General features: G+C 41.5%; 3 protein-coding genes and 1 non-coding gene across 7 annotated transcripts; 3 read left to right on the plus strand and 1 right to left on the minus strand.

Annotated features, from left to right (window-relative positions):
* Positions 1-840: 840 nt before the first annotated feature.
* Positions 841-15,898, minus strand: MTIF3 (mitochondrial translational initiation factor 3). Of its 4 annotated transcripts, none has more exons than XM_075198930.1 (5): positions 15,728-15,898; positions 12,848-12,896; positions 7,544-7,965; positions 3,981-4,135; positions 841-1,112 (listed from the first exon to the last, which is right to left on the minus strand). In XM_075198930.1, the coding sequence occupies exons 3-5, from the start codon at positions 7,962-7,964 to the stop codon at positions 894-896; spliced, it is 795 nt and encodes a 264-aa protein (XP_075055031.1). In that variant the 5' UTR covers position 7,965; positions 12,848-12,896; positions 15,728-15,898; the 3' UTR covers positions 841-893. The 4 variants fall into 4 exon arrangements, with proteins under 4 accessions (XP_075055031.1, XP_075055030.1, XP_075055029.1 ...); XM_075198929.1 differs by having other exon boundaries at positions 7,481-7,965; positions 15,734-15,891; XM_075198928.1 differs by having other exon boundaries at positions 7,481-7,965; positions 15,728-15,890.
* An 8,103-nt stretch (positions 15,899-24,001) lies between these two features.
* RPL21 (ribosomal protein L21) lies at positions 24,002-28,840 on the plus strand. The gene is made up of 6 exons (XM_075198933.1): positions 24,002-24,052; positions 24,792-24,870; positions 25,581-25,642; positions 26,310-26,422; positions 28,381-28,531; positions 28,717-28,840. The coding sequence occupies exons 2-6, from the start codon at positions 24,804-24,806 to the stop codon at positions 28,804-28,806; spliced, it is 483 nt and encodes a 160-aa protein (XP_075055034.1). The 5' UTR covers positions 24,002-24,052; positions 24,792-24,803; the 3' UTR covers positions 28,807-28,840.
* Positions 26,457-26,588, plus strand: LOC142141878 (small nucleolar RNA SNORA27). Its single transcript, XR_012688911.1, has one exon. It is a non-coding gene; the product is annotated as a small nucleolar RNA SNORA27 (small nucleolar RNA).
* Positions 28,841-38,071: 9,231 nt separating the features above from the next.
* On the plus strand, positions 38,072-42,652 carry RASL11A (RAS like family 11 member A). The gene is made up of 4 exons (XM_075198932.1): positions 38,072-38,576; positions 39,981-40,037; positions 40,132-40,211; positions 42,053-42,652. Exons 1-4 carry the CDS (start codon positions 38,456-38,458, stop codon positions 42,518-42,520), a joined length of 726 nt encoding a protein of 241 aa, XP_075055033.1. The 5' UTR covers positions 38,072-38,455; the 3' UTR covers positions 42,521-42,652.
* The last annotated feature ends 29,437 nt before the right edge of the window (positions 42,653-72,089 follow it).

Genomic DNA, 72,089 nt, shown 5'->3' on the forward strand with positions numbered 1-72,089 from the left:
GGGCTGCCTATGGCTGCACACTATGTGCAGGTCCGTTCGACAGAGCCAGGCAGGGAGAGTGTGCTGCCCGGGCGCTCTGATTGTTTTTAAAACACAATTAGAGCAACCGGGCAGGACTCTGTCTTCCTGTCTCTGCCGAATGGACCTGCACATAGGGTGCAGCCGTAGGCAGCAAGCCCCTGCTGGGGGGAGTGTGATTGCCCCAATCTCCCCCCCCTGGATCCGCCACTGTTTAGAACCTCCTATTATACCAACTTGACTGAATTAAAGGTTTGAGAAGTGTATACACCTGGGTCTCAACCACAAGAGACACTCTGGGGACTGGTATGCTGTTCCGCCTAAGGTTTATATCTGTTGCCTTAAACCAGTGATGGGCAACAGGCGACCCTCCGAGCCTTCTCCTGCGGCCCTCAGCTCCCTCCTGCTTTATTGTCAGATTTGTCTGTTATAGCTTGTAACACTTGTTTAAAACGCCTGCTGATATGTTATTACAGATAGGTGTTTCTAACAGCGTGGCATACTCTACATTTCATGCTTCGATTTTAACAGGAAAAGAATGATCAGAAGTTAAATATCTGGTGAACTAAATAAAATATCTGCTCCATTTTCAAAAAGATTATAAAAAATAATTAGGTGTCAACTTTTTTTTATCACTGAAATCACAAACTAAGGAAACAAATGATCACAAAACAAATATTTTTTTTCTTCGAAATATTAATTGAGCACATACAATCACTATGTCCTTATGTATTGCTTATAAAACTTTCTAAAGTAAGGTTATAAAATGGAGGAAAATAATTTGTGGAACTTCTAGAGAAGAAAAAAGTCCAAAACGAATAATGAAAATAATATATGTCTTTAATAAGCTGCATTTGTTTCCAGAAACGGGGCTGCTATGCACCTTGTGACACTGTGCCCTGGTTGTCAGACGTCTCAGGAGTAGTGATGTCAATCTGCTTTTTCACCTCTAGATCCTTGTTGCGTTTCTGCAGTTCTTTTTCAGACCATGGACGCAGGGTACAAATCATGGCTCTGCCATCTTTCCTTTGTCTTGGTTGTGCCAAACAGGTAGCGTGATCCTGCATTTTCTCTATTACCTGCTGCAAAACCATCTAAAAAGAATCAAACATAAATGTGACTGATTAAAGCATAATTGCACCCATACTGGTATTTTCTAGTTAACTCCTCTTCCTTCCAAATATCACAATGGCAGGGATGCAATACCCAGGACCTGTCTCAAGATCCCAGTGGTCGTCTAAAGACATCTGGGGGTAAATGCAGGGCCGGTGCTAGGGTCCATGGCGCCCTAGGCATTTTTACAAAATCGGCGCCCCCCCCCCCCCCCCTCAAAAATCGGCGCCCTCCTCCCCCCGTCTTTCCTTACCTTGTCTCACCACGCCGCCTCTCTGCTCCGTCTCCTCCCCTCCACTCACTGACACTAGTGAGTGGAGGGGAGGAGACGGAGCAGAGAGGCGGCGGTGGTGAGCAATAGCCTCTCTCCCCCCCCCCCATCCCCCCGTGCATCTGAATGCTGTGCGGCGGCCGTGACAGGTATGGTCAGCGGTCGCCGCACAGTTTTAAAGTCATTTACCATTCTGTGGCGCCCTCCAGAGCCCGGCGCCCTAGGCAAGTGCCTAACCTTGCCTAATGGGAGCACCGGGTCTGGGTAAATGTATCATACTCCGGTTTCTTCAACTCGCGGGAGTTCGGCGAGATGACAGCTAATATTTAAAGCAGCGCTGCCTTGTAAAGGGAAACTTGCCTTTACAAGCCATCGCCGCTTTAAATGTTCTCGGCAAAGTCACCGATTTCCGGCGAGTTGAAAAAAATCGGAGGTTCATACATTTACCCCCTGATCGAAGACGATGTTTCTATAGGCGGATCTCTCTTTTACTTTACAAAATATTCTGGAGGACTGCTAATAGATTGACATGGGCCATAGGCACTTTGTATCACTATGTCTCAGAGATGCTTTGTTCAAATTATTGCATTTTAAAGACTTACAAAAATTCTACCATGCAATGTGAAGATTCCACCACTAGAGGCAGTGTTCCATTGGAATCTACTGATCAGAGTTTATTTTACTTAAGGGTATATGATCACTGGACTCAATTTGTTTTTAAAGTTTTAAGCTGTTAAATATAGGACTCTTTCCTGTTAATGTCACAACAATAAATACACTAGCAGATGTTTTTCTTTCCATTTTGTAATCAAAATCTATGTAGATGCGCTGTGTGTCTTAGCACAGCAGTTATCTCTCACTTTATGGTTAGCTCTTGCCCCATTTACTCATGGAGCTAGGTTCAGGATACTAGGGCCAGAGATGTCCAACTGGGACAGCTGCATCAGCCCAGACAAGCCGTTCCCTGCAGCCAGCAGCTTTATAGCTGGTTTACGAATGTCCGTGTAGTATGGAGACAACCAACCAGTCCTTGCAGGCACTTGGGCTCACTATCACACAACAGCGACAAGCAGTGTCATTAGCTGAAACGTCTGTTACTGTGGGCTAATAAGGAAGCCTGACGAACATAAACAAATCTGCATGGACAATAGGATCCTCTCACAGCAGACCTAACCGTTAACTATGGACAGTGCCTACTGCTTGTTGTAGAGTGACCAAGTAAATAGTGAAAAGCAGGTCCAGCTCCCAACAACAGCACAGTAAATACTGTGATAAATGTTATCCACACAGGGCAGCCAGCAGTTACATGCCTGTAATGATGTGTTTATAAATGATTATACTGTTCTTTAAACAGAGCTCTCACCCTCATGTTAACAAATTCAGATCACCATAAGTCCCAGCATAAATCAGGGATATTTATTTCCGATAGGGAAGGTAATACACCACGTATTACATACAAGAAACATCCTTCATCCTTGCGATGTTCTGTTTAGTTCCTCACATTTACTTCTGTAAATCAGTTCCCTTTTAGAACATCATACGTTGTGTTCTGGCTGGTCTACAGTGACAATCAGGGTAACAGCTGGTAGTAAATCACAAGGTGAGGCTCTGTACGCAATCCCAGTGATAACAGGGAAGTAAATCAGTGCACAGCTCTCACTATAAACCCACATACAGCACGGTCATAGAAATGATGTCTTATACTCAAAACTAAACAACCATAGTAGCATAATGTATTCTGCAATGGACTATTTGCTATCATTACCATGTGTGAAGTGTTATTTTTTTTATTTATTTTTTTAAACTTTATTTAGAAAGGGGACAATAGAGAAGAAGAACAGATATACAAACAGTCAAGTCAATAGGGATCAGTACTTTGTTCTCCAGTTTAAATCCAAACCTAAAAAACAGGTCAAATCTGCAAGTAAATAGATGTCACAACCCCTTACCCAATAGGACTTCGAGCTGACGACTCCCTTCATAACAATGCCAACTCTTACGGTATTTATACAACAAGTAAAACACTACAAGTATGCAGACAGTAAAAGTTATTACAATAATAGACAGAGGTGGAAACAAATGTGCATGTTGGTATGAACAAAAACATGTCTATGTGAAACATGGCTTGTATCATACCTCTCAACATCCGGTTCATAATAAGCCTCTGTACAACATTCTCCCAGCCATGCCACATTCTACTGAAGCCATGCCCACATTCTACTGAAGCCATGCCCACATTCTACTGAAGCCATGCCCACATCCATATAGGCCACACCATGTTCTGGTCCTAAGGAATCAGTACTGTCTAGCTAAAAACTTGGAGGTATGAATGTATAAGGATATTTATTAAGGTCATACATGTAGCAAATGTCTAACCTATACAGGCATAGCCCAACATATAAGCAAATGTTTTTTTGAAGGAGGCTGTCCTGGTTCCTATAGGTAGGAATATTATATATTCATATATAATATATATTCAGCAGCCGATTCTTTTCCACTTACAATATACTGGCCCCTCACGGGCAGGAATCCATATATCTCCCTGAAATACCAAAGGAGGCATTGCATGGAAACTTACCACTTTGTCTGGTCCCGTGTCCCCACGACTATTCAATACAGTGATTTTTACATGCCGCTTCTTTTCAATCCACTGAGCGACCTGTTTCAGTTTCACATCTAAATCATGTTGTGAAATGCTGGCAAGGAAAGACAATTCCTTTGTATAGATGAGACCTGTGAATTAAAACATCAATAATAAACATATAATTATATAAACAAAAAGAAATATAAGCGCAATGGGGTACATTTATGAAAACTGTTCAGAAAGAGGTATAGAAAAGGCGGTGTTGCCCATAGCAACCCATCAAACACTTGCTTTAACTTTCTGGACCCTACTAGACATAAAAAAAAGTTTTACGGTAATCTGTGGAACAATTATCATAAATGTTTTCCATGGACACAGTATTATCAATCTGACCATATTAAACAACATTTTGCTACCCAAATACTGAAGCTACAGTCCACCTGAATTAAAGGCTTTCTTATTAGTAAGAGCAAGAAACATTTACCACTATACATATAAAAAGTTTTACAAATGTCTTCAAACTAGGTATATTTAAAAGAACATCTACATGTATGTTGCCCGATCCTCAAAAGACACCATGGGGGGTATTCAATTGACGGCGTGGTCGCCGAAAATCGAGCGCTGGAAAAATATTACCGTTAATACGGTAATTACTCGCTGAATTTCAGCTCGCAGTGAAATCCAGCGAGTAAATTACCGTATTAACGGTTTTTACACGCAGATTACCGTATTAACGGTAATATTTTTCAAGCGCTCGATTTTTGGCGATCACGCCGTCAATTGAATACCCCCTAGGGGTAGATTTAGCTAAGATTCTATAAAGGAAAAGTGGAGGTGTTGCCCATAGCAACCAATCAGATTCTAGCTATCATGTATCTGGTACATTCTAGAAAATGATATCTAGAATATGACTGGTTGCTATGGGCAACACCTCCACTTGTCCCAGAGGAGGGTTATGGACAGCACTGCTGCTTGTTTGCAGGAGTAGAGGAATATCATCGAATACCGTATATACTCGTGTACAAGCAGAGTTTTTCAGCACATTTTTTTACGCTGAAAAAGCCCCCCCCCCCCCCTCGGCTTATACTCGGGTCAATAAGTTTTCTGTGGTCCTCGGCTTATACTCGGGTCGGCTTATACTCGGGTCGGCTTATACTCAAGTCTATAGGGTACTTTGTGTGACCTGGCGCAGATAAGAATAATTTAATGTTAACACTGTGAACAGCACGGAATACTAGATTTTACATTTTGGAAAAACAGACAAACCACAGAAACTGACCAAAAAAACAAAACAAAAAAAACAAACAAAAAGACAGTGAAAATATATAACTTGTGTATTCATTTTCCCTGCCTGTTTGCACATAACACTTGTTCAAATTTAGAGAATCTGAGACGAGACCATTCTGTCATCTCAGAATGGTCTTTTCTCCAAGTATATATAGTATGAAGGTTAGTTATGATAGCTGTGCTTTCAACATTTCATTCACAAAAAACAGATATGCCCTCATTAAAGTGATGGCAGGAGGTGGATTTAAATAAATAAAAATAAATAAATGCATATTATCCAGTGCTACAGATACAGGGATTGTTTTATAAATATCTTTTCTATTTTACATTGGTTGTCTTATGTAATCCTACAAGAAGGGCCCCCACCATTACCTGATCAATTTTGCTAAAGTAAACAACTGCCGCTGCTTGGTAATATTGCATCATACAATCACCGAGCTTTTCCTCCTACAGCCACGGTGGAGCTCTGCTAAGCAGATGATGGAGTAATCACACCCTTTGGCATTTTCCACATTTTATTTTCGCACATCAAGAAATCAAAATGGATTTATTTTGGAATTCTTACGACTGATCAATCCAAAACACTCTGTAATGTCAAATAAAACACCTTTTCTTAACAATTATAAATAAAAAAAAACAGATAATAGTGGATTGCTAATGAACACCTAAATAAACCTGGAGCAATCCGTTGTCTTCAGAGGTTACATAAATAACTGTAGCCCATCTGTGTATCATTTAAGGGTTTCAATTGATTACAAAATACAGACACCTGTCTGAGATGTCCCAGTTTAGTGATTTACCAAACAAGAACTTTATCATGAAAATCATAGAATATTCAAACAAATCTGAGAAAACAGAGAAAAGATATAAGATTATACCGAGAGGAGGATTCTAGGATCTCATGAGACCTAGGGATATATTTACTAAACTGCAGGTTTGAAAAAGTGGAGATGTTGCCTATAGCAACCAATCAGATTCTAGCTGTCATTTTGTAAAACACACTAAATAAATGAAAGCTGGAATGTGATTGGTTGCTATAGGCAACATCTCCACTTTTTCAAACCTGCAGTTTAGTAAATATACCACTGAAAGTGTCCTATTTGGCTTCAAAGCTAGGTGTTATATTTGGTGCATGCCTAACAGAGTGCTGTATAATTAACAAGTACAGAATACTTGTATTTTAGCAGGACAAGAACCACTGATTTATTAGGAGTCACAGTGCTAGATTTACTAAGCTGCAGGTTTGATAAAGTGGGGATGTTACCTATAGCAACCAATCAGATTCTAGCTGTCATTTTGTAGAAGTTACTAAATAAATGACAGCTAGAAACTGATTGGTTGCTATAGGCAACATCACCACTTTTTCAAACCCGCAGCTTAGTAAATCTAGCCCACAGTGCTCTGAAGTGCCGGACAGTGGAGAAAACAGGACATACATAAAACAGGGACATGGTAAAGAAGACCTGCTCATGTCAGAACTTGCATTCTAATTAGAAGAGGCAACAGCGGAGACCAGAGGAACAAGATTGGGACAGTTGTGAGGGTGCTTTAGTGGGGAGTAGTATAGGTGAGGATTTCAGAAAGTGTTTTTAAGATTTAAAAGCTGTGGGAGTGTCTGAGCAGGAATGGAAGGGAATTCCATAAGTAGGTAACAGCACAGTGTTGTAGTCTGTTCCCCAATGGTCCCAATAAAATCTGATGGAATTCAAGTAATACTGCAAAGAAGATTGGACTAAAACTGCTGATGAGCAGAGCTGGTAGAGACTCAAATAAACTCACAGCTGTATTTGTAGCTAAAGGTGCTCCTACCAACTATTAAACCAAAAGGTAGGATTCTTATGTAATCAATTATTGTCCGTTTTCAGTATGTCATTAATTAAGAAAAAGCGTTACTATTTTTTGTGGCTGACATTACAGAGTATTATGTGTTTACAAGTGGTAAGAATTCCTGAATAAAGCAACTGATTCCATGATGTAAGAAACTGTGAAAAAATTTAAGGTGAACAATTATTTTTACAGCCATTGCACAGACCAAAATATTTTTGTGATGTTACACCGATGAATCTAGCTAATCCAAGGGAGATCCTGACTGTGACCTGCCTCAGGTGACAGTATGAGGTTATATAAATATTAGTATATCTTGTGCCGGTTTATACAGAAAGTATTTACAAATGAAGTAAAAGCTAGTTGTGATAAATAATACGTGCCAGGACTAGGGGACAGTTTCTGCTGCTCTCGGAGTTTCATCTGCTCTTCAGAAAGCTGCTTGCCTGTTAGCAGCTTGTATACCGGAGGGTCTGCATGTTCTGCCACAGAAATCAGTTTCAGATTCTGCTTTTCCACCATGCGTATTACGTCCTTTTTAAGCATTTTCCCCATTTCCTCTCCCTCATAATTTAACACCTGGATAATTTTGTAGGGGATTATTTTTCCAACATGTCCAATGACCTTCTTGGCATTAGGGTGTTCTTTTTTCTTTATAATTGGCGGTTTTGGTAGATCCTCTTCAACGGTAGAGTAGGATTTTACGCCTACTGCCAGTGGTCCCTTTGCTGTCCAGGCAATAGAATTCCATGGCAGAAAGCTTGTTGCTTTATTCCAATGGTTAGAAAGACCAAAGTGTCTTACACAGTAACACCTCCAATTACTTGTAGCGGGGCAAATCATTTTCTTTAAGGGAAGTCCAGACATTCTACAAAACACAAAAAGTAAATATAATTAAGAAGTAAAATAAAGGTTACGCAGCTACATAGTTATTGAGCTTTTGGAGGAGGAAGAAGGGTGAAAAGCTGTCTCTTTAATCCACAGGAGTGACAGATGTGCTGGGAACATGGCAATTACGTTATGAACACTGAGGGGCAGATTCAACTGTAAAACCCAAAAAATTGTTGTGTCCCGGAACAGCCGCGGGACACTACGCGTTTTTTTTCATAGTGAAATATCCGCTCACTTTTGCTCACGCCCCGTAGAGACGCGAACAAAAGGAAGCATTACTTTTTACAGTATAAACGGTAAAAATGCACAGCTGCGATGTTCCAACATTGTGGCTAATTAAATCTGCCCCTGAGTGTGTTAGATCCACCTGCAGAAGTCTCCAAGTGGATCTGGCAGATTTACATTCATTCTCCAAACACTTCTCCCCATGTAAAAAAAATAAACATTTTTTGTTTTTAAAACTAACATTTTTCCAGGATTCCACCTCTCGGTAGAATAGGAAGAGGAGGAGCTGGAGGGGCGCCTGGTGCTGCAATTAAAGAAAGTTCGGGAGCTTGAAGAAGGTAGTCCCTGATTGGTAGTACAAACTTCCGATCTTTCTGTGATTTTACAAACAGCCTCTCCTCCGTGTTATACTACATAAAAGTAGAAATAAAATAAAACAATAGATGGTGGGAATAAGACAATATAAATCAATCATTTCTACAGCTGTCCCCAAAATACAAACTGGGGAGGCAAGAGGGTGATGATCAGACAAGTTTAACTCAATCTGAATAACAACTGTCCACTTTATATTCATTATATTTTATCATTCTTGGCCTTGTTTAGTTGCAACTGCACTTCCTCTTATGTGAGGTCAATAATACCTGTAATTATGGCAGGACATATTTCTTTGCATATTTCTTCCTTTGCAAGTCCCCTCCCGTCAATCTCCCCACCTAAAATGTTAGTGGCACAAGCCCACTAGCATTCATTTTTTGCTATTTATTTATGTTCTTGAAAACAATTTTTGGGATAACATTTGCTTCAAGAACTATTATATATTTTCAGTTTGTATGATTTCCATTTTATATATTTCAGTATTTCTTATATGTATTTACTGACCTCCCCATTTCATCTTATTTTCTCAACTTAACTCTTTTAAGTCCACCTTTTGCCCTTAAAAAAGCCCCGGCAACAGTTGAAGGGGTATATTTACTAAACTGCGGATTTGAAAAAGTGGAGATGTTGCCTATAGCAACCAGATTCTAGTTATTTATTTAGTACATTCTACATAATGACAGCTATAGGCAACATCTCCAGTCTTTCAAACCCACATGTTTAGTAAATATAGCCCAAAGTTTTTATATCCAAGATATCCATTTTTGAGCACAGGTGGCTGAATTCAAATGACGAAGCACTAATTAATTCACCTGTACTCCAGCACAGATATCTGTTTCAGTCACAAGAGACCTCCCAGCCCTAGCTTTATGTTTTAGTATATAGACAAGACCACATGCAGCCCTCAGACTTTCCCTGCAGCCTCCAGCTCCTCCCTGCCTTATTGTCAGATATGTTTGTTATAGCTTGTAACACTGTTTAAAATACCTGCTGATAAGCTTTTACAGACAAGAGTCTCAATCTTTGATTAAATATATTTTATATAACTGGTTTACAGTATTACAATATGTTGTCTTTTTTCGTTTTATTTCTATATCACGTGGGAGGAAGATTTAAGAAAAATTCTTCTTGTTGGACTTTTTGATCAATTAGAAATTGGACTACACAAACTTTGGGATGGTTGTACATTTTGGATATTGTAGATTTTAAGTTTTGCCGTTTTTGCAGTTTCAAAACTTTTCAGAGAGTTTGATTTTAGTTCACATTTATTACACTTTTTGAGTATGAGATTGTTGATCAGCAGCGCCATCTCTGTTTTTGAATTTTATAAATATTGTTTGATTTTCGGCTTTACGGATCAGAAGTGAGAAAACAGAGGGCAGCTCCTGATTGTCAGCACTAATATCTTTTAGTCTTTTTGTATTATGTTCAAAATTTAGAAGCCATAATTGCTTGTTACTGTAGTAAGCACATCAAGACACAAAAGAAGGAGTTTAGTTTATGCATACAGTGGCTATGGCTGATCTAAAAGGCAGTGTAATTTTTTTTTATTATTATTTACACAGAAATAATGTTTAATTAACCAATTACAAAAAAACAGGGGCCAGGGTGACCAAAATGTCTGAAGACTCCCTCCTCCCTCTCACCAGGTATTGGCGCCAAAGGTACAATTTACATCCCACTGAGGGGGGTTCAGATCAGGAAATTATCTTTTCAAGATCAGTCAGTAATAGGCCAATGGCTGCAGCAGGAGCCAGTCACCATAGGTGGCGAGGGCCGCTGAGGACATATTACCACCTGACATGACCCAGTATACCATTATTGCCAGGAGATATCGCTTAAAGTTGGCACCAGATATATCAGTATTTTATTGTTGGTTGACCTTTGTATTCCGATTATCACATATGATTCATTTTTTTTTATATGGCTCAGCACATTATTCTTGGCTCCAGATATGAAGGAGGATATTCCACTCCAGATTTGGCCGAGTATAATATTCTTGGCACCAGATATTGTCAAGTTTTCTATAGCTGGCACGAGATATGGGTGAAACTTCTATATTTGGCATCAGTTGTTTCTCCTATATGCACCAGATAGCGAAGCTAAATAGAAAATGTAGTTATATTATTCTTGGAAAAAGAAATAGCTCAATTTCTCTACATCTAACCATATATGGCTCAGCTTTGTGAGCTTGTCACCATGATGTGGCTCTGCTTTATATACTGACCACTATGATGATCTATGTCTTATGGGACCTGTGTACATGACACTTCTCTACGTTCTTAAATTCTGTACAAATAGGGTAATGCAACTTGCGCATTTACTACTAACAATGTATCCAACTCTTAAATGAGGTCCTGTGTGTACTCTTTTAGGTGTATTCTACTCTTTAGCAAGTATAGATGTCACATTTATCATATAAATGATCTCTGAGGCCTTAGTCACATTTTTTAGAAAAAGACCAATAAAAACAAAACAAACTGTAGCACGTACTAAGCTTCAGAGCTGGAGGGCCCCACATGAGGCCCTCCAGCCTTCAAAGGGGCCACACAGGAGTGTCACGTGACCTCCTTGCACTCCCTTCTCCTCCTCCTCCAGGTATGCCGCATGACCTCCCTGCACTGTACAGAGATCACGTGACATGGAAGTTGACTTCCCCTATTCTGATAATAGCTGGAGCAGCCAGCTGGGGGCTGCCAGTGGAGGCTCGACTGGCCGCTTGTTGCCCACTGCCGCTATACAGTGCAGTTTGCATAGTACAAAAATGACAGACGTGTCTGTTAATAATCCTTTCCAAACTGATAGGATGCTTTCCAGACATGTTCGTAAATGAGCTCTGAAGATGGCTACAGATTATCCAAATGATCACACACACAACAAAAAAAAAAGAGGTTCTGGGAGTACAGAATTTCCTATAACATTTAACACACCAATGGGTATCTGTCAGAATAGGGCCAGGAGTTGAAATTTTCAGTCCATATACCAAGTATTCCTCTAGATGCTATGATTTTTACTTTTATTTATATACATTTTAAATGTACATAAATAATATGTAGTAAACAAAAATCCTGATAGTATATTTTTAAAACATTGTCCGATGTTGGTAAACCAATGTGTGTCACCAAACTGAACATTAATCCTGTCAACAGTGGCTCTTGCCTAGCAGCAGAACCGGCCCATGTGTGTCTGGGATACAAGAACTTATTTTAGGTTTGGTGAACCTGTAAGAAGTATTACTTTGTACCGTGTCTCCTAACAGGTAACACCATCTACAGTGTTACCTGTAGATCAGAATATATCCCCCAGTAAGGTATGGACACATTGGGGTCATATTCAATTGCTGTTTTTCCGCGGCCGCGTCGGGGAAAAACAACTACATGTAATACGTTAAAATCCAGCGAGTATTTTACCGTATTAACTGATTTTCCGCGCACGATTACCGGGATTTTCGGCAATCCCGCCGACAATTGAATATGCCTCATAGGATGTCAGCAAACACCAAAGGATTATTCCACTCAAAACAGAAAATTCCTTTCTGGGATGAATATCATAAATTAAACACCAGTTATGGCCAACAGGCGGCTCTCCGAGCCTTCACTTAAGGCACCAACTCCTCCCTGCTTTATTGTCAGATTTGTTACAGCTTGTAACACTTGCTTAATATACTTGCTGATATGTTATTACAGATAGGTGCCTCTTTCTAAAGATACAGTTTCATTTATGACTGAGATTAAGGTTAATGGTCAGACCTTTGGAAGGTTAGTGGCCCGCACCAGGTTGCCTCATTGTTACACACTATCCCACTAAACAACATACTGCCTGCCTGTGTGTGTGCAAAAAGTCTTGGTCAGCAGAAGCGAGGCAAGTCCTGCCATGTCCTTTGTTAGGTAGGCAGCATGTTGTCCTCTGACGTGTAGCCAACGTGAGCAAGCAGTGTCACGCAAGATGTCGGGGAATCTGCCGAAATCTCATGAACACTCGGTCCCAGGTAAATAAACATTTGGGGTGGACTATAACTTCTGATGATCCACCCAAACCTGAAGATTCTGTTTTAGATGGAATTATTTTTTAACAAATGCCAATCCAACCCTAACAAATCAGTCAGATGCCATTGTTCATTGACAGCAAATGTCAAAAGCCTTTGTTATTTTAATGCTGACATCTGATAATATCCATCCTAAAACTTCAAATGGAGAAGTAAGGCTATCAGCATTAAATCAGTAAATATCATACAAATTGAATGTAAATGTATTACTTACCTTTTAATTGTCCTTTTGCATACAATCAGGTGGTCATCCTTCACAAGAGCTGTAGAGAACACATATAAATAATGAAATACCATATTTAATAATAGCTTTAATGCAATCATGGAGTTTAAAGACTAAAGTCAATTGTCACGACAAGACCTACCTCGGCATGGCTGTGAAAGAGTTAATCAAAACATAAGCATCTAGTCCATCCAAAATTGACTAAAATCCCCCAATAATGTAGCAATGGCTGCAGGGGGAAGGGGGGGGTGTGACAATGGCTGCAGGGGGAATTAGGGGTGAAAATGTCTGTATGGGGGGCAATGGCTGTAGAAGCAGGAAAATAAAAAATGGCTAATCTGTGTGGGGGACAGTATATGACTATAATGTGTGTGGGGGGACAGTATATGACTGTAATGTGTGTGGGGGGACAGTATATGACTATAATGTGTGTGGGGGGACAGTATATGACTATAATGTGTGTGGGGGGACAGTATATGACTATAATGTGTGTGGGGGGACAGTATATGACTATAATGTGTGTGGGGGGACAGTATATGACTATAATGTGTGTGGGGGACAGTATATGACTGTAATGTGTGTGGGGGGACAGTATATGACTGTAATGTGTGTGGGGGGACAGTATATGACTATAATGTGTGTGGGGGGACAGTATATGACTGTAATGTGTGCTATTAAGTGAATGTGGGGCTATTTGGGGAAAATAAGGTATATTTATTAAATGAAATGATGAATTATTTAATGCCTGAGATGGTTGTGGGAAATGTTTATTTTTATTAAATATAGATGCTATTTAATTTCTTGCTGGGGTTGTTTGGAGGGAGGGAAAGCGGTTTATTTATTAAATGGGAATACTATTAATTTAATGTTGGGGCTGGTTGTAGGGAAATAGATGTATTTATCAAATGTGAATACTATCATTTTAATGTTGGGGCTGGAGTAAGGCCTAATTTTAAAACGTGGGTGTTATAGTGATTTAACACCGCTGCTGGTTGGAGTTTTCTAAATTTCATGTAACCATTTTTTTTTTTCAAATAGGGCCCCTAACATTCCAGGATCCAGACAAGCAGCAACTGATCTAAAGACACCAGCGGCCACAAGTGGAGACAATGACAAGACAGGTAAGAGAGACCAGGACATTCTGCCAACTGTCCTGAATTTGGTGGGTGACTGTCCCGCTTAGTCAGGATTTGGTCTGACTACAAGGACAGTTGGGAGGTATGTACGGTTTCACATTGTACTGCTTGTGAAGGCAGAACTGTGTGCACCTAATAGTAGTGCTCACAGTATTGCCTGTGTATTTGTTGAAAATGTGTCTAATAACCATATTACATCATAGGAGTCCCCCTGTCTTAAGTGCGTAGGGCCCCCCGAGCCTTAATCCAGCTCTGGTTAGCAGGAGGGAGCGGATAGCTACTCCCAGTTCCTGGATAGGACACAGCCTGCAGAGCAAGCCGAGGAGCTCCAAGTCTCATGAGATTTATTAATCTTGTGAGACTAAGTGCTTCCCTGCTCACTCTACAGGAAGTTCCCACCCTGCTGGATGTCAGCAGCATCAGAAGCATAGATAAGTGCAGTGGGCTGGGGTGTGGTATGATAGGGAGGGCCTGATAAATGTAATGTTTTCTTATAATGTATGTATCAATGCCCCATGTTGACCACGCCCCCAACATAATGTGGGCACACAGTTTTGTCCTGCTCATCAACAGAGATGGGCCTGTATGCTTGAAATGCCAGGGCCGATTTTTAGTCCCAGTCCGGCCCTGGTCATGAGTTCAATTCCCGACCATGGCCTTATCTGTGTGGAGTTTGTATGCTCTCCCCGTGTTTGCGTGGGGTTACTCCGGGTGCTCTGGTTTCCTCCCACACTCCCCAAAAAATATACTAGTAGGTTAATTGGCTGCTATCAAAATTGACCCTAGTGTCTTTCTGTCTATGTCGCTCTGTGTATGTTAGGGAATTTAGACTGTAAGCTCCAATGGGGCAGGGACTGATGTGAATGAGTTCTCTGTACAGCGCTGCGGAATCAGTGGCGCTATATAAATAAATGGTGGTGGTGGTGATGATGATGATAGTCCCTACCGTATCGTGTGGACACACACAGACAGGTTAAGCGAACAGAAACCAATTAACCTACCATGAATGTCTTCGGCGTGTGGGACAAAACCTACGCAAACACGGGTAGAAGACACTAACTCCACACAGATAGGGGTTGGTCGGAATCAAACCCATGGCACCGATGCTGTGGAGTTGCAATGCTAAATATTTGTATTTTTTTTTAAAAGTAGAATGCATATGTAAGTTTAGGTGCATCTTATTTTAAAGTGTAATGAAGTCTACTTGGAAGTGTTAAAAACACACAAAAAAATTTAAATAAACTTGGCAATAGGCATAAAGCTTATTGGAATATTATGTATTGTCCAATAGGCAACACCAGGAATTTAGTGGGGGGGGGGGGGGGGATAAACAGATACACATATATGAAGTAATGTTTCTCAAATATGTTTGGTATTTCATAAAATAGTTGTAAATGATACATGTAACACATGAAGAAGCTGCTGTGACAGTACAAGCACTGTATTAATATTGTATTAAAATGTAACATGTTGCATATTATTGGTACACAAATGCAGTAGTCTATTAATCCATTACATGTTTTCATCTGACAATGAATTAAACAAGTCCATAAACACACACAGTGCAAACAGAGCAGTTTATAATGATGATTATGCTGCTCAACTCTTAAAATGAGGGGACTGTTTTAATCATCTGTAGGCCTCAGCCAATCCCCGGCCTCTCCTGCAGTAAAGGGCCCATCAATGCAGCCACGTACAGCTGCGCACCACGCATGAGACAATAAATAACTCCAACCTGTACCTCTGCCGTGGACATCCCGATCAGCGCTGCGTGCGGACAGTGTATCCGGCGCTGCACCGCACAAAGTCCTGGTTCCTGGAGTCCAAGGTCACATGACCAGTACACAGCGCCTGCACAAGTGTCACAAAGATACAAACATAGATACTGCCCTCTATGTAAGTGAAGGCAACTCCCCACAAACAGCCTTCAATAAATGACTTTACTGCAGTTTGTATATATGTTCCACACGTAGTCCATGTGGCTATCTGTCAGCCTGAGGCACTTTACAATGCAATATGTGAGGGAACTATCAATTACTATATTAGAATTGTTACCATAATGTGAAAATCAGGTTTGTAGTGATGAAGAAGTGGCACTCATACTAGCAAATATGCAAAGCACATTGCTGCCTATTGCACATTGGCTAATTCATACCAATGCATTGGTAATACAGTTTCCATGTATTAATGCTTGGAAACAACATTATGTTTACATTATTCTTAATGAGGTTTGATCACATTAAAATATGTTCCATGCAAATTAAGGGGCACATTTATCATTATTCGGCAAAAGTGAGAAATAGTTATCAATCCTTATCGCAAGGATAAGGATTGAACTATTTCTCACATTTATTAAAAAGGGAACACAGAAACAGCAGTTCCGAAAAACTGCTGTTTCTGTGATAGAAAAAATCACACTTACCTCCCTCTTCGGACGCGCTGTCTCAGGATCTCCTCTTCTTCCTTCAATTGCGCATGTGCACAAAGTCCCCACTCTGTCTCTGCACAGAGCGCGCTGAGTGACAGGGAGGGATCATGTGATCCCTCCACACATGCGCTGTCCAGCTCTGCTCTCCGGAGCAGAGCTGACAGCAGTGGATGTCTTCAATTCGAATGATGTACGCCAGCTCCAGCTGTGGCGTACATTAACAAGACAAGTTCCCGAAAAAAAACATTTTTCGGGACTTGTTAGATTGCGGCCAGGAGCAGTCACCATTCTGTTGAATGGTGACTGCTCCCAAAAAAAACGATCAGGAGTGCAAAGCAGCAGATATCCATGATATCTGCTGCGATGCACCTTTAATAAACTTGCGGAGGGCACATCGGGACTTTAATTCCACGGTAAGTGCACAATAGTGCACTACCGTGATTTGTTAAATATGCCCCTATATCTGTTAACGTGCACGTTCCATACATACAAATGGTGTCCTGCTAGGCGTCTCAAAGACACATTTTAAAAAAACCTGCTATTAAGATGCTCTTTGTTGAAAATTTTAAAAGCATTGCCAAGAACGAGTCCTATGGAAATAAATTCTTATGGCATAAAAATAATGCCTAAACTAGGAGCTGGAATAAGGGGATTTTGCTCTGGTAAATTACACAAATCCCGTAGCGGCTCACATGAGTGACATACATACACGAACAGAAAGCATAATAACAGGTACGGGGGAACAGTTGAGCAGAATAATAAATGGATGAAACAAATTACAGATATACAGAAAAAATCAGCATCAGACATGAGGACAGGTAAGCAGAATAAAAAATGTATACCACCCCCTTCACATAAATCATACGCCAGAATCCCCCCTTTCCCCTCCTCTTTTCCCTTACTTTCCCTCCAATCCGTCAGCATTTTTTTGCCCCACCGCCCTCTTTCCCTTCCTTTTTTCCCACCTTTTTCTCTCTACTCTTCCTTCCCTCTCTACTGTTCTTTGTCTTTTTCCATTCTCCCCTTGATTCATTATTTCTCTTTGATCTTTCCTTATAACACATAAAACCCCCAGTCTTTCTACTGTGATATCTACATTGTCCCTGAACATTGTTTACGCCTTCTCAGAGAGATTTCTTGTCTTTGTGCACTTCATTTTATGTACCACTGTTGTCGGATTTTATTGTCTTCTGTCCTCTGACTGCTTAATAAAAAATTGTTAAAAAAAAATAAAATGTGTGGATGCAATTAACAGAACACATCGTATGACATACAGAAACATTCTGCATCAGACTTGACAAGGGTCATACGAGGTATACAGATGGCAGACGGACGTGAGACAGAAGGTAGAGAGGAGTCTCTCTAGGAAAATTTACATTCTAGAGGGTTAGGGCCATCTTAACAACATTATGGCCCCCCAGGCAAAGCAGTGCACTGGGGCCCCTACCTACACAACCACTCAGGATTAAAAATGTAAATTATCGATAAAATTAAGTTTATATTTATTGTCACCTGCAATTAAAGACAATGTTTAAACACTAAAAAACATGCAGTGCTACAGAGATTAGTCCACATAATTGTTTTTTTATTATAAACAAATGTATTTTAAACTATAATATATGTGTATATATTCATATACACAGTATAAACACACACATATGTACATACCATACACACATATATAGAAAATATAACATAATTTTAAATATCTTGCTAAGTGAAAAAGAAAATATCCAACAATGCTAAAATGTTCACAATAATCACCAAATCAGTACAACTCTTATCTCGCTGCTGTATCCAGGGAAGGAGATTTCAAAGAGCTACATATAGTCTCTTTATAGTACTTCACAATCGCTCTGGACGGAAGTGTTGAAGTGGGGATAAAAAAAGTCATAAATGGCCAACATACCCATAACACCACTCCACATTTGCTATGCAGTCCTTGCGTTCACCGAAACCACTTATTAATGTTTCACACTTAAATCACATACACATGAAGCATGAGCCTTACTTGGCTTCATCATCATCATCTATTTATTCATATAGCGCTACTAATTACGCAGCGCTGTACAGAGAACTCATTCACATCAGTCCCTGCCCCATTGGAGCTTACAATCTAAATTCCCTAACATACACACACCGTGTGAGAGACTTAGGGCAGTTTAGTAGCAGCCAATTAACCTACCGGTATGTGTTTTTGGAGTGTGGGAGGAAACCAGAGCACCCGGAGGAAACCCAAACAAACACGGGGAGAACATACAAACTCCACGCAGATAAGGCCATGGTCGGGAATTGAACTCATGACCAGGGCCGGACTGGGACTAAAAATCGCCCCTAGCATTTCAAGCATACAGGCCCATCTCTTTTGATGAGCAGGACAAAACTGTGTGCCCACATTATGTTGGGGGCGTGGTCAACATGGGGCATTGATTGAACTCATGACCCCATTGCTGTGAGGCAGAAGTGCTAACCACTGAGCCACCATGCTGCCCAAGCTGTGCTGGCTTCGTAAATTCACAAAGAATCACAGAGAATATTGTAGATTAAATTTACTTAATCCGAAAAATGTTTCCAAGGCTTAATTACAAAACAGTTAATAACAAGACATACAGAATAAATTGCACAAATAAGTTTCAGAATAAAATAGGAAATAAAACCAGAATCACTAAGTTACTAGTTAAGATATGGTGTCTGAGGAGTAGGAGAAGGATGGCACACTTTCACCTTTGACAGGTCTCCCCAGAGAAAAGGAACGTGTTATTGTCTAAGGCAGAATTTTTTTAAACCTTTTTCACATTAAAGTATTGTACTACAATTTTCTGCATGTTTCAGTCAAACTAAATGTATGTGTAACCAGGGGCATCTGCCCCCCAGGTCAGTCCCATAGTGGGCTATGTCACTGGGCCACCTGCATTTTTTCCCTTTAAAATAGGTTGCTAAGTCGCGTCTTGCCCCCCGGGCTAAACGTTGCCAGTCCTCCCATATGTGTAACTTGCTAGTTCTTTTTATGTTTCTCTGTGTATTGGCTCGGGCAAGTGCACAGTTCTTGCTGGATTTATACATTGTAATTTTTTATCGACGGCCTATTTTGGTCCCTTACTTGTGGAAAATATGTGTTGGTGTTTTGTAAATAAAGTTCTTAAAAAACAAAACAAAAAAAACTCCAAAAAGAGACTCCCGCGATGAAGCTTCAAGAAGGCAGTACTAAGGAACAACACTGGGTTTCCCATTCCCAGACCATGTTCATCCTTCGGTTTGTATGTCACACTCCTCTTGATAAAGTTCAACTTGTACATCCATAACAACTGAAAGATGAAGGAACTGACCTCATCTCGGGAGTCTCTTTTTGGAGTCTCCCCCTCGGTGGGTAGCTGGCTTTTGAGTTTGGGTGCACCCCTTTCTCAACGCATGGTTGGATGGGGGTCCCGTAAAAAATCTTAGAGTAAAGCATAGATACCTCCTGGCCTATGTGGTTTAGGGTTTGAAGGTGACAAGCAAATGGCAGATAAAAGTGGGTGAGGCAAAAAACTCCTCTAGAAGGGTGTTGGAGAGGAGGATTTTCATACTCTCGTTGATGTGCCCCTGTTACTAAAGGATTGCTCATGTGATATGTGCTCGAAGGGTCTGTCTTTGGTGATTCCAAGCAGAGGTTAGAGATCTCACTTTGCTTGCTTTTCATTGGAGGCTCTATGTTAAGGGGAACCTGAAGCAAAGAGGTGTCGATGATCATGGTTGTCCACGGGAGGAATGTTATGGAGACAACGGACAACTTTTTGCTTCAGTGTCCTTTTAATATAGAGGTTTACAAGGGAGTGCTCCACACCTTAGGCCTTCCCTGTTTTTTCGGGGCTTAGTTACCCTGACTGGGTGTATGGAGCGTCCAAAAGTTTGGGGATTTTGAAATAAGCACTTGTTTTTTTAGTTAGCGCAGTTGTTAGTTATTACACGTGAAATGCACTATGTTTAGTGTCCATTAGGGGTAAAACTCTTCTCTGTAGTAAGGTGGTGGATAGTATTCTGCATGAGGTTTGGAAAATAAGGGAGGGGCCGGATGGATGCTGCAAACTGGGGAAGACTCTGGCAGAGGTTGAGACATCCCTAGGTGGTAGCTAACATCTGGTAGTCTCACGATTCTTCTCTCTCTATCCTGTTCTTTCACTATTAGATTTTGAGGAAATCACTTTTTTTTTTTTTGTAAGGATTACATACATTTAAAGTTTTCATTTCCTGACTGTAAAGGGTGTGTAGGTGGTATTATAGATTGGTGATGGGGTTAATGTAATGCAGAGTATTGTGTTAGAGAATCTTATGTTTCTTTGATGTATAGAATTATTCTCATTTGTGAAGGGATGCAGTAGTTTTTGTGGAGGGATTGTAGAATTGGGTTTTATGATAATGTGAAGTTTAATTTCTTTTTTTTTTTTTTAAACATATTTTATTGGTGTTTTTCAAATTTTAAACAGTACATAGCATAAGTCACATTGAGCAAACGACAAATATAAAGTGATTACAAAAAAAAGATCAATATGAGTAGTAACAATGAAAGTAAGGATAGGGAAGAGAAAAGCAGGGGATAGGAATGGAAGATGGAAGGGAATTCTCCGAAGAAGGAGAGAGGAAAGGAAGAAGTCAGGGGAATGGAGTGTTAGTATGATAAGGAGGGGGGGGGGGGGGGGGAAGGAAAACAGGTGTCTGGCCTGGCATCTAGGTATATGATAGATACTCCTCATAGAGTGTGCAACTGATATTGAAGACATCAGTTTTCGCTCTAATCAAGTCTTGGCTGGTCCGCTCCATAAGAGACGAGCCAATCATTCCAGATTGCTCGAAATTTGTTGGGGCGTTCAGTAATGATGCTTGTAATATGTTCACAGCGGTAAGTTTGCCATATTTTGTTAATAACTTCAGGTAACGTGGGGGGTTCTGGTTGTTTCCAGCTTACTGCTATTGCACATTTGGCAGCGTTGAGTATATGGCTCACCAGTGCCATTGTGTATTTATCCGTATCCGGTATGGGTCTATGTAGTAAGGAGTAGGAGGGGCAGGGAGGAATTTGTATAGAGGTGACTCTAAGGATTAAATTATGAATTCTTTGCCAGAATCCCACGACCCTAGGACAGGACCACCAAATGTGTAGAAATGAGCCTTCTTGTCCACACGATCTCCAACACAGGCTAGAGGAATCGGGATATATAGCTTTCAGGCGGGTTGGAACCAAATACCATCTATACAGGAGCTTGTACGAGTTTTCTTTGGTTCGTACACAAATGGAGCTCTTGGCAACCCGTTCCCAGATCTTAGTCCACTCCTCTACCTCCAGATCCAAGTTAAGGTCCTCTTCCCATTTCAGTTCATAGCGATCTTTCACAGGTTGACGAAATGCCACCAATATGCTGTAGAAGGTGGAGATTAAACCAGTGGGGAGGGATTTACGTCTACAAAAAGTTTCTAAGGGCGTGAGTTGGTATATGAGCTTGAGTGCTGGCATGGATTGATATAGATGTCTTAATTGAAGATATTGGCAGAAATGGCCATGGGGGATTTTATATCTTCGTTGTATGTCTGCAAAGTCAGGGAATATCCGCATAGGCGCTATGTCAGTAATGAACCTTAGGCCTTGACGGAACCAGTGCTGGAAAGAGGAGTGTTGTTGTCCGGGCAGAAAAGATGGATTGTTCCACAATGGGAACATGGCTTCGGGGTTTCTTAGAAGTTCAAACGTACAAGTACTGTAATCCCATATCTGGAGAGAAAAACGGGTGGTAGGCGGGAGTAGAGAGAGTGGCGGTCTATGCTTGATTGATATCCACAGTAGTGTGTGGGGCGACAGTAAGTGTAGAAGGTGGGCCTCAATGTCTACCCAGAGTCTCGTGAAAGGTGGGGAATGAAATAGGACTAACTGGGTCAAATGTGCAGCTATATAATATTTGGAGATATTTGGGAGGCCTAACCCTCCTTCTGAGTTTCGTCGGTAAAGCGTAATGAAGTTTAATTTCTATTGGTCCATTTTACCCCTTGATGTTGTATGTAGTCTATTTTATTTTGACAAAATGGGATGGGATTTATTTTTGTTGCAATTTTTAATTAAAAAAAAATCAACCCTTGCAAAACTACAGCTACTTATTCAAAATGAGTAAAATGCTATCTGTGCCCTTTTTGCCACCTGATTTTATGGCCAAAACAGTGTTAGGCCAGGCAAAAGACAGATGTTTTATATGTAACTGACCACCCTGTGTTGATTCCCACTATCAAACTAGTAGCCCACAGGCATTTAACCCTTGCAAAACTACAGCTACTTATTCAAAATTATAAAATATGGTGATTTCGCTCACTTTGCCCATACTTGCCAACTCTCCCGGAATGTCCGGGAGACTCCCGCAATGTCCGGGAGACTCCCGCATTTTGCGAGAGTCTCACGGACACCCGGGAGAGTGGTGCCCACTTCCTAGTGAAGTGGGCAGAATTAGATTCCTGGTGAATCGTGGTGTTTGGCCCCGCCCCCGGCTGTAAAATGACGCGTTTCCGTTATTACATCACGGGGGCGGGTCCAAAATGACACAATTTTTGGACCCCCGCCCCCCCCATCACACCCACCTCCCCCGGCAGGCTCCCGGAAAAGAAATTTCAAAAGTTGGTAAGTATGACTTTGCCCCCTGATTTCATGCCCAAAACCTTGTTGGGTCAGACTAACTACTATTGCAGTTTAAGGGACACCCTTTAGTGTTGATCTGATGTGAAATCAGTGATTCAACGTAACTTAATCCTTTAAAAATAAGCTTTTCTGAATAAGAAGCTGGAGTGTGAACAAGAAGCTGGAGTGTGAACAAGAAGCTGGAGTGTGAATAAGAAGGTGGAGTGTGGATAAGAAGGTGGAGTGTGGATAAGAAGCTGGAGTGTGAATAAGAAGCTGGAGTGTGAACAAGAAGCTGGAGTGTGAACAAGAAGCTGGAGTGTGAATAAGAAGCTGGAGTGTGAATAAGAAGGTGGAGTGTGGATAAGAAGCTGGAGTGTGGATAAGAAGCTGGAGTGTGAATAAGAAGCTGGAGTGTGGATAAGAAGCTGGAGTGTGAATAAGAAGCTGGAGTGTGAATAAGAAGCTGGAGTGTGGATAAGAAGCTGGAGTGTGAACAAGAAGCTGGAGTGTGAACAAGAAGCTGGAGTGTGAATAAGAAGATAACTTCAGCTTCCTCAGGTTATAGCAATTACAGAATATGTAAAGAAATTTGGGGCAACCAGTTCTCCTTATGCAACGCTGCATGGCAGCAGGTGATAGTAGACACCCTCCTATGACTACATACAATACGTCACACCAATGTCATCTCACTAGGGCGGGGCTTACACTTCTGTCCAGCATGATGATAGATACACTCTCCTTCTCTTAGGACCTCACTTAGTTGTCCTCCAGGATTGCCTGACTGAAATGCATACGAATCGTCCGCTACTATTTAAACGCATTTGTTTATATCCAGCTTGTTCTATGTTATTATATAGTACGCCGCAGTGTCTCACCCCGCTCCCCAGCTGTCAGGCGGTCTAGGTCAGACAGGCAGTGTACTAGACGGTCGCGGAGGATTGATCTGCGGAGAGGCGGGGCCTGAGCTCCCTCTTTCCGCTGGACCCGCCATCTTGCAGGTAGCCGCATGAGAGCTCGGCTCCCGGGATGTGGGGGGCATTCGTCGCATTTCCCGGTGTCCGCGCTGTATATGTGACCGCGATGTGGGGGGAACTGCAGGGGAGGAGGCTGCGGCTGTCATGGGGTTTGTTCTGCTGACTGGGACCGGTCTCCTAGCCAGCGTGTTGTGCGGCCTTGTATGGAGAGGCCGCCGGTGACTGGTGGTGGCTGTATGAGAGGGAGGATGATGTGGCCGCAGCATTGGCTGTATGAGAGGGAGGATGATGGGGCTATGCGGCCTTGTATGTAGAGGCCGGCCGGTGACTGGCGGTGGTGGTATGAGAGGGAGGATGATGGGGCGGGTGACTGGCGGTGGTGGCTGTATGAGAGGGAGGATGATGTGGCCGCAGCATTGGCTGTATGAGAGGGAGGATGATGGGGCTGTGCGGCCTTGTATGTAGAGGCCAGCTGTGGGTAATGCTAGTGATTCATCCTGGTGTATGGCATGTTTGGAGCTTCTGATGTACTATAAGAAGCTGTCAAGTCCTAGAATAGTTTGCTGTTGTGCAGCTTCCTTTTATCAGAGTCTGTGATAGCTGAAGCTTCACCCAATGTTTAGGGTTTCTGAATCTAAGCTTTAATGTCATTGTTGAATCCCCTGTATAATTTAATATTTGATTTTCTATGGTCATTGTGCATGAGTTCCTCCCCATCCCATGGATGTGTTGTCAGAAATAACAATTGTTCTTTCTTCTACAGTAAGGTGCAAAAATGACGAACACAAGAGGTAAAAGGCGTGGAACCCGTTATATGTTCTCCAGACCCTTCCGCAAACATGGTAAGAAAAGCAACATAACTTTAAGAAGTTAGCAGGTCCTTGTCTTCACCACAGGGGATACATTTAAGTTTATTTATCTTGGATCTAGTGTAGATGTTGCTTGGCAGGACGCTGAAGTCACGTGTGCTTCTGCACCTCCGCACATTGGGGGACCTGGCAAACTTATGTATGTCAGCCCCCAGTACTTTTACAATGGGAGTTTTTAACGTCTCATATTCCACCTGTAAGTGGTTAATTTTATTTTTTCACTTTTAAGTGCAGTTCTTAGTGCACAGCTTGAACCGCTTAACTGAGTGTTGTTTCTATGCAAATCTGAATTAATGATTAGATACTTATAATCTGTTCCAAAGAAAAAAATGCATTTTGTTTTTATACTTAATAGGTTGTAAGTGGTCTCCTGTTTCAGTTGAAGCATGGTGGGTTAAGTTTGGCAAAACCTATTTTGTCTGTTTCATTTTCATGTCGTTCACATTTAAGTTGCAATACCTCAAGTGCTGCAAATTTGTTTACCACTGTAAAATGGTCGCAACAGGGAGGTGTGAGGACAAGTTGGAATCTGCTTCGTGGTCAGCGGAGAGCTCCCTGATGTGACAGTTTCCACAAGGAATATTTGTTCTGTTTAAAAGATTAACTTTGCATCTTGTTAAACTTCATTTTGCTTTTAACTAGTGTAAGTGTAGTTAACTTAACATTTTTGTTTCTCCTTCCAGGAGTTGTTCCCCTGTCGACATACATGCGTATCTACAAGAAGGGTGATATTGTGGACATCAAGGTAAAGACTTGAACACTTGGAATGTCCCCTGATTAAAATAAATATGCGACTAAAAATATAATTTAAATTTAAGTAGAATAATACTTACACTATTGTTAGTAACAGCCAACCATTCACCTGTTAGCAGGGCCCAGATTCAAAGTTAAGCCACGATCAGTTGGAGAATAAGGCTTGTTTGGCTGTTGAACAAGTAAAATGTATTTTGGTGCTCTGTGATGACCCTTCTCCTAACTATTTACTTTTATAAGTAAATATGAGTCAATCATTTCACCGGTTCTGAGAGCACTTACAAACTTACATTTTTCTTTGCTGTTGATTATTGGTAATGAAGCAGGACTTTTTTACGCCTGTAGATTTTGTTGATCAACACTGAGCATTACAGACTTAGACTTATTACAGCATTACATAGACTCAGTGCTTTACCTGGGTAAATCTCTAGTCTCTGCTCAAAGTGCTAGCTATGTTGTCCCTAATGTTGCAAGTGGTGGCTGCCACCTTGGTGATCTGGAATGGCAACAATGTAACAATTAATGCAAGCATATTAGTAGCAGTGTAGTTTTTCAAAGATTGAACAGTCTTTGAAAAATAGTTTTATAAATGACTTTAAAGTTGAGTTCAAATATAATTAAGAGCACAATGCAACTTTCTAAGAGTACAATCTTTTTAGGGTATGGGCACGATCCAAAAAGGCATGCCGCACAAATGTTATCACGGCAAGACTGGCCGGATCTACAACGTCACACAACATGCTGTCGGTATTATTGTGAACAAGCAGATCAAGTAAGTGGCCGTGTTTTTGTGACCTTGTTGCCTCAGAGCCCTTTACACTTTACCATTTAGATCTGCATGTATCTATATTGGTCATTCAGGGGGGCTATATTAAACATCCTCTTAAAACCCAAGCCAGTTTTTGTAACTGGCTTGTATCCTGTCAGAGGAGATAACCTGTACAAACTCTAATACTTTGGAAATAAAGTTTTGACAAATGTACCCCTAATGTAATTACTTTGGTGAACATACTCTGAAGAATAGCAATTCTAAAAAGAACATAATCCAAAAATACTTTATCACTGAAGATTTCATCAGCCCCCACTTTAAGTGTCTTTATATTCAAGGATGGTTTTAATTAGTGGCAATTTTCTGTTTAGCTGGTAATTTGCACATTTAATAACACACATTGAGGTATATTTACTAAACTGCCGGTTTGAAAAAGGAGATGTTGCCTATGGCTATCCGTTTATAGTTAACATTTATTTAGTACTTTCTACAAAATGACAGTTACAATCTGGTTGGTTGGTTGCTCAATGTGTCATTTCCACTTTTTCAAACCTGCCATTTAGCAAATATACCTCCATTGTGCTTCATCTTCATGAAAAAAAGCCAGTGATATTTAAGTCTAAAGCGTGTGCAGTAACACCTTGACCACAGCCAGTGTAGAACATGTTTGTTACGTTTATGGTTTTTATTTTCAGTTTATATCGACACTATCTTTACAAATGCAAATATCTCCCACCAACTTATTTTACCCATGAGTAGGTTGGGGGTTATGTGCGCTGGCTGTAAAATGACCAACATACTATAAACTGTTTTGAACATTTTTATAATGTGACTGGGTTTTGCACACCTCAGTTTTGGTGTTTTGCCACTGATTGTTCCACCCCTTTAATAGTAAACAATATATATTGAGACCATAGCGAACAAAATACTTGTCCATGATTTTTCCAATAGTTTCTCCCAATTAATGAAACCTTAAACATTTCCCCAGAGTGTATAGTTTTACCAAAGTGTACTTGATGAAATGTCTGATCTAGTTATAGGGCCCAGAAAAAAAAGGTAGACATCTTAATGCCATATGGATAATTTCTAGGCTTGGAGAAAAGGGAGGGTAGAGCCAGAGTGAAGACATAATTTAGGGTCTAGCAGCAGTTTGGGGAGTTTTGGGATGACTTGGTGTTGCTTATTATCAGTGGTGTACACTAGGTCCTATAGTGGCAGGGGAGATCCAGTGGTAGCCTCACCTTCATGAACTTCTGGTGACTCCCATCACACTTCATTTGACAGGTGTGCAGATTATTGTAGAGGCATAAACCAAAGCAACTGCTGCTGTCGGCAACAGCCCAGGTGCCATGATAGTATATACAGTAACCACATTGCAACCATAATTAGGAGTCTTAATCAAGCATCACCTCAGACAAAAAGCCATCAACTTGCTGTAAGTCTGATAGTGACCCAGCTACTAGTACTGGAACTTTTAATGTGGTTATTTCTTACATTTTATTAAGGTTTGTTGTGGCCACCAATAAAAGAATATGCAGTGCATGAAATAGTCAGGTTAATGGTTTGTAATGTATTGGGTTGAGTTCACAAATTTAAAATATTTTAATGTACCTGGGGTGCACAATTCTCCTGAATCACAAGTATCTTTGTTTCTACTCTGCTGTGATACACACAGTGGTATTGATGCCCCTTGTTCTATGAGCATCCCATTCACACAAGATCAGACTTGATCAGGGCATTGATGACTGACGTGATTAAATCATACAGTATAGGAAGTATGTAAAAGACCAGTGAAAGCTGCAGGGACTAGAGAATGGGTCACTGCAGGTATGGTGAATTCCAGATAAGATGAGTGGTAAGCTGTTGGTCACTAAAACATTTGTTTAGTTTCATGGTCTATATGATACGTTTTTGTTTTTTTTTTCTGTTTAAACTGACTAACCTGGTTTATTCTCATTCAGAGGTAAGATTCTTGCCAAAAGAATCAACGTCCGTGTGGAGCATATTCGCCACTCCAAGAGCAGAGACAGTTTCTTGCAGCGCGTCAAGGAGAATGAAAGGAAGAAAAAGGAAGCCAAGGAGAAGGGTGTCTGGGTGGAACTCAAACGTCAGGTATTCATCCTGCTGTCTCCTGTGTTGCACTTGAATTGCTCAGTGATGTTACTTCTCCTAACGACTTACTTTAATAGTAAATGAGTAAAATAATTTCACCGGTTCTGAGAGCATATACCATGTATAGATGTAATAGCTAATCACTATTATAATGCAGAATGGTAATGTATGTGTTTTTTTCACAGCCTGCCCAGCCACGTGAGGCCCACTTTGTCCGAACATTTGGAAAGGAACCCGAGCTCCTTGAGCCTATTCCTTATGAGTTCATGGCATAATGTGTTACAAATAAACATTCTTTTTGGAATCCAATGCTTGTCTGCTTCTTTGCTACAAATTCTACATGTAAAACTGTAAATGGGGCTACAAGTATGTTGTGACAGCCTGTGTGACGGCACGCTTAGCCCCAGGCTTTTGGTGCTCGCTAATTGTGTTTAAGGGCAACATGTATTTTAAAGAACAAACAGTCAGGAGTTCAATATGCTTATAGATGAGACATATGTGACGTTTTTATATGCACACAGACTACAAATTGCTTATAGCTGTGTGGGATACATTTTTATAAATGCCGCTTTTGGAAGTTGCCCATACTAATGTTATGTATGACCAGTTGTGCACAGGTACACACAGCTGGTCTTTTGAACAGACTTTCTGGATCAATCTGAAAGCTGCTTTCCCACTGGAGCTCCTTCCACATATTTAGGAGTGTCCTGATGTCCCTGATAAAGGTCAATAAGTTGAATATAGTCATTTGAGCTTACATCATTCTGCTTTTGGGTATGAATCCAGACGGTACATTCCTGCACAGCCAGTCTGCCAAGCTTTCCCTCTATATTCCTGCTCTTGTTGGCATGGCCTCCTGACATTTCAACATACTGCAGAGGAACGAAAGGTGAAGATAGACATTATTTTCTTAGGTATAAACACCCGACTTTGTGTAATCATCGCTAATACACAGCCTTAGATGTACATATAAATGAATGTCTTTCACTTAAAACATGTATTCTGACGTGTAATGTTTTATTTATTTTTTAAAGCCTTTATTTTTTGGGAGGGGGCTCTGTGCTGCCACTAGCTCTGTCCTGTAACCAATCGCACTAGAGAGTGTGCAGGCAAAACATCAGATTTTACAACTTAAATGACTAACCAGTGGATCACAATGGAAGTTGGCATCCAAGTGCCTGGTTAAATTGTTTGAAATGCCGGTGCCTGGACTGAGCAATTATCTCTTACAAAAGTGCCCTGTCAGTAGTATTGGAAGAATATGGCTATTGCCTGTGTGGTCATCTGACCTTGTTGTCTGGCTGTTTGAAGCCAGTCATTTGGGTTGTTATCGGGTCAGCTGTCAATGCAGTTATAAGACCTAACTGGTGCACCAGTCTTTCAATCACCTTGACGGGCCTCTGGAAAGTGATTCCACTGCTCTACCAGAGGCTGGAATATTTAATTTGCAGCTGTTTTATGGAAGTATCTTCCCAGACAAATTTCTTCAAAGCATTTGTTGGACATTGGAAGCTATGGGGGGGGGGGGAAAGGCTGTTCACTGCCATAGTCTTCTGCCACTAGAGGGGGCACAACCATTTAAGGCAATGGAGGAAATTGGATGGTCCTCAATGGGTGTATATAATATCTGTAAATTGGCTGTGTTCTGTGATTTCATTTTTGTAAACTTAAGGGAAGTGTATCTTGTAAACAGTTTATTTTATGAATATTTGTGGGAATTCCTGATGTCTTGTATCTAGCATTGCTAATCTGGTATGTAGATTTCTATCTTTTATTTGGGAAGACTTTTTTCTCTTCCGGTTTAATGTAAACTTAGTACACCATGGAAAACTTGGGGTTTTTTTTTGTGTTAATATATAGAACAAAACCTGCCTGAGTTGGACGGTGCAATACTTAGCTTGGTTCTCATCCTTGTGCTAAATAAGGTATAGTTCCACAATTCAGTGGCGATTACATCATTAAAAGAAAAGCTATCCAGTTTGGAGTTTTAATAATGTAAAATACATAGTTCAGTGTTACTCTGACATTCAACTACAGATGTATGAAAAGGTTGGGTCTCCCCTCTGCACCAGATCTTTAAGGGTCTCCTAACAGGATAAGATACAAGACGGCAGTGATTTTTAATAAAATAAATGTGCAATTTCCTCACACAAATGCATGGCTGATGGAATTGGTTGTTTGGAGTTGAGGGGCTGGTTTAATTCCAGTATTAATGTGATTAGGTATAGTGGTCAAATGATTGTCAACATGTTAATTGTCAAGTCATTAGTTATTGGCCATTTTGTGGCTCTGTGCTGTAATAAAATAGATTATTCATATAGCACCAATCATATTACACAGCTCTGTATAGAGAATCATTTACATCAGTCCCAGTCCTATTGGCTCTTCTATATTCCCTACTGCGCACACACTTGGATCCATGGCGGCAGACTTCACCTACCGGGTATGTTTTTGATTGAAGGAAACACGCAAAAACACTGGTGGAACAAGCACCACAGATAGGGTCTTGGTCAGAATTGAGCCCAGCGCTGTGTACAAGCGCTAAGTATACACCTGACTGCTGCAGTTATGGGTCTTCTCTGGTAATCTCGCTGACATCACTGGGATTCTTTTTCATGTCCAGATCAGATTTTCCCTAACGCCATGAATTCAATGAAAAGTTACTTCCCTTACCTCCTCTCTAGTTCGATAAAACCATGTCAATTGTGTGCATTTTACACAGAAGGCAGCATGGTGGGTAAGTGGTTAGCACTTCTGCCTTACAGCACTGGGGTCATGAGTTCAATTCCTGACCATGGCCCTATCTGTGTGGAGTTTGTATGTTCTCATACTGGTAGGTTAATTGGCTGCTATTAAATTGACCCTAGTCTGTGTTTGTATGTGTGTATGTTAGGGAATTTAGACTAAGCACAAATGGGACAGGGACTGATGTGAGTTCTCTGTACGGCGCTGCGGAATTAGTGGCGCTATATAAATGATGATGAAGGAGGGTGACCCCTGAACATATGAAATGGTGCTAACCCTGGCACTGTGCGTTCTTACAACTACATTAAGTGCACATATTGCATTAATGTACAGGGCATGAGGGTTATAGAACCCCAAAACATTTAAAATGCCTTTGTCCTGAATCCCTTATTTGGGAAGAAATAACATTACATTTTAAGGGTAAATATCTGGGGTTGCTGCAATTGCGTTAAAGTCATTAAGACTAGGAAAAGGGATTTCCCCCATATTCTATATACAAAACAGATATGTTCCACTATGCTACAAAAAGAAAGCCTTACCTGTCTGGAAAAGAAAAAAAAAAAAACAATAGTCACTTGTGTAGACTAAAGATAATATATATTATCTCTATAAACATTTTTTATACTTTTGATTGATATATTATAGAAATTGATTTGTATCAATTAAATGTCTAATTGTGTATATACTCCTGGTAGCCTAGTGCAGTGTTGGCTAACCTGTGACACTCCAGGCGTTGTGAAACTACAAGTCCCAGCATGCTTTGCCAATATATAGCAGCTTATTGCTGGAAGGGTATGCTGGGACTTGTAGTTTCACAACACCTGGAGTGTCACAGGTTAGCCAACACTGGCCTAATGTATGTTCAATGTATATGGAAATGCATTGTAGTTTAATGTATGTGCTGACTTCGATAGTACCGGTACATTAGCTAAGTTGATATACAGGTTTCAGAATACCGACGTCATATGAATAAGTATTGAGGAGAGATATACAAATCCCAGGTTACCGGAAGTGTCCGAACGGGAATGATGACAGCACTTGTGTGTAAGTTTTGCTGAAATGTTATTTGACTGCTCCAGATTGCAGCTGCTGTTTAAACCTCATTAGAAGAACACACTGACTTACCCTTTGATAAAGTTGCGTCAGATACGAGGAAGATCAACTTATTCATACTGGGAGATAGGAGTACAGATCATGTGACAGAGGGTAGGAGGGGGTGTGATGACCTCATTATGTCACTATAGCCCCGTCCCTACCACAAAATACAAAAATTCACAGTATTGTCACAGTATTGAGTAGTGGGGGTGGGGGGGGTTAATGATGTAATTAAGCCCCGCCTCTGCTATTCAATGCAGTGAATTTTGGAATTTTACAGGGTCTGGGAGATTTTTCTACTCTTTGGGGAGAGTAGGCAAGTATTAACTTATTTACTACTACGACTTTTGGCCTGGAACACTTCCTGGGAAACATCTGCTGCAATAGTTCATCAGTTAAGTGTATGTTCTCTGTTTTAATGTATGGGCAATTGTCTTACCATTTTCTATGTATTTTTTTAATATCTATATTATAAATGTCTAGTGGCGTGTGTTAGTCTGTGTGTGTGTGGAAAAAATAAAACCAAGCTGCAGCGCCACCTGCTGGGCAGAGTTATTCATTGACCTACTAAATTCTTAGTGTGTGTGGGGAAAAAAATTCAGAAAGGGCTGAAATTTGGTATATTAAGATGTTTTTAATTTGTTAATTTAATTTGTTAATTGTTAAAAGTGTTTATAAAGATTTTAAAAAAATATATATATATTTCTTGAAGGTGAAGTGACAGTTGGGAGTGGTTGGTGGTTGCCGGGGGTGACAGTGGGGCGTGGTTGGTGGTTACCGGGGGTGACAGTGGGGAGTGGTTGGTGGTTGAGGCCTGGGCTATGGCCCAAATGCATGACAAGAACCTTTTTAACACCTTAAGTAGCTTGATTTGACTAGAATGCATGAGTATCATGCACGGGTTAACTTGTGTTTTTATAAGATGTAAATAAAACTTTGTGGGTATACATGGTTCTGCTGAATCTGTATTACGCTATTTTGGTTTATCTTTGCTGTTGTGTAATTTCTGACAACATATTTGTAGCCTGGTAAAGAAGACTGTGATGTTCAACCCTTATATCAGATAAGTGTCAAGACAAATGGTTATTGTCATAAGCTTGGAGAACAGGTGGTAGAGGTCTTCACCTTTAGCAGCCGCCTTTCCAGTAGAGCTTGGTGCGCTCACAGGTCCTCAGATGCACCCAGGTCTTATGCTCGGCATAGTACAAGCTTTTGGTTTTAACCGCAGTGCAGGCAAGGGGATGACAGCAGGAGATAAACTAAGTCAGGGACAGGCCGATGTCAAAGGGCACAAGCAGCCAGAGAAATGAGGTCCAGGCAAAAGGGTCAGGTCCGGCAGAAAGACAGGATATCCGAGTCACACGCAGAAGTCAGGGTCACCAGCAGAGAATCACAATCCAATAAACAAGCTGAAGGTCATACACGGAAGGGTCTATCCAGAAGCACAGGAACACAGTACAGGAAACAACACTATAACTCGCAGGGAGGCTAAGCCCTCCCTGCCATAAATACTGGTAGTGGCCAATCAGAAGCAAGCTCCACAAACAGATAATGGGTCCCAGCTGCCACAGGAACAAACTGCGCATGCACCCGAGTAGCAGCTTGCCGGGTCGCAGCGCTAATAATTATAACACTCGCCCAGCTGAGTTTACCTGCGTGTATGCGTCAGTGACTGGAAAAGCGTCCCGACCATTGCCCTGACAACTGCCGGGTTGAGGCAGAAGTGTCGTTCTGGTCATTATGATGACGACGGCCGGGACGAGGGGCAGTAAGTACAAGCGAGCCGCAGTAGCTCATAGTAAAGCCACGGCTCGTAGCAATAAGCATATTATTTTTTCCCTTTGCTACAAGTCCATTCTTGGCTTTAATACTAAACACTTATTGAAGTAAAGAATTACACTATTTGTGCCGCCTCTTCTCTCACTTTTTGGATTCTTATGGATTGGACATTTGCAAATAAGTGTCATTGAGAGAATAAGCTGCCTACTAAAAATTTTGAAAATTGTTTTCGCTATTTGTGGAGTCACATGGTTGTCACAAGCACCTTCTGAGCTTCATCCCTTTTTCACACACACATATATATATATCTCCTACATATTACACCCCTCTTTACAGAGGCTATTTTAACTACCTCAGTCCCTGCCCCGGCAGAGTTTGTAGACTATATACCCTGCCACACAAACAAATGGGTTAATTTTGTCAGATGTTCAGTATGTTTTTCGGAGTGTGGGAGGAAGCTCAAGCAAACACGGGGAGAAACCTAATCACTCCATACATGTGCCCTAGCTGGAACTGAACCCATGGCCCCAGCGCTGTGAGAAAATAAGAAATGTTTACATTTAGGTAGCTATGGATCTGTGTGTGATAAGCTCTAAAATTGTTAAGATTCCCAGGAAAGTACAAACCAAAGACAGACAGAAATGTAACTAAACTGCCAGACTTCAAAGTCTTCACTGTTACACCTGGATTCTTTGCTTAAAAGGCAGGTGTGTAAGATGAGGGTACCGTGTCATTGTCCTTCTGTCAGAGCTGTCATCCTAGTCCAGTCATGCACCTTAGCACCCAGGCACTCCTATAACTTATTTACTATTCGTTTCTTGACTTTGATTGTTAATAATGTGTTGTATGGAAATGAAGTCAGTCTATACCATTGTGTTACTAGCTAGGAAGGAATATGCATAAAAACATTGTTATAACAACTTGTTGCAGTCAGTAAGAACAGGATGGGATAAGATGTGATTCTGTAACACCAACTCTCTTTGCATCTAGTGTTTCTTACACACGTTGGGGTGAACTCGGCTATAGATGAGTCTGAATCTAGACGTGTGCTGTTTGCAGGTGCACATTCCAGCTGCCTCCTGGCTAATTAAAATTCCCCTCCTAAAACTACCCTAACCCAAACCAACATAGGGAACTGGCGGGATTCTTATCATTGAATAGAGCATGCAAAGCATTCACAACACAAAATAATATCCTGCAATATATCATAATTATACCAGAACGATAATACAAAATGGCTTTAATGATAACTGCCTAGTCCTCCATAAAAGATTTACTAATACTAATTATTTTACTTGTCATATGGAGGAAATTTACTGCCAACTGTGTTTTAAATGGCATATTTTGTTATATAAATATGTATCAAAAAAGAATTTGTCAGAAACAGGGATTAAAAAGTTTTACAAAATCTGTGCTTTCTATTTAGGCAGCTTTGATACAGTAGACCTATTCCCTGCACCTTCAATCTTTCTTATTCTATAAGACCCTAATAGAAATGAATATTAAGTTTGGGGGCCTTTGTCTCATTTCTCCGTTCGTTTAATTCTATGTCTCCCCTGCAACATAATCTACAATTCTGATAATATTTAGGTTGTGGATATTTGAATCACCTACTATTGTTTGTTCTAACGTGTTCTGTATATTTATTTTATTTTTCATTTAATCTAGTTTATTCAATTTGAATTTTTGTTTATCAATTTGGTAATGTTCTTTGACGGAATGTCTTATTTGCTGAAATTTTTACTTTGTTTATACACAATAAAAAAAGAACCCAAATTTGTCAACAATCCAAACTTCGGCACAGAGTCCCCAAAAAGGGAAATAATTCACGACTATGCTCGTGTGACAACTGCTGGTCTAGTCTATGCAGTGCTTAATTTGTAGATGAAATAGAAGTGGAATTCAGAAACGTATGATATATACTGCATAACTCTCTAGCAACACTCAAGAGGAGGGGTACCACCCCTAGCCTCCTCACTCTCTCTCTAAAAGCTCACATGCAGTCAGGGCCGGATTAAGGGGGCCTCCATTCCCCCGTGAGGCCCCCAATGTGAGCCACCCCCCCCCCCCCCCAAGCACTTACCTGTCAGTACAGTCCTCCTTCCGCGGCACGCTGTAAGCTCCTTACTGAGGAGATCTCGCGAGAGTTCACGGTCTGGGGGCGCCCCCACCCCCAGACCGATCAATAATGCTGCTGAGGACTTTGAAGGGCCCCCTGGATGCCCGAGGCCCCTGGGCTATAGCCCAGTTAGACCTCGGGTTAATCCGGCCCTGCATGCAGTGCTACATGCACCAACTGCACAGCGCTCCTTCACTGCTGTCGATATGCAGAGCTGCAGTGAATGGATCACATCTCCCGCACTTCCCAAAAACAGTTGGGACAAAGGAGACGATGGATGGGATGGCGGGAAAGACCCCTCATATTAGGACTGTCTATACCTAGCAGATGGGAAGTATGACACTGGGTGAACATCATCATCATCATCATCAACATGTATTTATATAGCGCCAGCAAATTCTATAGCGCTGTACAATTGGGGACAAACATAGTAATAGACAATACTGGGTGATACAGACAAAGAGGTAAGAGGGCCCAGCTCACAAGCTTACAATCTATGGGTCAATAGGAGTTGGATACATGAGGTTAAGTCTACACACAGGGCAGCACGGTAGCTTAGTGGTTAGCACTTCTGCCTCACAGCACTGGGGTCATAAGTCCGATTCCCGACCATGGCTGTTTCCTCCCACACTCCAAAAACATACTAGTAGGTTAATTGGCTGCTTTCAAAATTGATGTGTGTGTGTGTGTGTGTGTGTGTGTGTGTGTGTGTTAGAGAATTTAGACTGTAAGCTCCAATGGAGCAGGGGCTGATGTGAGGGAGTTCTCTGTACAGTGCTGCGAAATTAGTGACGCTATATAAATAGCTGACGATGATATTACATTTCGGTCCAGCTATATGTATATATATATATATATATATATATATATATATATATATATATTGCTATATGACTCAGTTACACAGCAATGTTGGACATTAAAAACATACTTGCCAACTTGTAGTCTCTCCCATCTGGGAGATCCCAGAGCGAAGGCCAGGTAGCAAGTGTGGGAGGGGATGTGATGACGTCATAGCGTCACCATAACTTGTTGTGATATCTGTCATTAAGCCCCACCTACATTCAGTGGCGGATCCAGGGGGGGGGGGGGGGGGGTGATCGCCCTCCCTAGCAGGGGCTTGCTGCCGGCGGCTGGACACTGTGCAGGTCCGTTCGGCAGTGATAATGTGCTGCCCAGCTGCTCTGATTGTGTTTTAAACACAATCAGAGCAGCGGGACAGCACATTATCACTGCCGAACGGACCTGCACATACTGTGCAGCCGCCGGCAACCTTAGAAGTTAGAAAGGGGGCGGGGCTTAAATCCCCCCCCCCCCCCCCCTATATTGCCCTGGGTAGAAAAAATTTCTAGATCCGCCCCTGCCTACATTAGGGTTCCGGGAGGGTGCCTGCTCTTCTGGGAGCCTCTTAGACATTCTAGGAGAGTAGACAAGTATGATTAAAAATTACCTTTATCCATTAAAGACAATGGGGCAAAATAAGTGCAGTAACTGCTTTCCTGTGTGTTCCAGCACAAATTTAGTATATGCAATGTGTATTTTGCTGGCAGATACAATTTATATACTCCTATATCAAAATATGTATAACAAGGCTGAAAATAAAATAAATATATCTATATATTGAATCTGCGTCTACTACTTTACACATTATGTCAATGCACATCCCGAACAGCACAGCACACCCATATAGAGGAATGCAGACCTTCACTAGGTGCCACATGATACATCCCCACGCTTCCTCTCTCCCTGCACTGATGGATGGGTCTCTGCGCCCTCTCATAGGGGTCAGAAAGCTCCATTGTCCCTCAGCGGATCCCCCGGCTGTGTTTAGTGTATCTCAGTGGTGATGACGAGCAGCTGGGAGCGCGTCAGTCTGCGTAACCGGTGCCTGGCCCCCAGAGCCGCCCTCATTGCCTTTCCTGGCTGCAGCGATGGATGAGTGTGCAGCGTTTATAAGGAGCAGAGCTGAGCAGACTCAGCACAGTCCATCTCCTAGCCGGCTGGATCACATAGCTGGACAAACACACTGAGATCATAGGATTCTCCCATCTGCTACTGAATCTCCAGACAGTTAATAAAGTCACTTTCTCACCACTGCAGCCGGTCTGGGTTTACTGACTTTGCGTCTTTACTGCATTTGGATGAATTACGCAGTGTGACCTCGGATTTATCACCCTTCCACTTCCATGCGTCTACCAACCATGTCCAGTAACTTTCTACTTGCACCCATCCCGGAGTCTGCGGACTATTTCACTGTCCGGGATATAAAAATGGCTGTTATGGGGACAAGCGGCGTTGGGAAAACTGGTAAGTGTTCCAATCTCACAAACAGCTAGTTATATAATAATAATATATTTTTGTTTATTTGTTTTTGTTTTGTGTGCAATTTGTTCCATTTTTTTGGACCACACTAGAGAAATGCAAATTACAGTTCACAATGATGTCATATTTGTTTAGTTTTATTTTAGGAAGTTGTATTCTCACATTAACCCATTCAAATAGTGGTGTCACTTCTCTGTCATCAAGGGTTAAATTCCCCTACAAGATCTTATCTGTCTTTTTGATCTGCTACTTTGTGTGCACAGAAGTTTCAGCTGTAGTTTTGGTCCACATACACTCAGACATTAGTATTATAGATTATTAACCCATTCCTATATCTTTGTAAGAAATAGCGAAAAACTATTTTATATACCACACTGTACTTTTTAATTACTTTAATTATGGAATACTGCAGATTTTTTTAGTATGGGTTTTATTCTGCCATTTTTGAAGTTGTATATGTTACACATTAAAGGCTTTTTCGTACAGAGACTATTGAGAGCAGCTAGATGTCTGCAACCAGGTCTAATATAATATGATTTTTAAGTTTGTTTAAATAATTTTCCTTCGCGTCTAGTAGGCTAAAAGTTTTTTATATTCTTTTTATTTTTAATAGTTTAAGTTTTAGTTAAGCAAATTTACATGTTAAACTGAAATAATTTTTGGCCTTTTAATAAATATAACAATACGGCTGCACATCTGATATGTACATACATACCTATGTAACATTTCAGATGTCTAACTGCTATTATTTACATGACGGTTACCATCAAGCTTTTTGTTATTGTAAAAAACGTACATTCTGGATACATTTGTGAGTCTTTACAATGCATTCGGCTGGGCAGCAAGTGCCTTGTGTTTAATATGTGACACAGGGGATAGAGTTCAGAGATGGTTGGATAGGTTCATTGTTTTACACTTATACAGTAAATTTGGCCACAAACCGTACAATTCACTCATTCAATCTGATCTTTTTTGTTATCAACCTGACATGTGGGTAACAATAGACAAAATAGAATCATATGTAGATGGTCAGAAATTGATTGAATTACAAATAAGGTTAGGTGGAAAATCTTCATCCAAAAAGATTGGATTGAAGCTGAATTAAGTATCTTTGTTGTAAATATATGATTAAAGTCGAATGATGCTACTTTGCACATGCAGTGAAATTGTTTAGCAATCCTTTTTCTTATTTTTTAATCTAAATAAAAATAATCTAATTATAAGGTGAGCCTGAATTGAACGTTGATGTGATTGCACAGAAGTTGTCATTTGTTGTAAACAAAATACATTGATACATGTGTAGCCATCTAAGTTAGAACTCAGTTCAGTATTACTTTGTTTTTTTGCTAGAATATTCAATTAAAAGAAAATGTTTTCTCTTTTTTCCAGCAATGATTGTACGATTCCTCACAAAAAGATTTATTGGAGACTATGAAACCAATACTGGTAAGACTGCAACTTGGCTGACTAAAATTTTAACATACCATCCAGTAAAATTTGACATTGTACTTAATACAGCATATTTGTATTTTATTAACAGGAAATCTGTACTCCAGGCTTGTGGTTGTAGAAGGAGATCATATGGCTTTGCAGATCCAAGATACACCAGGCTTATTGAAGGTATGGATCTCAATTGCTATACACAATGCATGGTTTATTCATTTGTCCGCAATCTGTTTTATAAGATGCATCCATCCAGGTACTTGGTTTTATGTAATGTTGAATGGCTTTCAGAAATCTGCCATTATTGTCTCTCCAGCCCCCCTAAAATCTGCCCTGCGCTGAAAATTTGCAGAGGTAACTTACAAATGAGTCACTAATTCCCCTGACTCAGAAAGTATTTAAATTAGTTATAGTGGGCACTACAGTAATAAATATACATAAAATATAGAAGTGTATGTAGCTCTGTACACAGCACGTCTCAGGGATAAGTATCTGCTTGTTCAAAGTTATAGAACACGTGAAGTTAAAGTAATCGGTTCCAGAACACAGGAAGCCAACTCTGAGATGCTAACCTGGACTGGCAGTAAAAATAATGTCTTTGCAGAACAAAATCCCTGATACAACAAGCAAAGTGAAGAATGCTTTCATGTCTGCCCTGTCTCCAGCACTTGTAACCCATTAACATATAAACTATACATATTTGAGTGGGCTGTTTTAAAAGCACAGGTCAATGGCTCAGGGAACTTCCCATTCTATCCATCATCAAGAGAAATCCCTTGTGCTTCTTAAAAAGCCAGCATCTTGCCTTGAACTAGTGGCGCAGAGGTGGATGATGGCAGAAAACAGGGACAAAAGGCTTTTGTATTACATTCCACTAAATTGTCTGGTCAACGTTTGATTGATTCTACCAACAAGCAGTGTAATAGCTCTTACTCAGACGTATGCAAATGTGCAGAGAATGTTCTCTGTGTGTGGCCACATCATTTACCAAACACATAGTTATAACAGGGGAAATAATACCTACTTACTTAAAGTGTGCTTTGCCTTTATGCACTATACATTGTGGATATAGATCATAATCAATGTTCCCTCTAAACTAAGCAACATGGAAAGAATAGAGTTAAATCCCTGAAGGATTGGTTTTTTCTAAAACTGCTGGATTTTCCCTAGCAGTTTACATTTTTAACACTGTTTACAGATCACCAAGCTTAGAGGGAACAGTAATCATAAGCAGTACTTCCTATCATTTTAAATACAAGGCTACTTTAAACTAAATAATAATAATCCTGCAACCTCTCCCAATAAAAAGTAGGTACTTTCAGTGGCCGAATTGACAGGGTCAGATTATTTATTTTTTTCAGTTATCAAATTCTAGGGGGTATATTTACTAAACTGCAGGTTTGAAAAAGTGGAGATATTGCCTATAGCAATCAGATTCTAGTTGTCATTTTGTGGAATATACTTACTAAAATGACAGCTAGCATTTGATTGGTTGCTATAGGCAACATCTTCACTTTTTCAAACCCGCAGTTTAGTAAATATACCCCTAGGTTTTTCATTTGAAAGCATATAGTATAACCATTAAGGTTAGGGTGGGGTGGACTAAAAGGAACGGAAAAGCCCATTTCTGTAAATAAATGGCAGCAATAGCTTTGATACAGAAGGTGTGTATATATCTCTGCTGTAAAATTTTATGCAAGTTGAATATGTGCCTCTATATATTTAGTTGTGTCTGTGCTATAAAGCAGCAGTTTAGATGCATGGTTGGCCTATAGGGACATATGATGGATGATTTGCATGACTCTGCCTCATGTTCCTTAAATAAGGGTTAAGTACCTAATATTTTTGTTTTGTGAAGCAGAGATTTGTAAATGCCTCTATTTTAAGAGGTTGATTGCTGTACTTCGAAAGAATAAATATTTGTTTTGTAGTGTTATTCAAACATATAATTGGACATGATTTATATTCTTGTGTATTGTATAAAAGTGCTAAACAGCTCTATTGTGGTTTGTGTGCAGGTGGAGGACGACGTGTCCCAGCTGACAGACATGTTGCGTTGTGTGCAGTCGGCAGAAGGCTTCCTCCTTGTGTACTCCATCACAGACTATAGGAGCTACGAGTACATCCGCCACCTTCACCAGCACATCCGGAAAGTACACTCCGACGCTAAGATTCCAATCATCATAGTGGCTAACAAAGGAGACCTTCTGCATATGAGACAAGTGCCTTCGGAATCCGGAATCCAGCTGGCCAATGAGCTGGGCTGCTCCTTTGTGGAAATCTCGACCAGTGAGAACTGTCATGACGTTTGTCAGGTGTTCCAGCACCTCTGCAAGGAGATCGGGAAGCACCAACCCATCAACGGAGGAGAGAAAAGGAGAGGGTCCATCATTCCAAGACCCAAGTCGCCCAACATGCAAGACCTAAAGAGACGCTTCAAACAGGTCTTGTCGCCGAAAGTAAAAGCTTCCTCTGCCATGGCATAGTGAGCGCTCCTATCTGAGAAAGACTCTTTATTTTTATTACTCATTTAAAAATAATTTATTTTTGTATGGACATTTGAATGTGTATGTTGGCATACATGCATCATAAAGAATTATATATTTATTTAAACTTTATGCTTGTCTGCGTCCAAAATTTCCCACGGTGTAAATGTCGCTGTCTGGAGGCTAGGGGGAAAACAAGGAACATCTTTGCGTGAAAGGTTAAACCTACAATACATACCACACTATGTGAATAAACGTATTAGAGGATGAAGCCCTGAACGGACCCTTGTAGTTGTAGATAAACGACTTCATAGGAATAAAGAGTATCTATCCTTTGATCAATTCATCTTCATCCGTGTTCTCTCCAACTCTGTAATCTGAAAGGGAAAGTTATAGCTTAACCTAATGCATACACTTCATCATCATCATCATTTATTTATATAGCGCCAACATATTTCGTAGACCTTTACAATTGGGGACAAACAACTGTCCCGGCTTAGGCAGGATAGAGCCCCGATAGGGGTACTCTCTGGCAACAGGAATGGTGAACTCTCTTAAAGCGGGTGTTCCTAATGTACTGTGAACCAAGAGAATCAAATCATCATGGAACTGCTTTTCTCACATTGGGCCTGATTCATTAAGGAAAGTCAAGCAAGAAATTGAGTACGTTTTCTCACTCAAGTTTTCTGGACAAAACCATGTTGCAATGCAAGAGATGCAAATGGGTTTATTATTTTGCACGTAAGATGAATGCTGGCTTTTTTTTTTTTTTTCATGTAGCACACAAACACTTGATAGCTTATTTGTACACAGACATTTAGGGGTATATTTACAAAACTGCAGGTTTGAAAAAGTGGAGATGTTGCCTATAGTAATCAATGAGATTCTCGCTGTCATTTTGTAGAATGTACTAAATAAATGAGAACTACAATCCGATTGGTTGCTATAGGCAACATCTCCACTTTCTAAAACCCGCAGTTTAGTAAATCTAGCCCTTAAAGTTGATCTAGGACAGTGTTGGCTAACCTGCTACACTCCAGGTGTTGTGAAACTACAAGTCCCAGCATACCCTTCCAGCAATAAGCTGCTATATATTGGCAAGGCATGCTGGGGCTTGTAGTTTCACAACACCTGGAGTGTCACAGGCTAGCCAACACTGATCTAGGACATGCCCTACCCCAACTATAAATCTGCCATCACATTTTTTAAAATTACCAACCCATCCAATGCAGCATGGTTTTGCCTTACTTATTTACTTTTGCTTAACTTTCCTTAATGAACTAGTCCCATTATCTCTCTCTCTCTCTCTCTCTCTCTCTCTCTCTCTCTCTCTCTCTCTCTCTCTCTCTCTATATCTATATCTATATCTATATCTATATCTATATCTATATCTATATCTATATCTATATCTATATCTATATCTATATCTATATATATATATATTAAAACATGTAAAAGAATCAAAACGGTTTGTTGCAACATAGATTGTCATAGAGCTGTCTACTAATTGAGTACAGTCAGCGATTAAGGTTATGAGATGGGATTGCACACAAGTATACCAGCACTCAGCAACACGCAGTGAGCGACTTTCAATTATCTGACTAACTGGAGCCATTTTGACTTTCAGTGAATCGAAGGCTGATATCCTCTTTTACAGCATTGCAAAAAAATACGCAAAAAACTTAAGAAAAGATAAAATGTTTTGGGATTGTTTTAACATGGAATCTTTTGTTCAGTTTTTCATTTGCACTGCAATATGATGGAAATGTTATGACAGAAACCAATTGTTTTTGACATATTTAATGTAAATTATGAGCAACCTAAGCGACGGACATTGGCACCAGGTTGGCAACATTACCCAAGTCCAAACTACCGGCATACAGTAGATTCAATTACGTGCCCATTTTACTGATCACTATTTTTTTTTGTTTGCTGACAAAAATGTGATTTATATTTTACTGATGTCAGTAAATGTACTAATGGTTGGTAACATGATCATTCCCTGGAACCATCACATTTTAGCACCATTTAAAAACAAAATTGTCAATGAAACATCACAATAACAAAAAAAACTGTCACATTTACCTAAAGTCTGAAATTTGATCAAATGTATATATTCTACAATAGAAATAGCTGTGGCACTTGGTATTAACAATCTAGATCTTGGTCTAGAGGGTGTAATAATTAAACTTCATAAAAAAAAAAGTGGAGGTGTTTCCCGTAGCAATCAGATTCTAGCTATCATTTTCTAGGATGTATTGGATAAATGTTAGTTAGAATCTGATTGGTTGCAATGAGCAACGCCTACATTTTGCCAGTTTAGAAGATTTGATAAATATACCACTTAGAGGTTTATTCTTATTATTAACTTTTAGAGATATAGTGGGCAGCACGGTGGCTTAGTGGTTAGCACTTCTACCTCACAGCGGTGGGGTCATGAGTTCAATTCCCGACCATGGCCTGATCTGTGTGGAGTTTGTATGTTCTCTCTGTGTTTGCGTGGGTTTCCTCCGGGTGCTCCGGTTTACTCCCACACTCCAAAAACATACTTGTAGGTTAATTGGCTGCTATCAAACGGACCCTAGTCTCTGTCTGTGTGTTAGGGAATTTAGACTGTAAGCTCCAATGGGACAGGGACTGATGTGAGTGAGTTCTCTGTACAGTGCTGCGGAATCAGTGGTGCTGTATAAATAACTGATGGTGATATAGTGTCAACATATTATGTCGCATTTTGCAGAGAATGTTCAATCATTCACATCAGTCACTGCCCCGTTGGAACTTACCATGTAAAGTCTCTACTATACAAACACATGCTATAGTCGATTCCATCAGCCGGCATATTTTTTATATTGTGGAAATAAATGTATGTATACATGTGGTATAATAATAATAATAATATGGACCAAACTGAACCCAATGAAACCCATGGCCCAGTTCTGCGAGACAGCAGTGCTTACCACTGTGCCATCGTGCCGTTATTAGTGTTGTAGAAGAGTATCCTTGTCCAAGTCATGCAATGCTCAATTCAAATATACATAGCATATCTCCCAGACTACTACTGAACCTATTCTAGACTCTTTCAATGTGTCTGGCTGGCACACATCTGGTGGAATGTTAATTTGAGAGATCGGTTCCCCACCTACTCCTTTCTATTGAACATTCCAAGAATTTTGTGTCAGTTATTCCTGGAATTTATTTTCGCGCATCAACATAATCCAGATGCCAGAAATGGCGCACATCCAACGCTGTAGTAGCACAATATTCTGCGGCCAGACAGAAGGCAGACACACAAACTTCAGATCCTTTCCTTCCCTGCTGCTCCTAGACATATCTGCAATCGTCTGTGCCATATTTTAATCTGATTTGGCAATGTCAGAGTTTTAATAAAGGTTACAATTCACAGTTTCTCAATGAAAAAGGCTTTTCGTCTTGTGGCGCTAGGTTTAGCAAGAGACATATTTTAACCTTTGTGCAAAGTTTCAAAACCCCTATTTGTTTTATAAGCGATATCTTAAACAGACTTAGGTTGCTTAACACTGATCTAGAACAAAACTCCGCACTTGACGGTAACTTTTCCTTCACACAAATAATTTGTTTTATTATCATTTTATTAATACTTTTGTCATTAGTAGGGACTGACCCTATAAAATCTAAATTTAAATTTTATTGTGATACATCAATCATGTGCTTTTGCTTCTAGCATATTAAAATCAGAGCCTTAAAGACACATACATGAAGCAAGGTTCTATGTACTAAATGTGTGCATTATGTTTTACTTATTGATTATTCTTTATTTATTGATGACATTATAGAATAGTGATACAGATTTAATATCTTTTTTTTTGCTGTAGTTCACATGGCACCAATTATGATATTCTGTATGATATCTACAAAGGTTCTCTAATATCTGTGAGATTTTTGACGGCACCATGCAAGCGCTCTAAGTTTGCTTACTGTAATCTTGCCAATGGGCGCTACTGTTCTCTTGCTGCCTATGAAGCAAATTATTATTATTTATTTATTTATTTATTTATAAGGAGCCACAGATTCTGTAGCACCGGACAAGCGTACAAATACAGATCAGACATATGTAGTATAGAAAGCAAAATCACAAATACAAGAGGCAGTTCCGAATAAGTAGCCCCGATGAGTGGGAATAAAACTGTGGGGACTTATACAGAATGTTGAAAAAGACATGACCGCATATGAGGGAGACAGACAATGGGTAGAGAGGACCCTACCCGTGTCAGCTTACATTCTAGAGGGAGGGGTGATGAGAGACAGTATGGCCCAGTGGGGAAAAATGGACATGATGGGTAAAGGAATAGGAGGTGGTGAACAAGACGGTCAAGAGGGGGACATGAAGAGGTAAATTTTGAGATATTGGGTAAAAAGCTCCTGTCCTAGTGGAGTAAGCAGTGTAAATTGTCTGCCATCCAAACACACAATTCATCTAAAGACAATTAACGTATTAGTATATTTTATTGGACTGCAAGAGCTAAAAGAAAATATGTAGAGAACTGAGATTGTAGGTGCAACTCTGCCTATTTGTTTTATATGAACATATTGCAAAATTACATGAACTCCTTTTTGATGGAAATATAATCCTTTAAATTAATTTGCCATCATTCCGTCCCACCTTTCTGCAATATCTTATTATTCTCTTTCAGGGACACTCAATATTTTTCAGAAGTTTTTTTTTCACATGAAGAACAAAGTCACCAACATGTAATTGAATGTGATGGCTTATCAGTCCCATGACCCTGATACACTTTATCTGTTATCACCTCTCTGCAGCGACAAGACATGATTTGTACATAGGAGATGGGAGATCACATGGTCTCACTTCTGGAATGTGGATCACACTGAAGTTCCATCTTTCTGCAAGAATTTGCTGCAAAAGGTGATAGCAACAATGACAATAGCAGAAGATGCAAATAGACAGAGGGGAAAAACAAGAGGAAATATGTGTGCAATAAACTTCACAACAGTGCTATTTAATATTATTTTAAATTAGTTTGGTGCTATATAAACACCCACCTTCTAGATCATGGTGACCTGAGTAGATCAATTAATTTACGTTTTAAAGAGGCTTTCACCAACAGACGTAGAAACCTTAGTAGGAGATTAGCATGTCAGGTAAGAATGTAGACAATACTGAGGGCTTGGTTCAGTCTCCCCCAGAGTCTAGTGCTACGCCAATGCACTTAGGGATCCCTTATGAAAAACATTTAAGTATCCATAACAAAAGAGTAGCTAGCAGGAGTATTGTTTTTATGTAATAATGGAAATACAGTTCCATGTCTAATAGGCTTGACTGTAAGAAATTACTCACAGAATGTTGGATTGTCCCTGAAGTATAGACAAAGTGTTCCTTGTAGTTATCAATGGATATATTGTGAGAGCTTCTTACACTGCAATGCAGAGCAGTGCAACGTATTGCGGGTGCATATAAACTGCCCCTGAGTACATACACTAAGACCGTGGTTCCCAAAGTGTGCGCCGCGGCTCCCAGGGGTGCCACGGCCAGGTAGCGGAAAAAAAAAATCAATTAAAAGAGATTACTCACCGCAGCCTTCCTGCTCTCCTCTCCGTGTTACTATTGCAAAATGCCTTCGCGCATGCGCAAAGGCATTTTGCAATTGTAACCAGAAGGAAGATTCAGACTAAGTTTTATGGTAAGTAAAGTCATCATTGGGGAAAGCCTCCTATCGAACGCATTGTCCCGGGATAACTTTTTAATCAATTTCATCTGAAAAGTCATCTGTCAGCACTGCGATGACAGTTGATAATTAAGAGGGCAAAACCCTGTTAATTAATAGATAGGCCCCAAAGCAACGAGAGCAGCAGCTGTGAAAACAGAGATTGTTCATCTCTATGGTGAATGGAATATCAGTACACACTGGCAAGTTCCCAAAAGCTTGATGGACCATAAACGCTACACGCGGCGTTCACCGTCCATCAGACATGAGGAAACTGGCAGTATGTTCATTCGCTAGAGACTCAACAATCGACTATGCACTTGTTTATATCCTGGGCAGTACTTCTCCGCTTCTATCCGTCTTTACCAACAGGTTAAACATAAGAGCCAAACCAACCTCTATATTACTGTTGTCCTCTGACAGAGTAAGTCATTCTCACTCACGTGTGCCATATCTACCACCACACAGAGCAGTAAGTTCCTAATTCCGGTATTAGAAATGGGTAGGGGTAATGCACTGAGTCCCATGCAGCCATTAGTCCTAAAAATGAGACACATCTATCCTTAGAATAATGTACCCCTGTCTGTACTGCTAAAGGTGCAGGGAATAACTGCATCATAAAAACAGAATACTTTTTTGAAAACTTCATTTTCCCCATTGTTTTGTATGGAAAGTTTACACAACAGGTAATCATGTATTCAGAAATAAATAATATGATTGAATTCGAATGAAATATACTACTTAAATGAACATAAGCTGGTGTCAGTAGTCTAAAGCATAACTGTCACTCACCGGACTGTGAGTGCTTCTTCCCGGACTATTAGGAACCGTGGACGTCCTCTATCCTGAGGGACTGCGCATGCGCAGCCCTTTCCAAACCTTCAGTGTATGTTCCTTTAACTTAATTGGCAGATCAGGCAACCTCCCTATATTAAGCACCTGTGGTCAACACCACGTTGCCTGATCTTGGAGTCTCATTCCCCATGAGTCTCTGAAGGTGTTCCTGTGTTTCCTGTTTATTCAGCCCTGCTGATTCTGTGGTTTCCAAACCACTTCTACCTCTGTGGTTTCCAAACCACTTCTGCTACTGTGGTTCCCATACCACTTCTACCATCTACTGTATCATCGTGACTGTGAGCTGATTCCTATCCGCTGCCTCCGTGCACTACAGGCTTCAACCACATCCACTCACCTGTTCATGATTGTGACTGCCAGCTGATTCCTATCTGCTGCCTCCGTGCACTACAGGCTTCAACCTGCTACTCGTCTGTGTTTCATCATCGTGACTGTTTGGCTGATTCCTATCCGCTGCCTCCGTGCACTACAGTCTTCAACCTGCAACTCGTCTGTGTTTCATCGTGACTGTTTAGCTGATTCCTATCCGCTGCCTCTGTGCGCTTCAGTCTTCAGTCCTTGTCTACTCTACCGTGTTTCCTTGAGTCTGCTGCCACTATTGCTACCCGCTACTCTCCGTGATCATCTGTTCCAGTTCAACTCTGCTCCGGTGTCCCATCGTTACTGCACCTGCTGGTTGCTATTGGTTACCTCCGTGTTCCCGCAGAGACCCGCTGCTGTTACTTCTCAGCGCTACTCATCCATCTACTGCTGATCCGCTCTCCACGCCTTCCTGTGTTCCCTGCTGGTCTACCTACCTGTGCGCTGCACCTGCTAGACCCCTGCTTCACCCATCCAGGGACTTGTATCCTGCTGGCCTCCTGCCCTTCAGGTATCTCTGCACTCCTGTCTGACTGCCTTCTCCTGAACCACGGTATGCATACTTCCCATTGACTGTGCTGTGTATTGCATACCTTGCTGGACTGTGTTGGTTCTCCCCTGGAGTGTACTATCCGCTGAGTCTATTGCCATCATTGACTGTGTTATCTTATGCCGGATTACTTCAAGAGACTTTCTATATTGGCAGTGTTGTTCAGTCATTTATACATTTATATTGTGCATATTACTGTGGATCAAAGTCAAGGTGCCCGTGTATATATTGTGTTGCAGTCTCTCCCCGTGCACCTCCTCACATATATATTCAGTAGTACAACTTGCTAGTGGCAGACCACTCACTCCTGTTTACAGTTTCACCTGTTCCAGTATCCTCTCACATAGCAGTGGTACAACTTGCTAACGCAGACCACTGACTCCCCGGATACCTCCACTTGGATTCCATTCCTTCACTCTGACAGCGGTACAACTTGCTATCCGCAGACCGCTGACTCTCATCACCTCCTCGTTTCTGTTGGACATTCCTCCTCACTATAGCAGTGGTACAACTTGCTACCGCAGACCACTGACTACCTTCACATGTCCTTTGTCCATACAGTTCCTCGTGTATTACTACCTCCATATTGCCAGTGCTGCTAGTCATAGACTTTCCTGAGCATCTCATCATCTGCTATTTCCTGTTCCGTGATCACCCTGCTACCAGAGTACCATATTACCACCTATACTGCTCTGGTAAGCCTATCACCTGGTGATCCCTGGGTAAAGACTCCTAGTGCCCGTGACAGTAAGATCAGGCCATGACAGACCCAGATACGGAACCTACCGCTAAGGAGATGCTGCAGCATCTGGTCAGCCGTGTGGAGCAACAGGATGCTCGCCAACAGCTGTTACTTCAATGTTACCAATCGTTAACCTCCCAAGGAACATCTGGACAGACTGTTACAGCTAATATTGAAGCTCCTGTGCTTGCCTCCGTTTCCCCAGTGCCATCCCAGGTGTCTACAGCTCCTACGCTTCACCTGCCTACTCCGTCAAAATATGACGGGGACCCCAAAACTTGTAGAGGTTTCCTTAACCAATGTTCAGTCCATTTTGAACTCCAACCTCAAAATTTTTCTACCCATCGTTCCAGAGTGGCCTATCTTATCTCATTGTTTTCTGGACAAGCCCTGGCTTGGGCCTCCCCTCTGTGGGAGAGAAACGATCCAATTCTACAAGATAGTGCCAAATTCATTTCCACGTTCCGAAGTGTGTTCGATGAACCAGGTCGTGTGACCTCCGCTGCTTCCAGCATTCTTCGTTTGCGACAAGGCTCCCATACAGTAGGACAGTATGTCATTCAATTTAGGATCTTAGCCTCTGAACTTCAGTGGAACACTGAAGCATTAGTTGCCGCCTTCTGGCAGGGGCTCTCCGATAAAATTAAAGATGCACTGACTACCCAAGAGCTTCCTTCGTCACTAGAAGATTTGATCTCTCTTTGCCATCGTGTAGACATGAGATTTCGTGAAAGAGAATCTGAGAAAACAACTTCTGCTAAAGCACCTCTTCGTTTAAACCCTCAATTTCGTCCAGTTTCACCTTCTGTGATTCCCATGGAGATAGGACGTTCCAAATTATCTTTAGAAGAGAGGAAACGAAGAGTAAAGAATAGACTCTGTATCTATTGTGCTGATTCCACACATATGCTCAGTTCTTGCCCTAAGAAATCGGGAAATGCCAGGCCCTAACTAGTTCTGGAGAGGTGAAGTTAGGGTCCCTGGAGTCCTCTCCATTGTCTATGAAATCTAAAGTCTGCGCTTTCGATGTTACGATTTCCTTTGCTACCAAATCCTTTGAGTCACAGGCATTGATTGATTCCGGAGCAGCAGGAAATTTCATTTCTAAGTCTAGTGAATCAATGGTCCCTACCAGTGATCACTTTAAAAACACCCATTACTGTGACGGCTATAGATGGATCACGTCTCATCAATGGTCTCATCACCCAGAGTACGTCTCCAGTAACCCTTCAGATTGGTGTACTACACCATGAAGAAATTTCGTTTTTAATTCTTCCTGTTACGACAAGTCCGATTGTCTTAGGCCTTCCATGGCTTCAATGTCACTCTCCCCAGATTGACTGGCGCACCCCTCAAGTTACGTCTTGGGGGCCTGAATGTCACCATCGTTGTCTCTCTCAAGTTATTCCTCTTAAAGTACAGCAATCTTCCATCTCATCTTCCTCCCCGGGACTCCCTCCTCAGTATGCTTCATTTGCCGATGTGTTTGATAAAGCTCAGTCTGAACGTCTTCCTCCTCATCGTTCTTGGGATTGTCCGATCGACCTTCTACCTGGCAAGACTCCTCCCAGGGGTCGGGTCTATCCTCTCTCGTTACCTGAAACTCAAGCCACATCTGAGTACATACAGGAGAATCTCCAGCGTGGGTTCATTCGACCTTCCACCTCTCCCGCTGGAGCTGGGTTCTTCTTCGTCAAAAAGAAGGATGGATCATTACGCCCTTGTATAGATTTTCGTGGACTCAACGCCATTACTATCAAGAATCGGTATCCCATTCCGCTGATCACTGAGCTATTTGATCGCATCAAGGGAGCTCGGATATTTACTAAGTTGGATCTTCGTGGTGCCTACAATTTAATTAGAATCCGTTCCGGTGACGAATGGAAGACCGCGTTCAACACCAGAGATGGGCATTACGAATATTTAGTAATGCCCTTCGGGCTGTGTAATGCCCCCGCGGTTTTCCAGGGTTTCATCAATGAGATCTTTCGGGACTTATTATATGTATGTGTCGTTGTCTACCTGGACGACATATTGATCTTCTCACAGGACCTGCCTTCTCATCACCAACATGTGGCAGAGGTCCTCTCCAGACTACGGAAAAACTCGTTGTTCTGTAAATTGGAAAAATGTTCATTCGAGTTACCCCAGATTCCATTCTTGGGGTATATAGTTTCCGGAGTTGGCCTGAAGATGGATCCAGACAAAGTAAATGCTGTACTACATTGGCCTCAGCCAACTACTCTTCGTGCCATCCAGCGTTTTTTAGGTTTTGCCAATTACTATAGACGCTTCATTCAAGACTTCTCATCCATTGCATCTCCCATTGTGGCCTTAACTCGGAAAGGGGCTAATACTAAGCAATGGTCATCTGAGGCTCTCCAAGCCTTTCAAATCCTCAAAGAGTCCTTCTCGTCTGCTCCCATTCTGCGACAACCTGATGTGACACTCCCCTTCTTCCTAGAAGTAGATGCCTCTAATGTGGGCTTAGGAGCTATTCTCTCCCAACGCTCGGAGCAACAAAAATTACATCCTTGTGCCTTCTACTCTCGGGGTCTTCTGCCCGCAGAGAAAAACTATACTATCGGGGACAAGGAGTTGCTGGCCATCAAAGCTGCATTAGAGGAATGGAGATACTTGTTGGAAGGAGCTCGCCATCCGGTGACGATCTTCACGGATCATAAGAACTTGTCATATTTGCAATCTGCTCAATGCTTGAACCCTCGTCAAGCAAGATGGTCTCTTTTCTTTTCCCGTTTTGAATTAATTATAACCTTCAAACCAGCTGCTAAGAACAAGAAAGCTGACGCTCTATCTCGAGCTTTTGTGACGTCCTCTGATGTAGAAGAGGTTCCCAACCATGCTATTCTAGACCCCAAATGTATTTCTCTGGCTGCTTCATCCACCAAAATGCTACCATTTGGGAAGACCCTCGTGCCTCCTACTCTGAGGAGGAAAATCCTTTCGTGGTTTCATGCCTCTCGTTTTTCTGGACACGCCGGTGAACATAAGACCTTTGAGATTCTCTCTCGTAGTTACTGGTGGCCTTCAATGAGGAGAGACGTCAAAGAGTTTATTGCTTCCTGTGATTTATGTTCTCAGTTCAAATCCTCCCGCAGAACTCCAGCAGGGTTGCTGCGACCACTACCCATTCCGTCCAAGCCTTGGACCCATATTAGTATGGATTTCGTTACTGATTTGCCACCAAGTAAGAATCACAATACTATTTGGGTAGTGGTAGACAGATTTTCGAAGATGGCTCATTTCGTCCCTCTGTCCGGTTTACCTTCCTCGTCTACTCTGGCTGAACATTTCATTAAAGAAATCTTCCGCATCCATGGATGTCCGTCTGAGATTGTGTCAGATAGAGGAGTACAATTCGTTTCCAGATTCTGGCGGGCCCTTTGTAAAACCTTGGGCATACGATTAGCACTCTCATCGTCTTACCATCCGCAATCTAACGGACAAACGGAACGAGTCAATCAAGATCTTGAGACTTTTATTAGGATGTTCTCTTCAGCCAACCAAGACAACTGGGTAGAATTGCTCCCTTGGGCTGAATTCGCCCATAACAACATGTACCATGAGTCATCATCCAAAACTCCATTCTTTGTGGTTTACGGTCACCATCCGTCTTTTCCGGAATTTCCTGCCCTCCCACCCACCCAAGTTCCTGCTGTGGAGACTGCTTGTCAGACCTTCAAAAATATCTGGTCTCAGGTCAAAACCTGTTTAAAGAAGACATCTAACAAATATAAGTCTTTCGCAGATAAGAAGAGGCGGGCTATTCCACCACTAAAAATTGGAGATCGGGTTTGGTTATCTACCAAAAATATTCGTTTGAAGGTTCCATCTATGAAATTCGCCCCTCGTTTTATTGGTCCATATAGGATCATTCAAGTTATCAATCCAGTATGTGTTAAACTTCTTCTTCCTAAGAATCTTCGGATTTCCAATGCCTTCCATGTGTCCTTACTCAAACCTCTTATTATCAATCGTTTCTCGACTCCTCCCTCAGCACCGCAGCCAGTTCAAGTTCATCAGGAGGAGGATTTCGAGATTACTGAGATATTGGATGCAAAAATTTCGCGAGGAGTCCTCCGTTTCCTCGTTCATTGGAAGGGCTTTGGTCCTGAAGAGCGTTCATGGATCAAAGCTGAAGATCTTAATGCTCCTGCCCTTCTGAAGAAGTTTTATTCCAAAAATCCGGACAAGCCCGGTTCCAGGCGTTCTGTGCCCACCTTTAAAAGGGGGGGTACTGTCACTCACCGGACTGTGAGTGCTTCTTCCCGGACTATTAGGAACCGTGGACGTCCTCTATCCTGAGGGACTGCGCATGCGCAGCCCTTTCCAAACCTTCAGTGTATGTTCCTTTAACTTAATTGGCAGATCAGGCAACCTCCCTATATTAAGCACCTGTGGTCAACACCACGTTGCCTGATCTTGGAGTCTCATTCCCCATGAGTCTCTGAAGGTGTTCCTGTGTTTCCTGTTTATTCAGCCCTGCTGATTCTGTGGTTTCCAAACCACTTCTACCTCTGTGGTTTCCAAACCACTTCTGCTACTGTGGTTCCCATACCACTTCTACCATCTACTGTATCATCGTGACTGTGAGCTGATTCCTATCCGCTGCCTCCGTGCACTACAGGCTTCAACCACATCCACTCACCTGTTCATGATTGTGACTGCCAGCTGATTCCTATCTGCTGCCTCCGTGCACTACAGGCTTCAACCTGCTACTCGTCTGTGTTTCATCATCGTGACTGTTTGGCTGATTCCTATCCGCTGCCTCCGTGCACTACAGTCTTCAACCTGCAACTCGTCTGTGTTTCATCGTGACTGTTTAGCTGATTCCTATCCGCTGCCTCTGTGCGCTTCAGTCTTCAGTCCTTGTCTACTCTACCGTGTTTCCTTGAGTCTGCTGCCACTATTGCTACCCGCTACTCTCCGTGATCATCTGTTCCAGTTCAACTCTGCTCCGGTGTCCCATCGTTACTGCACCTGCTGGTTGCTATTGGTTACCTCCGTGTTCCCGCAGAGACCCGCTGCTGTTACTTCTCAGCGCTACTCATCCATCTACTGCTGATCCGCTCTCCACGCCTTCCTGTGTTCCCTGCTGGTCTACCTACCTGTGCGCTGCACCTGCTAGACCCCTGCTTCACCCATCCAGGGACTTGTATCCTGCTGGCCTCCTGCCCTTCAGGTATCTCTGCACTCCTGTCTGACTGCCTTCTCCTGAACCACGGTATGCATACTTCCCATTGACTGTGCTGTGTATTGCATACCTTGCTGGACTGTGTTGGTTCTCCCCTGGAGTGTACTATCCGCTGAGTCTATTGCCATCATTGACTGTGTTATCTTATGCCGGATTACTTCAAGAGACTTTCTATATTGGCAGTGTTGTTCAGTCATTTATACATTTATATTGTGCATATTACTGTGGATCAAAGTCAAGGTGCCCGTGTATATATTGTGTTGCAGTCTCTCCCCGTGCACCTCCTCACATATATATTCAGTAGTACAACTTGCTAGTGGCAGACCACTCACTCCTGTTTACAGTTTCACCTGTTCCAGTATCCTCTCACATAGCAGTGGTACAACTTGCTAACGCAGACCACTGACTCCCCGGATACCTCCACTTGGATTCCATTCCTTCACTCTGACAGCGGTACAACTTGCTATCCGCAGACCGCTGACTCTCATCACCTCCTCGTTTCTGTTGGACATTCCTCCTCACTATAGCAGTGGTACAACTTGCTACCGCAGACCACTGACTACCTTCACATGTCCTTTGTCCATACAGTTCCTCGTGTATTACTACCTCCATATTGCCAGTGCTGCTAGTCATAGACTTTCCTGAGCATCTCATCATCTGCTATTTCCTGTTCCGTGATCACCCTGCTACCAGAGTACCATATTACCACCTATACTGCTCTGGTAAGCCTATCACCTGGTGATCCCTGGGTAAAGACTCCTAGTGCCCGTGACAATAACATACTGTATATATAAGTACACTTGCAGAATATAATTGAATGATTTAGGTCATTGCACAGTGATGTTAAAATCAGAATATAGTTTCTACACAAATGGTTTTAATATAAATTCACTTTCTGTAGCTGTTCTTTTAATAAATGCAGGAAAGTCAATGCATTCTGGCTCACATATTGTAATCATTGGCACGTGATGTTTTGTAAGCTTCAGACCGGCTGTCTCTAATAACAGATTCTAAGATGACATTTTGGAATACCTCCAGCGCGTTTCATCAAATCATTTTAGACACGTCTTTGTTTTATGAAAAGTTTAACTCGGAAACAGCTGTATGTAGCATGCCAGGGCTTTGTGTGTGGCAATAGAGAAATACAGGATTTTGCATTTCCCTGGGTACAGTTTTTCCCTTACCTAACATTCACTTAAATGCATCAAAGCATATCTTATATGTTTTTTTTTTAAAGTGTGTATGATGGATCGTTACCTGACGGGAAAACATAGGTTTACCAAATGGCGTTACATTTTTGTGCACAAACATGTTGACCAAACAGCAAATTTAGGGAGGTTCAGGGGAACATTACGCGTTTCTTTGGCTCTCCCATCTGCAGTATGTGTCTTGTGTACATATTTATCAACTGTGACTAAGGCAACATTGACAGATTTTTACTTGATGTGCCTAAAACACAGACATAAATCATGTATTGTAGTGATTCTGTAAAAGCACTAAAACACATTTAAAGAGACAATGTTATTAACCAGTATCAAACTTAAAGAATCAGGTTATATTTTTTGAATATTTTCTTGCTGATATGTAAATGATCAATTGAACATGTCTATTTTGTATATATTTAGCATGGTTCGATATTTTTACATGTCCAGGTTCTGGTCCATTTGGTAGGTTGTACTACCTGCCAAAATTCCAGGCTGGACACATTAAACCACACCCTGGAACCAACCAAACCACACCCAGGTCTGCATCAAACCTAGTCCTGTCAAATGACTCCTCTTTCCAAATAGACCACACTCCTGTGCGTTGCTACTAATCAGAACTGTCGCCATGCATGGGTTATGAATAATTGGGTCTGGTTGTTGGTAAAGAGGGGCATTGGCATGGGGATAGTTATAAAGTCCAAGGCCCAAAAGCAAAGTGGCGCACTTTCCATCATATATTAAGCTTGCTGAAAATTTCAAAACAATACAGCTGAATATACACATACTGAGAGATATTGATTAACATTGCTCAAATGTGCAAATCTGCACCAACACCATAGCAACCAATCAGACATTTGCTGTCATTGTCTGACTTGAACTAGGCAGATTATAGCGAATTGCTCATTGGTTTATATGATTTTAACTATGTCAGGGACAGTAAGGGTCACTCACAAACCGCTAAAAGACAGATTATCTGCTAAGTCCATTTTAAGGTGTATGCCACCTACCTTCATTTTAAACGTTTCTTAAATTACATCAAAAACTATGTCATAAGTTAATTATGAGAGTGATGTTGTCACGGCAATAGGGTTTCTGGGATCCATCTCGGGACCCTTGGGACTAGCTGTGGCAGGGATGTAGTGGAAACTGGGAGGCTGGATGAATGTATTGCTCATAGGGATTGCTCTAATCCTGTATACTGGATGTTAGGAGGAGGAATGCTGGACTGGACTCCCTACTGAAATACATGCGTGGAAACTGGACCTGATGGGCTGGAAACATGGACATGGGAAAAGGGGAGACCTGAACCCACGACCAGAGACACAGTACCGCCAAGTAACTCAGACGAGTATAGTACCACAACTGGGACTGGGGAGACTCAGAACTCAGGCAGTGGATATACAGGGGTGGCAAACTCCTGAACAGAATAAGCCTGGAACTGGCCTTGGACAACTCAGAACCTGAGGTAGACCTGGACTGGAAAGTCAATACCCCGAGACACAGAGATGGGTCCAGAAAGTGGATGACTTAGAACAGCAACCTACTACCCCAGATAGCCAGTAGAAGAGACAGGAAGAGATTGAAGAGGGAAGGATCCCCATGGAAGGTAACACACTGGAATCTGTACACGAGCAGATAGAATAAAGATGAATCCACACGAGGAGTTAATATTCAAGGTCTTTATTTCAGCAGGTAGGATGAAGCTGAATTCACACAAAGGGTTAACGGTTACAGTCCGTATTACAGCAAACAGGATAAAGTCAAATGGTAAATAATTGAAGTCCGTATTACAGCAACGTCCACACAAAAGGTAAATGGTTGGAGTCTGTAACAGCAAATAGGATGAAGCAGCAAGTGTTACACTGACAATTAGTTGAGTATAGGAGGAGACTCTTATAGTCTGCAGAGGAAGCTAATTGGTGAATGAGATCAGCTGTTCAGACTCATCAGGATGTTTAGCAAATGTCTCACCCAAGATGGCAGCCTCCGGTACAGCAGACAGAAGTCACACTTTGTCCCAGGATTTAGAATGCTTCATTCTGACAGGAGGGGGATGCATGTGATAATGATATCGCCAAGTGGCGTAAACAGGACTAAGACCCCGATTCATGACAGTACCCCCCACTCAAAGGGGTTTAGCAGGAAATTTCTAAAAGGGATTTTCTGACTTAGGCGGGAGCATGAACATCTGAGGCTTTGATCCACAATGGTCTTTATTTCGTATTCCTTGCCTTGTTCAGTCAGAATGGGGGGTGAATCAGCTTTAGGGTAACAAATCTGTTCAACACCAGGGGTTATAGAAGCGAAATGGGGAAGGTGTTTGCTACCTTGAGGTACTCTGGAAACTGAAGTTTGTAGAAAACGGAGTTGATTACCTTGGAGATTTTGAATGGACCAATGAAGCGAGGGGTGAACTTCATGAAAGGTACTCTGAGGCGGAGATTGCGAGTAGATAGCCAAACCCTGTCTCCTATTTTCAGGTCAGGAATGGCTCTGCATTTTTTTTATCTGCTTGAATCTTATAGTTGTGCGAGGCTTTGAATAAGGATTCACGGACCTACCCTCAGGTGTCTGCAAATTTTCTCAGGGCTGTTTCAGAAGCTAGGACTGAAGTTGCAGGTAACGGGGAAAATACAGACACTCAAGGATTTCTCCTTCAAAGAAAGTCTGTAAGCCCCAATCTGGGGTGTGATGCATATGTTCAACAGTTACATGATCAACACCATAATATAGACAGGGTTGGAAAGTCGCCAATAATAACATCGACAATATTACTAGGTCAACAATTCTAATGTAGACAGTATTATTAGGACAACAATTCTAATGTAGACAGAATTATCAGGTCGACACATGTGCGGATCCTAAAATGCAGAACATCTATTTAATTCGTTCACACACACAGATCACTTCCGGCTTACTATGGGGCTCCTAGGAGAATGAAGATGATCACACACACAGGCTGAGGCTGATAGCTGTTATATGTCCTAACACGACTGATCCATAGCCTATGTGGCCATCTTTACTTGCAGGACTTATTTAGGAGGTAAATGAGCAGAGTAGAATTGTTAGAACCCGGGGCAAGCAGGAAATTTGATGCCCCTAAACCCAGGGTCATCTTAACAACATTAGGGCAACGCAGAGCAACGGGGCCCATATATATATATATATATATATATATATATATATATATATATATATATATATATATATATATATACACATATATATACACACATATATATCACTTTGTTTTTCAACTCCCCCTTAACTTACCTTTCGATAGCCCTGTTCTTCGAGTCGAATCCTCTTCTGTTTTTCGTCGCTGTTCTGCGCTCTTCTGTGCTGTGCTCGTAGTGAATGTCGGGCGTGGTGTCGTCATCACGCCTGACATTCACTGTGAGCGCAGCACGGAAGAGGGGACCAGAAAGGGAGCCGGATCGCAAAAAGTAATTTTTTTTTCTTTTTTTTTTTTTTTTTTATAGGAGTCCTGCCTCGGGCCCCCTTGTCCGCAGGGGTCCCCGGGCACCTGCCCATCGTGCCCAGTCGGAAAGACGGCCCTGCCTAAACCCTAAACTGTAACTAAATTAATGTAAACTATTCATTTCCTGCTTCCCCCTTTGTAGTTACGCTCTGGGCGGCTGCCCCTATCGCACAGCGCTAGTTATGGCCATGTAAATGAGGTTTTACTGAGCAGTATTTTGGGGAAACAAATGTTAACCTTGTAATTGTAACTTCAGTTTACATAGATGGGTTGTGGCAGCGAGTCCACCATGACACCTACCTAATATTTGCTCTTTGCTCTTAGAATAAACAGCCAGCTGTAACTCAGTCTCTTATCTCAGGGTATACTGGTCAGTGTGGGCAAACAGGTGTCCCCCCATATACAACTGTGATTAGTCTCAAGGGCTGGCAATCACCTCCTGCATAGTCAGTATTGTCACTTCACTCCGCTCCTCCTGCTTTTAAGGGTCATTGATTCATAATTTCCCTAATCCCTCTGGCAGATCTCTCACACTGATGTATCTTGGCTGGACTGGGTTATACCAGCGTCAAACTGGCCCAGCGGGCTACCGGCTGCCTTACGACCACACCCCCTTTTACCCATGGGCGGAGCTTACCTGGAGGTCCCTCGCGAGGATCCGGCACCCCCTCTGCTCAAATGCGATCGCAGCTGCAATCGCAATTGAAAGATGACTGGCTGTCTCTTTCAATTGCGATCGCAGCTGCGATCATGTGACCCACCCCCTCCCCCTGTCAGCTGATCTTCCCGCCACCGCTGAAGGGAAAAGGGGCAGAGAGCCTGCCCTGCAGCAATCAACATATCGGTAAGTATATTCTTTAACCATTTGTTTGTTTATACTATATATATATATATATATATATATATATATATATAGTGTGTGTGTGTGAATTGTGGTCACTTGCGTGGCATAACATTTGGGGCACTACTGGGTGGCATAACATTTGGGGCACTACTGGGTGGCATAACATTGGGGGCACTATGTGGCATGACATTGGAGGCACTATGTGGCATAACTTTGGGGCACTACTGTGTGGCATAACATTGGGGGCACTATGTGGCATAACATTGGGGGCACTATGTGGCATAACTTTGGAGCACTACTGTGTGGCATAACTTTGGGGCACTACTGTGTGGCATAACATTGGGGGCACTATGTGGCATAACTTGGGGGCACTGCTGTGTGGCATAACTTTGCAGCACTACTGTGTGGCATAACTTTTGGGGCACTATGTGACATAACATTGGGGCACTACTGTGTGGCATTACATTGCTTTGGGGCCACTACTGTGTGGCATAACATTGTTTTGGGGGCACTACTATGTGGCATAGGGGGGCTGCCTATCTATACTAAACTATAGGGGGGCTGACTATACTAAACTATAGTGAGGGGGGGCTGCACAGAGAACAATATAGGGAGGGGGTGATGGGACCTTTAATGCTGAGGTGGTTTGGGTCTATAATTGAATGTGGGGCTGAGTGGGGAGGAGGGCTATCTATTAAATGTGAATATTAATTATTTAATGCTAGGAATGGTTGTGGGAAATGGATGTATTAAACGTAAATGCCATTAATTTATTGCTGGGGCTGTTTGGAGGGGAGGTTTATTTATTAAATGGGAATACTATTAATTTAATGTTAGGGTTGGTTGGAGGGAAATAGATCTATTTATCAAATGTGAGCACTATTACTTTAATGTTGAGGCTGGAAAGAGGCCTAATTATTAAATGTAGGTGCTGTTGATTTAATGGCAGGGATGATTGGCATTTCTAAATGTACCCATTATTTTTTCCAAATAGGGCCCTCAACATTCCAGGATCCAGACAAGCTGCAACTAAAGAAACCAGCGGCCACAGGTGGTAAAAGTGACAACAGGTAGGACAGTCTGTCAAATGATCTGAGTCTAGTGCAGGCTTGGCTAACCTGTGGTACTCCAGATGTTGTGAAACTACAAGTCCCAGCATACCCCTACAGCAATAAGCTGCTATATATTGGCAAAGCATGCTGTTGCTTGTAGTTTCACAACACCTGGAGTACCACAGGTTAGCCAAGTCTGGTCTAGTGGGACAATCCTGATTTTTGGTGACTGTTCTGCCCAATCTAAGAGGCAGGTCAAGACTGTGTATTCTTTATACACACACTGTATGCTTTATATACTACACGAAGGTGCTAGCTGTCCTTCGTGGACTGACCACTCCCCCTTTAGTGTCAGGTCCCACCTCTATGATGGCTGACAACACCCCCTCTGGTGGGCCCCTAGTGTTGCAGTCCCCCGGTGGGCCCTTCATGGTCCAGTCCGACCATATATATATATATATTTATAAAGGTGATATATACATTTGAAATATACATCTTTTATTTATGAAGGTTATGCATTGAGATAGCTTCTGAAAGAAAAAAGAAAACAATCTGTTTCAGACACAGTAATACTCAGATACAGGAAATGTAGTTGGAATTACTTTTGTAGTTTTATTAGGCACGTTTGACTAGGTCACAAGCAGTCATGCAGCTGTTGTGTTCATGCTTCATCTGCTGCAGGTCCGCTTGTAGCCAGTTTTGAAATAGGCTGGGCTAGAACAATCTGTGACCAATCAGAGCATTAGAATGTTAACGTTTGCACAGAGTATGTAAGCAGACAGCTGTGATAATCCTGGGTGTTGTGGGATGACATCCATCATAGACATATAGTAACAGGCAGAGATCATTGACAGTAGTATAAATAAATAGAGTTAGACATTTAGAAAAGTAAAAGACAAAGGTGGCCTGCACATATACCAAAAACTTCAAAGTCTAGCACTATGCACTTCTCGATGGACAGAGTATTCATCGTTAGCCAAGAGCGGAGCTACGAGTAAGGTGGATTTGTGCCATAATGCTGCCCTTGTGACTCAAACAAATGTACTCTCATATATATGCCATGTATATCTACATCCAGTTACCATGTCCAGCCAGTTTGAGATTACAATGTCAATCTTGATTCATCGTTTGGGCTAAGCTCAAGTATAGTATCTGACCTAGTATGGTTGGTTCGGAACTCCCTAAATGGGCGGGTACCCTTGATCTGATGTCAGAATACCTGTGGTGTTTGGAGCCCAAGGTGCCTGTGCCTCTGGGGGACAGGGCCTGTAGGTGACTTGAAAATGCAGTGGGGGTGAGACTGGAACCCTCACCTTGCACAACCCTGGGGAAAAGTGGACTGCCGAGGCTTGCAGCGGAGGTGATAACCAAGACCCATGTATATGAGTAAGGAATGTATATAAATAATAGATATATGTTCTATTAGTGAAGTGTAAGAAATGTGTACAACAGACAGTTCAGAGAGGCCAATAGTTGCCCTTCCCAAGTAAGTATGTATAATACTCATTGATGCAGATTTGGTTGCCCAAAACATGTCTTGACAATGCAATTGAAAGTCCACATTCTGAGAAATTAGGAGGACAAATTTTGTCCCTTGCAAAGAATACATGTATAGATATGATGGCTGACCATTTATGCTAAGTGATAGAGTTAGAGCCGGGTAAAGACTAATTATTTTTGGAATTGAATGGGAGAAAGCAAATGCAACGATGGTAAAATTGCTGAATCCTTCAGTAAGACAGCTCTCCAAAATTGGTGACAATTGGGACAGTTGTGAAGGGATAATTAGAAAAGAGACTGGACATGACTGGAAAATAATGTTAATGCTATAATGGAAATATAGAAGCAAAAACAGCTCAAAATAACATTATTTTACCTATATTTCACAATTTTTAATTAAAGCCAGATCCAAAACCTTTCACGATTTTTGGCAAAACCAGTTACAAAGCCAAAACACAATAACATTTTAGAACCCAAACCCTATCCAAAAACAAAACTTGGGGGTCAGTGCACATCTCTAATATATATAAAAGTACTATTGTTGAATAGAGTTCTGTAAACTTTAGCAAGTACTTGGCTGATAAAGGCATTTGATAGACATTAAAATTCTATTCAGGTTGCATTAAATAAGTCTTAACCAACAGAAAGGCGTCTAGTGCACGTCTGAGGATTTGAGACACTGCGCTAGGACTCACTTGCTGCCACATACACTGAGCAAGAACACAGATTGTGCCCTCATTACAGCAAACACATGCACTTATCTCTCCTGTGTAGTGCGCAGCATGCAGACATTTATCGTTCAGCAAATTGGCTGGTTACCCTTCAGAGCACAGTGTTGTGGAAAATGAAGAGTAGAGTGGCATGCTTCCAAACCAGTTAGCAATAAATTAAAAGCTGTCTCTGCTTAAGTATATCTCTGAGCATTTCCTGAGCTTCACTAATGTGTCTGAAAATGGAAAATTTTTTGCTGCCTGGACATAATGTGACAGAGTAAACATTTGGACACAAGGGCAATATAAATTTAGCAAATTAATGCACTTGCAGTATCTTTTGCCTCTTAAAGATACAAGGGCATGTGGGACTTCATTTTGTTCATGTATTCGTACAAAGCTAAGGTCAAACACCACTCCCCTTGAATACAGCTTACATCTGACAGTACATGGGCCTACTTGACAGGATGCTTACTTTCTGCCTCAAAAACCCATATAGCTGCAAGTCCTTTTTGGACAGTGTTACAACTTTAAACTAGCCGAAAACATGATGGTAAAATGAATTCTGTATGAATATTTTGCCTATTTATGATAGTGGGGAGCAGGGGCATAACACTCAACCGCGATCCATCCACTCCGGAGGCTTTTCTGAGCATGTGCGGGGTCGATACATGCGCAATGAAGCCCGCACTCATGATCAGAAGAGCATGGGCCACCATATTGTATAGGCCAGCGTCACCGGGCCTACTTCACCTCTGAGCCCTCAGATGCAATGCTTCTTTATTTGTGTAAGTGCACCTACTAGTCCATCTAGGGCATTTCAAGGGGCAGATCCACTTCATGGTCACTGGCATTGCTTCCAGAAGATCAATCTACATCTAGCTTTGTGGATTCAGATGAAAATGTGAATGATGGAAATAGTGAAAAGCCAACACATAAAGTTACCACCTAGAAACATTTTCCTAAGGTTGTCCCTTTCCCCAGGTTGGATCCCTGGTTAGAACTGCTGCGTATAGTAGCCCCAGTTCTGTAATACGTGGCAAAAAATGGCATCTTTAAATGGCTGCAGAAGGCATGAGCGAGTGGAAGGACCAATCACATGCTGGAAAAACAAAATCTCGTCTTTGCATGTTGTTTATGAACGTAGGAGCACACATGCTCCTAATCAGTACTCTGCAAAATATGCTCCCTTTCAGCCCACCTCCTCATGTACTTCTGCACTCCCGCAGGTGCAACCCCCTGCACCCAGACATCCATTCACTTCCCTGTAAAACCGAGAGCAATCGAGTAAGATTGGGCTCATGATGTCACATATTTGTGGTTCATAAATTATCCTTCTGGACGACCCATTGGCGCCCCCTTGCCAAACACATGACAGTTCATAGCACATCTAGGAAACAAAGCCACATAGTAGTGACAGAAAAGAAAAGTAGTGCAAGATGGAATTGTCCTTGGGCTCTACCACCCACCCTTATTTTGGATCTTAAAAAGGTCATGCACACTTTAACAAACCAAGCACTTCAGTGACAAGGAGTGCCAGTTTTGTGGCTAAAGTGCTTGATTTGTTTGGGCCCCCACAAAACATGCTATCAATGGGTTTAAGGCAGCTAAGCTAACAGTGCTGTTAATGAACTCTACAGTGGCAAGTCCTGCACCAGTGGAAGCAGTTCTTTCTAGTGATAAGAAGAAGGTGTGGAATCATTTTGACCCAAATCCTGACAACAGTTGACTAACCATTTGTAGCGTTTGTAAAGCCACAGTCCGTAGAGGTAGGGACCTTAATTATCTAGCAACCACATCCATGTGATACCTTTAGAAGTGTTAGATCTAAAATTCTGACCCAAGTCTGCCTGTGGTGTCAAGTATATCTGGAAGCGCTTCAATCAGCTGGAGAGAATTGACACAGACCAAGTTCTATATACAAGGAATATTCTCTAGTTTATTGATACAAAGATACAAGTTTTTATAGCCTACTGAATAAATGAATCCTACGTCATATGCATACAATTCTATACCATTAGTCTATGAGAGGCACTACTGTTTAACATTCTCACGTGTTCTTGACGCGTTTATTAGTCTCCCCCTTCTAAGGACAGATGAGCCTTTTCTTATCTCAAGGGGAGTTGGAGATATGCTATGTGCAACACCAAGGGTACAGCTCCCATACTGACAGCTGGATATGAAAATGTTCATTGTTTCATACCTTGATACATTTATTTTGGTGTTCTCTATCAGCTCAACTTCAAGGGCATAGGCCCACATGTTGCAAAACTGCAAGTCAGCAGAAAAATGAATAATCTCTTCTAGCAAATAATATTTCTATGCAAGTTACAATAAAATGGCTGAACAAAGGCCTTATGAGGCCTTAACAAAAAAATCATAGTTAACAGAAGTGAGCTCATGGCAAGCTCAAAACTTATGCTAAAAAAAATAACAGCAAGCAGTCCAGCATCAGCTACCTCCTTTCTCTCAGCTAGATCCCAGCACCTGCAATCTACACCCCCAACACCTTCATCATCAATATCCTTACAAGTGATCGGAGTTAGTCCTGCATCCAAGTTGCTAATGCGTGATGACTCCTCCCCTATCCAGGACTCCTCAGAAGAATCCTTGAGTGTTAGGCCCACTACTGCTGCTCCTGCTGCTGGGGGTGGATCTTCAACCCAGAAGCAGACAAGAAGAAGACTACTAGTAGTTTACAACAATTGACTGTTAAACAATCCTTTGCAAGAGGAAGCAAGTATGAAAGCTGTCACCCAGTTGCAAAGCGGATCACAGACGCCCTGGCGACCATGCTAGTATTAGATCTGCATCCAATATCCACTATTAATGCAGCTGGTTTTAGACAGTTAAATGAGGTCATGTTTTCTATAAAACAACACTTTTTTCTGTTTTTTAAAACATTAATTGCATAAATCAGGATGCTCTTAATCCATACTGCACTTACAACCCGTTTTTATAGTTTCTCATACTTGCATACACATGTTCTGTGCTATCTGTGGTACGCATATGTGTAGTTTTTATACAAGACAATGATGTGACCACCACTAGCAGTCGGCACATACACCTGTAGCTGGTGCAAATGATACTCCTTATAAAAAGTACATACAAGATGCCCAGAGTTTGAATCAGCTGTATCCATGTTGGCGTGCCCTTGGCATGCTCTTACTGTACATTGCCTACTTTACTCTGCCCCCTCTGTCCCCAGCTCCTCCCTTCAAGTTGTAGGCATTAGTAAATGTAATTTGCAGTCAGACATCAATTGCATGCAATGAGTTCATTGGTTAAGTTATATTTCGGAGCATGTGCAGAGCTAGTTCACAAGATATGGCATGCAAAGGGACTTCTGTATGAAGATGAATCAGGCCCTATATGTATCCCAGGCCAGCTGGTTTAAGCTGATCATATATGCATGCAAGTGGCTATATTGCAATAAGTTTAAATGTGGACATCCATAATAACAGGGCATTTTTCAGACTGATTTCCAGGTCAATGCTTGAAAAGACTGTAGTGGACACTTTTGGAATGTTTGTTCCTCTGTGCAATAAGGGGGTTTGCATTGTAATATAGTGATTGCTACTGTTAAAATAGTGGCAAGCCCAGTCAGTAAGAGCTTTCTGTGCAACTCACAGTCCATTCAAAATATTAATAATATAGTAAAAATAAATTCCACACATTTTTCCCCAATTCTCTGATCTAAGTGATTTACTGGGCTTCTTCAACTCGGTAAAGAGTTGCCTACTGGGCAGACCGACCTCTGCAGTTGAAAACGTTTGCGCCTCTGGCCGCTACTCCCTAATGTTCTCCTCCTTATCTCCAGTGGCAAGAGGGACTGACACTAAATGAAGTGGGAGACGGACCTCTAGATCCGGAGCAGTATATGGGGTGGGGGGTGGCAAAGTCCTCCTTTAATGTCCGCATCTAAGAGGATACCTATAAACTGCTCTATAGATGGTATTATGTTTCAACTAAGCTTCACAGCATTTTCTCTGGTGTATCCAATGCCTGCTAGAATAATTGTGGTCAGCCAATTTTTGCATGTCTGGTGGAGCTGGCTTAATTTACAACCATTTTCGGGGGAAGTAATTTCCCCAGCCACCGCCATTGTAAGTTTGCAGATCCAGCTCGATCCTTATTTATATATACTGCTTACCTTGTTTCTCCCAGACTTTCCTAAACAAACCTACATCTGGCTCAGGCATATAGCAAGTGCAGAAACATGTCAAATAATGGCTTCTGTCACCTCAGTCTGTAGCCGTGTGTGGCACATGTATCAAATGGAACACTTAGCATCCTGAGAAATTCCTCTGCATCACTCCACAGTGTGTGTGCCCCATGGGCCTCCTACCACAACCAACCTCTCCTTAATCTTTAAATTAATGCTAGGTCTCTGTCTCTCTGTAGCTCTAATTAGAGATGCTCAGGGTCAGTTCTTTGAGAACCGAACACACCCGAACTTTTCGTAATTGAAAACGAGGCATAATATCATTGTTACGTCGTTGATTCTCGGATCTCGGATCTTGCAAGTTTTGAAACCTATAAATACCGCTCTCCACGGCAATCTAGCGCCATTTGAAAGAGAGACACAGAAAGGGTAGCACACTGTATAGAGCAGTTCGTCAGCCAAGTAGATAGAATTGAAAGAGAAGGAGATAGCAGTGTTCAAGAAAGTCTACAGTGACATTCAGGAGAGCTCCATTGCTAATTCTCATTACAGAAAAATACAAATACTAGTGCTGTCAGGGTTGGTGTAATTCTGCAGTCAAATTCTACTGTGTTATATAGGTAACACACAAAAGGGAGAGCTCCATTGGTAATTCTCATTGCAGAAAAATACAAATACTAGTGCTGGCAGGGTTGGTGTAATTCTGCAGTCAAATTCTACTGATTTATATAGGTAACACACAAAGAGGAGTGCTCAATTGCTAGGAGTCATTTCTGAAATACAAATAGGAGGGTTAGCAGGCTTGTCTTCTGAATTTGCAGCCAAATTCTACTGTGTTATATAGGTAACACACAAAGAGGAGTGCTCCATTGCTAAGAGTCATTGCTGAAATAGAAATGATAGGGTTGGCTGTCTTGGTTTAAATCTGCAGTTACATTTTACTGTACCATAGCTCACTCAGAAACAGGAGAGGTGGCAGGGTTCAGTGCTGAAACAGAAATTGTAATAATAGGGCTGTTAGTGTTTTTCAAAGTTTCCAGTGACATTGTATTGTGCCACAGCTCATAGAGAAACAGGAGAGTTGACATTGTTGGTGTCACTCTCCAGTCTCAGTAACAATGATACTAATCCCTCTAACTCATGTGCTAAAGTCTATGTTCAAGTGCATAGTGGTTTTAAGTCAGGGAAACACAAATGTAAATAAAAAGCTTGTACCTTTTTAAAGAAGAAAAAACTCTCTAAAAAAGGTGAAAGTTTACTGTAAAAGACATAAAATTGCCAAGATACCATTCTACCCAAAATATTACCAGGTATACCAGCTCCCTACTCTTAGCTAGATTTCAGCACCTGCGATCTACACTGTCATCATATTCACCCTTATCATTGTGTACATCTTCCACAAACATTACTAATTCATCCCTGCTGGAATCCACCATCACAGAAGTCTGTGTACTTTGATGTAATTGCTGATAATGGCCTTCTTCATGGAATTTGTAGTTTATTTTATGGCAGAGCTGTCGTGATTTTTGGGCAATTCTTTAAGAGCAGAGTAAATGTCAAAATGTCGTGCTGACTCGTCTGCATCACCACTGGGTGTCTTGGGAAAGCTAAGTTTTTTCCCAGAAGCAGTTGCCAGAGAAACTGAAGGATGAGACGTCATTACAAGATGTTGATAGCTCTTGGATCCTGGCGAAGCGAATTAAGTCCTAGATCTACAATTACAATATAGTTAGTGGACTTTCTTAGTTTAATTTCATCCTTCAATTTCTTTAGCTGCTACTCAAAAAGTATAATTAAGCAATCACTTGACTCAAGCTAACCGTGTCTGCACTCTCTTCACAGGTGACTCTTTCGCTGGACTAAAGTACAGTCCCCCTCAAATTCTAGTCTTCTTGTAGCTGCTGCATTCTCCTAGCTGCGGCATTCTCCTACATGCTGTTGCAGAATCCCGAAAATGAGCCTAAATTTTTTCGGGACACAGACAGCATCTCCTGCATGTCATTGTCATTTTTTAAAAAGTTCTGTAACACCAAGTTGATTGTGTGAGCAAAACAGGAAATGTGATGGAATTCTCCCTGCTGTAATACTCTAACAATATTGGTGGCGTTATCAGAAATCACATATCCTCAGGAGAGTCCTGGCTGATACACAGAGTAGCCTACTTCTGACAAATGTGACGTACTTGGGTACATGCTGCTGCTGTTCGTGCTGTTGAAGGCGAATCACCAACCCAGTGGGCTGTCACAGTCATATAATCTTCAGTTTGCCCAGTTCCGCTTGTCCCCATATCTGTGGTTATGTGTACAGTGGGTAGAATGACATTTTGTAGCCCAATAATTACATTTTTACGAACTTTCTGGTAGTGGTGAGGAATAGCTTTTCTAGTGGTGTCGTGATGGAATTTGGTAATAGGGACAGAAGACCTCAAGTAACTGTCTAAGAGCTGCGTTAATAATGGATATTGGACGCGGATCTAATACTATCATAGTCCCCATGACGACTGTGATCCGCTTTGCGACTGGGTGACAGATTTCTTACTTACTTCCTCTAGCAAAGGATTGTTTAACAGTCAATTGTTGTAAACTACTAGTAGTCTTCTTCTGGGTTGAAGATCGACCCCCAGCAGCAGCAGCAGCAGCGGGACTGACACTCAATAATTCTTCAGAGGAATCATGGTTATTGGAGGAGTCATCTTGCATTAGCAACTTGGATGCAGGACTAACTCCGATCACTTGTGAGGATATTGATGATGAAGGTGTTGGAGGTGTAGATCGCAGGTGCTGGGATCTAGATGAGAAAAGGGAGGTAGATGATGCTTGTTGTTATTTTTTTAACATAAGTTTCTGATTTTCCCAACAGCTTTCCATGAACTTACTTCAAATGCTGTAACATGGATGAGGATCCTAGATGGTTAAGGTCTCTACCTCTACTGACTGTGGCTTTACAATCGCTACAAATGGCTAGACAACTGTTGTCAGGATTTGTGTAAAAATAATTGCACACATAAGAGGTGGATTTTTGGTCTTATGCCCAGGCATGACAATGGCCTTCTTCTTATCACTGGCAAGAACTGCTGCAATCTTTGTTTGAAAGTGTATGAAAATAATATTGTGACCTTTGAGGTGGTCAAAATTGACTGCAAATGACTTGAACTTAATGTTATTGAGGTTACAATTTAATGTAGGAAC

The sequence above is a fragment of the Mixophyes fleayi genome, chromosome 2, assembly GCF_038048845.1.
Source record: "Mixophyes fleayi isolate aMixFle1 chromosome 2, aMixFle1.hap1, whole genome shotgun sequence".
Taxonomy (NCBI): Eukaryota; Metazoa; Chordata; class Amphibia; order Anura; family Limnodynastidae; genus Mixophyes; species Mixophyes fleayi.

Bases quoted from the DNA above. Each gene is read 5' to 3' on its own strand.
- RPL21 (XM_075198933.1), top strand. From the start codon at position 24,804: ATGACGAACACAAGAGGTAAAAGGCGTGGAACCCGTTATATGTTCTCC. The intron at 24,871-25,580 runs GTAAGAAAAGCA...TTCTCCTTCCAG, and splicing joins CAGACCCTTCCGCAAACATG to GAGTTGTTCCCCTGTCGACA. The intron at 26,423-28,380 runs GTAAGTGGCCGT...ATTCTCATTCAG, and splicing joins ATTGTGAACAAGCAGATCAA to AGGTAAGATTCTTGCCAAAA.
- RASL11A (XM_075198932.1), top strand. From the start codon at position 38,456: ATGCGTCTACCAACCATGTCCAGTAACTTTCTACTTGCACCCATCCCG. The intron at 38,577-39,980 runs GTAAGTGTTCCA...TCTTTTTTCCAG, and splicing joins AAGCGGCGTTGGGAAAACTG to CAATGATTGTACGATTCCTC. The intron at 40,212-42,052 runs GTATGGATCTCA...GTTTGTGTGCAG, and splicing joins ATACACCAGGCTTATTGAAG to GTGGAGGACGACGTGTCCCA.
- MTIF3 (XM_075198929.1), bottom strand. From the start codon at position 7,964: ATGTCTGGACTTCCCTTAAAGAAAATGATTTGCCCCGCTACAAGTAAT. The intron at 4,136-7,480 runs GCACGTATTATT...TTTAATTCACAG, and splicing joins GAAACTGTCCCCTAGTCCTG to GTCTCATCTATACAAAGGAA. The intron at 1,113-3,980 runs GTAAGTTTCCAT...GATTCTTTTTAG, and splicing joins ACACGGGACCAGACAAAGTG to ATGGTTTTGCAGCAGGTAAT.